This window comes from Triticum urartu, chromosome 4 (assembly GCF_003073215.2).
Source record: "Triticum urartu cultivar G1812 chromosome 4, Tu2.1, whole genome shotgun sequence".
Taxonomy (NCBI): domain Eukaryota; kingdom Viridiplantae; phylum Streptophyta; class Magnoliopsida; order Poales; family Poaceae; genus Triticum; species Triticum urartu.
In genome coordinates, this window is record NC_053025.1 from 38,290,779 (window position 1) to 38,362,867 (window position 72,089).

At 42.6% G+C, this 72,089-nt stretch overlaps 3 protein-coding genes and 1 pseudogene across 3 annotated transcripts; all 4 read right to left on the bottom strand.

Moving 5' to 3' along the window:
• Nucleotides 1-15,361: 15,361 nt before the first annotated feature.
• LOC125554571 lies at nucleotides 15,362-18,176 on the bottom strand (annotated as a pseudogene).
• Nucleotides 18,177-37,055: 18,879 nt separating this feature from the next.
• LOC125554572 lies at nucleotides 37,056-41,341 on the bottom strand. The gene is made up of 6 exons (XM_048718091.1): nucleotides 40,733-41,341; nucleotides 40,573-40,629; nucleotides 39,356-39,473; nucleotides 39,026-39,114; nucleotides 38,323-38,415; nucleotides 37,056-37,535 (listed from the first exon to the last, which is right to left on the bottom strand). Exons 1-6 carry the CDS (start codon nucleotides 41,300-41,302, stop codon nucleotides 37,056-37,058), a joined length of 1,407 nt encoding a protein of 468 aa, XP_048574048.1. The 5' UTR covers nucleotides 41,303-41,341.
• Nucleotides 41,342-48,269: 6,928 nt separating this feature from the next.
• LOC125550504 (type-5 thionin) lies at nucleotides 48,270-49,401 on the bottom strand. The gene is made up of 3 exons (XM_048713512.1): nucleotides 49,103-49,401; nucleotides 48,704-48,775; nucleotides 48,270-48,605 (listed from the first exon to the last, which is right to left on the bottom strand). Exons 1-3 carry the CDS (start codon nucleotides 49,320-49,322, stop codon nucleotides 48,505-48,507), a joined length of 393 nt encoding a protein of 130 aa, XP_048569469.1. The 5' UTR covers nucleotides 49,323-49,401; the 3' UTR covers nucleotides 48,270-48,504.
• A 1,867-nt stretch (nucleotides 49,402-51,268) lies between these two features.
• Nucleotides 51,269-52,406, bottom strand: LOC125550503 (purothionin A-1). Its single transcript, XM_048713511.1, has 3 exons — nucleotides 52,113-52,406; nucleotides 51,693-51,764; nucleotides 51,269-51,605 (listed from the first exon to the last, which is right to left on the bottom strand). The coding sequence occupies exons 1-3, from the start codon at nucleotides 52,348-52,350 to the stop codon at nucleotides 51,505-51,507; spliced, it is 411 nt and encodes a 136-aa protein (XP_048569468.1). The 5' UTR covers nucleotides 52,351-52,406; the 3' UTR covers nucleotides 51,269-51,504.
• Nucleotides 52,407-72,089: the final 19,683 nt, after the last annotated feature.

Sequence of the window (72,089 nt, forward strand, 5' to 3'; positions counted from 1 at the left end):
CCAAGAAATAAAATAAAATTACCATATGAAACTATCATGAGAGCCACTTATGGATTGCCTACCAAAGATGGCAATACCTAGATCTATCCTCGCTTTTATGCCTAGCTAGGGGCGTTAAACGATAGCGCTTGTTGGGAGGCAACCCAATTTTATTTTTATTCCTTGCTTTTTTGCTCCTGCTTAGTAATAAATAAATTATTTAGCCTCTGTTTTGGTTGTGTTTTTTGTGTTTAGTTAGTTTTTGTGCCAAGTAGAACCGTTGGGAATTTGTGTGTTTAATTAGTGTTTGTGCCAAGTAGAACCGTTGGGAACACTTGGGGAAAGTCTTGTTGAACTTGCTGTAAAAAACAGAAACTTTAGCGCTCACAATAACTGCTGTCATTTTTATTTGGAAAGTGCTTTTTAGTTAATTCCTTTTGAATATGATTAATAGATAAATTCCTCACGTCCAGCAATTTATTTTAGAATTTTTGCGGTTCCAGATCTTGCGCTAGCTACAGATTACTACAGACTGTTCTGTTTTTGACAGATACTATTTTTCGTGTGTTGTTTGCTTATTTTGATGAATCTATGGCTAGTAAAATAGTTTATAAACCATAGATAAGTTGGAATACAATAGGTATAACACCCATATAAATAAATAATGAGTTCATTACAGTACCTTGAAGTGGTCTTTTGTTTTCTTTCGCTAACGGAGCTCACGAGATTTTCTACTTTAAGTTTTGTGTCGTGAAGTTTTCAAGTTTTGGGTAAAGATTTGATGGATTATGGAGCAAGGAGTGGCAAGAGCCTAAGCTTGGGGATGACCATGGCACCCCCAAGATAATCTAAGGACACCTAAAAGCCAGGGCATCCCCTCTTTCGTCTACTTCTATCGGTAACTTTACTTGGAGCTATATTTTTATTTACCACATGATATGTGTTTTGCTTGGAGCGTCTTGTTTTATTTGAGTCTTTGCTTGTTAGTTTACCACAATCATCCTTGCTGTACACACATTTTGAGAGAGCCATACATGATTTGGAATTTGTTAGAATACTCTATGTGCTTCGCTTATATCTTTTGAGTTGTATAATTTTTCTCTAGTGCTTCACTTATATCTTTTTAGAGCACGGTGGTGGATTTGTTTTATAGAAACTATTGATATCTCATGCTTGACTTAGATTATTTTGAGAGTCTTAATAGCATGTTAATTTGCTTAAAATCCTAATATGCTTGGTATGCAAGATTAATAATAAAACTCTCTTATGAGTGTGTTGAATACTATGATAAGTTTGATACTTGATAATTGTTTTGAGATATAGAGATGGTGATATTAAAGTCATGCTAGTTGAGTAGTTGTGAATTTGAGAAATACTTGTGTTGAAGTTTGTGATTCCCGTAGCATGCACGTATGGTGAACCGTTATATGATGAAGTCGGAGCATGATTTATTTATTGATTGCCTTCCTTATGAGTGGCGGTCGGGGACGAGCGATGGTCTTTTCCTACCAATCTATCCCCCTAGGAGCATGCGTGTAATACTTTGCTTTGATAACTTGTAGATTTTTTCAATAAGTATATGAGTTCTTTATGACTAATGTTGAGTCCATGGATTATACGCACTCTCACCCTTCCACCTTTGTTAGCCTCTCTAATACCCCGCACCTTTCGCCGGTATCATACACCTACCATATACCTTCCTCAAAACAGCCACCATACCTACCTATTATGGCATTTCCATAGCCATTCCGAGATATATTGCCATGCAACATTCCACCGTTCCGTTTATTATGACACACTCCATCATTGTCATATTGCTTAGCATGATCATGTAGTTGACATCGTATTTGTGGCAAAGCCACCATTCATAATTCTTTCATACATGTCACTCATGAGTCATTGCATATCCCGGTACACCGCCGGAGGCATTCATATAGAGTCATATTTTGTTCTAAGTATCGAGTTGTAATTGTTGAGTTGTAAGAAAAATAAAAGTGTGATGATCATCATTATTAGAGCATTGTCCCAGTGAGGAAAGGATGATGGAGACTATGATTCCCCCACAAGTCGGGATGAGACTCCCGACGAAAATAAAAAAAGAAAGAAAAGAGGACATAAAAAAGGAGAAAAGGCCCAAATAAAAAAAGAAAGGAAAAAGAAAGGAAAAAATTAGAGAAAAAGAGAGAAGGGACAATGTTACTATCCTTTTACCACACTTGTGCTTCAAAGTAGCACCATGATCTTCATAGTAGAGAGTCTCTCATGTTACCACTTTCATATACTAGTGGGAATTTTTCATTATAGAACTTGGCTTGTATATTCCAGTGAAGGGCTTTCTTAAATTGCCCTAGGTCTTCATGAGCAAGCAAGTTGGATGCACACCCACTTAGTTTCTTTTTGAGCTTTCATATACTTATAGCTCTAGTGCATCCGTTGCATGGCAATCCGTACTCACTCACATTGATATCTATTGATGGGCATCTCCATAGCCCGTTGATGTGAGACTATCTTCTCCTTTTTGTCTTCTCCACAACCACCACTCTATTCCACCTGTAGTGCTATATCCATGGCTCACGCTCATGTATTGCGTGAAGATTGAAAAAGTTTTGAGAATGTCAAAAGTATGAAACAATTGCTTGGCTTGTCATCGGGGTTGTGCATGATTTAAATATTTTGTGTGGTGAAGATAGAGCATAGCCAGACTATATGATTTTGTAGGGATAACTTTCTTTAGCCATGTTATTTTGAGAAGACATAATTGCTTTGTTAGTATGCTTGAAGTATTATTATTTTCTATGTCAATATGAACTTTTGTCTTGAATCTTTCGGATCTGAATATTCATACCACAATTAAGAAGAATTACATTAAAATTATGCCAAGTAGCACTCCGCATCAAAAATTCTGTTTTTATCATTTACCTACTCGAGGACGGGCAGGAATTAAGCTTGGGGATGTTTGATTGCTCCATGCTATATTATCTACTGTTTTGGACATTATTGGGCTTTATTATCCACTTTTATATTATTTCTGGGACTAACCTATTAACCAGAGGCCCAGCCTAGAATTGTTGTTTTTTTGCCTATTTTAGGGTTTCGAAGAAAAGGAATACCAAACGGAGTCCAAACGGAATGAAACCTTCGGGAACGTGATTTTCTCATCGAATACAACTCATGAGATTTGGACCCTACGTCAAGACACGTAACAGGAGGCCACAAGGTAGGGGGCGCGCCTACCCTCCCCCCCTCCAGGCGCGCCCTCCACCCTCGTGGGCCCCCTGTTGCTCCACCGACGTACTTCTTCCTCCTATATGTACCCACGTACCCCCAAACGATCAGATACGGAGCCAAAACCCTAATTCCACCGCCGTAACTTTCTGTATCCATGAGATCCCATCTTGGGGCCTGTTCCGGAGCTTCGCCGGAGGGGGCATCGGTCACGGAGGGCTTCTACATCAACACCATAGCCTCTCCGATGAAGTGTGAGTAGTTTACCTCAGACCTACGGGTCCATAGTTAATAGCTAGATGGCTTCTTCTCTCTTTTTGGATCTCAATACAATGTTCTCCCCCTCTCTTGTGGAGATCTATTCGATGTAATCTTCTTTTTGCGGTGTGTTTGTTGAGACCGATGAATTGTGGGTTTATGATCAAGTCTATCTATGAATAATATTTGAATCTTCTCTAAATTCTTTTATGTATGATTGGTTATCTTTGCAAGTCTCTTCGAATTATCAGTTTGGTTTGGCCTACTAGATTGATCTTTCTTGCAATGGGAGAAGTGCTTAGCTTTGGGTTCAATCTTGCGGTGTCCTTTCCTGGTGACAGTAAGGGCAGCAAGGCACGTATTGTATTGTTGCCATCGAGGATAACAAGATGGGGTTTTCTTCATATTGCATGAGTCTATCCCTCTACATCATGTCATCTTGCTTAAGGCGTTACTCTGTTTTTAACTTAATACTCTAGATGCATGCTGGATAGCGGTCGATGAGTGGAGTAATAGTAGTAGATGCAGGCAGGAGTCGGTCTACTTGTCTCGGACGTGATGCCTATATACATGATCATACCTAGATATTCTCATAACTATGCTCAATTCTGTCAATTGCTCAACAGTAATTTGTTCACCCACCGTAGAATACTTATGCTCTCGAGAGAAGCCACTAGTGAAACCTATGGCCCCCGGGTCTATCTTTATCATATCATTCTCCTACTGCTTAGTTATTTACTTTGCCATTTACTTTGCCTTTATTTTACTTTGCATCTTTATTATAAAAATACCAAAAATATTATCTTATCATATCTATCAGATCTCACTCTCGTAAGTGGCCTTATAGGGATTGACAACCCCTATTTACGTTGGTTGCGAGGATTTATTTGTTTTGTGCAGGTGCGAGGGACCCGTGTGTAGCCTCCTACTGGATTGATACCTTGGTTCTCAAAAACTGAGGGAAATACTTACGCTACTTTGCTGCATCATCCCTTCCTCTTTGGGGAAAACCAACGCAGTGCTAAAAGAGGTAGCAGAGAGTTCCACTGGTCAAAGCCCGCCTGTGTAAAGTCAAAGGGCTAGATCTTGTGGTCAAACGCTATAGGGTTAGGCAGGACGGGGGCCCCGGGGGGGTAGCAATGCCACCGGAGCATCGCACTGGGCCCTCATACATGCGGGGTGGTGTAGCGGCATGTCCGAAGAGGCGGCACGCGTCTCCGGGGTGTGGCCCCTCTCAAGGACGGCGCCGCCGTCGGCACCTCGAGGGAGGAAACGGACGCGCCGGGTCTACACGGAGGGGGTCTTGCTGTAGGTTTGGCCCAGATGTTCCTCCAAAGTCTTCCTATGGGCTGACCTAACACAACCGGGTGGAAAGGTCCACTGGTCAAGGCACGTCCGTGTAAACTCAAAGGGCTAGATCTCGTGGTCAAACACTACATGGTTAGGAGGGACGGGGGCCCTGGGGCTAGCAATCTCTCGGAGTGTCGCACCGGGCCCTCATACTTGCTGGGTGGTGTGGTGGCATGTCGGAAGAGACGGAATGCGTCTTCGGGTTGTGGCCCCCCTCCAAGATGGGCGTCTACGCATGCCTGAACACTTTCACATATGCATTGGGACCCGTGAGATGTTTCGGTGGAATAGCTACACCCCGAATCTCCCCACTAACCAGATTCCCTCCGTGTCGACCGTTTCCCCCCTGCGTGACACGGCGACAGCGACGTCCGTGAGGGGGCAATTGATATACCATCGGGGTATGTTTTTTGTTTAGATAAGGCATATTTATCTTGTGGAAAAATAAGAAAATAATATAAAGTAAAAATAATATATATATATGCCGACGGCAAGGCCGTCGACATATCTACGCACACGGAGGTACAATCCCACGGATCGATGATGTGGCATCGCACGCGGCTCGATGACGTGGCACGCCAGGTCTATGCCGTAGGCATATCTCTGCCACACAACGGGCCCCCCACTCCCTCGGATCGATGATGTGTCGACGACGCAGATCGGTGATGTCAGCAAATCTATGCCGACGGCTGCCGTTACCTCCCGTCAGCGTAGTTTCGACACCGTCAAACGGTCGTCGCTGAATGAGTAGGTGGGCCCGGGCTAGGCCGACGGCCTGGCCTATGCTGACGGGCCCCGTAGGCATATCTCCAGCGGTCCTGACGGCCTCATCTATGTCGACGGCCCCGTCGGCATAGATAGACGTATGCCGACGGCGTTTCTACGCCTACGGCCTGCCCTGGGCCGTCGGGATAGGTCTATCTATGCCGACGGGGGCTGTCGGCATAGTTGAGGCCATCGGCGTAAGTGGATATTCTGGTAGTGATAAGTCTGTGATCTACCTTCTCCCACAATCGATGTAGGACTAAACCCAATAAATCTCCTCCTCACACATTGATCATCATGGGCCCGCTAACACTAGTGTTTCTAGCCTGCCAACCATGACCGACCACCCGTGAGTCCATCGATATTTATTACGGACACCTGGGTTCTGATATCAATTTATAAGACGAGATCTGCCGAAATCATCGAATCCACCTGTGACGCCCCCGATTCAATCGTACACTGATCATACACGCAAATGTGTACGATCAAGATCAAGGACTCACGGGAAGATATCACAACACAACTCTAGACACAAATTAAAATAATACAAGCTTTATATTACAAGCCAGGGGCCTCGAGGGCTCAAATACATCAGCTCGAGAACACAAGAGTCAGTGGAAGTAACAATATCTGAGTATAGACATAAGTTAAACAAGTTTGCCTTAAGAAGACTAGCACAAAAATAACAACGATCGAAAAGGCAAGGCCTCCTGCCTGGGAGCCTCCTAACTACTCCAGGTCATCAGCGGCCATCACGTAGTAGTAGACACCCTCGTGGTAGTGGTAATCACCAGTGGTGTCATCTAGCTCCTGGGATCTGTTATCTGGTCGCAACAATCGGGTATGGGGAAAAAGAGGTAGCAAAGCAACCGTGAGTACTCATCCAAAGTACTCGCAAGACTTACATCAGATCTAAACTAAGTATGCATCTGTATCAAAGGAAATGGGTTGTATCTGTGGACTAAACTGCAGAATGCCAGAAGAGAAGGGGGAAGCCTAGCCTATCGAAGACTAGCATCTTCAAGCATCTTGCAGCATTTAGAAGAGTACATATCAACATAATGTAAAGTAGTAGTGTTATCAACCTCGGCCACAGATCCTTTCTCGACTCCCTGCGAGAAAACAATCCCAGAGCCATACTATCCATTTCTCATTCATAATTCATTTCTCATCACAAGTATCCAGTTCTAGTTGTATCGATCGGGATACAACTCCAAGTGTCCGTTACCGTAGGACAGGCTATCGATAGATGTTTTCTTCCCTGCAGGGGTGCACCAACTTACCCACCACCCTCAATTAACTCCGGCCGAACACACTTTCCTGGGTCATGCCCGGCCTCGGCAAAACAATACGCCGCAGCCCGATCTAGGCTTAATAGAGAGGTCAAACACGCCGGACTAAACCTAGGCCCCCAGGGGTCATGGGCCATCGCCCCGGGAACTCCTGCACATTGCGTGGGCGGCCGGTGAGCAGACCTAGCTACCTCCTTCAAAAAGGCAGGTGCTTACGCAGTCCAACCCGGCACGCGCCGCTCAGTCGCTGACGTCTATTAAGCTTCGGCTGATGTATACGACGCAGAACGCCCATACTATGCCCACGTGATGGTTAGTGCTATCAGGCCAGAGGCCCCTCGGATCAAATATCCAAACCGTAGTGGATTAGGAGCACGCGGTAACGAGCAGAGACTCACGATCGATGTGACCCCATCGCCCCGTCTCGAGTACTTGCGGCAAGGGCTAAGAATGCCCGACCACGCCTCGTAAGTATCTCGCGGGCACCTTCCAGGTCAACCCGACTCCACATCACTCGCTACTAAGCTCGCGCGGGTACCCCTCAGGGTCGACCCGTCTTTAGTAACATGGCTCGATGCAAAGTCATAGTAACCATAGTAACTGTGTGTCTAACACCAAGGGGAAAACCCGAGGAATCACCCCCGGTGAATTCCACTCGATGTTGTCATCAAGGTTTACATAAGAGGATCCACCCTCGAGGTTCACACTTGAGGGGTTGCACGACAGAGCCGTAACGGAAGTGGTTAAGGAGGAAATCACCATTGATGACCTCGATCGTATAGCTACACTACAGAGATCTCATCAGGAGTGATGTAAGAGGTTCCACCCTCGGCACTCGATGGTAACTCTGCAGAGTCGTACAACTAGGGGGTGATGTGCGATGTCGGGGCCTGGACGTCGATCACGTTGATCGAGTCATCGAACATAAAGCGGGGCAACTGGGACAAGGTGGGGGTCACTGATGGATCACTAATCAACCTATACTAAGCAGTTTGGAATAAGCAGGTAAGGTAACAATAAGCAGGTAACAAAAACAGGCTATGCATCAGAGTAGGATCATACAGAAAGCAATAGCAGTTCTAATGCAAGCATAAGAGGGAAAGAAATGGACGATATCAGAATGCTCAAGGGGGGGTTTGCTTGCTTGGTTGCTCGGCTGAAAAGGAAGAAGTGTCGTCATAGAAGTAGTCGATCACAGGGGCATCAGTAGCGATCTTTGGGTCTACCGAAGAGAAGAGGGGGAAGAAACAATAAATACATAGCACACGGATGCATGACAAGACAATAAGTGGTGCTAGGGGTGTTCTAACGAAGTACTACACGATACCGGCGAAGGGGGATAACATCCGGGAAAGCATTCTCGGTGTTAGGCATTTTCAGACAGGCGAACCGGAGGGGGAATGTTGCATGTTCGCTATGCTAGGGATGTGTGGCGTACGAACGAACCGCGTATTCGGATTCGTCTCAAAATTCTGAGCAACTTTCATGTATAAAACTTTTTCATCAGACTTATAGATTATTTTATATAATTTTTCAAAGTTTAATTGAATTTTTGAAATTGTTATATTTAGTATAAACCAAATTGACTAGTCAAAAGGGTAGGTGTGGCCCACATGTCATAGACTATTTACCTAAACAATTAAATAAACCTAAATTATTTAATGGGGCCTACATGTCATCTAATACTAGACTAACCTAGCACTAATTAATACTCCCTCCGTCCGGAAATACTTGTTATTAAAATGGATAAAAGAAGATGTATCTAGATGTATTTTAGTTTTAGATACATCTTTTTTTTGTTCATTTTAATGACAAATATTTTTGGACGGAGGGAGTACTAAGGGAGTACTACCTAGTAGTAATACTAATCTAAGCATGCATTATTATACCAGCCAGCCACATGCACGGCGCGCACCTACACAGTCTGTGCTGGTCGTCCAGTAACCGATGGAGAGATGGTGGATTACATCCTGGCTGGACTCGATCGGGATTATGATCCAATTGTAGCAGCAGTTGGCGCCATCAAGAGTTCTATTACGGTTGATGATCTCTTCTCGCAGATCTCTGCCTTCGACCAGAGGATGGAGATGCTAGGAGATGGACCAGGCGGCTTTCGCTCCTCTGCCAATGCTATTTACAGAGGGCGTGGGCAGTACAGACCAAGAGGTGGCCGTGGGCGAGGAAACAGGGGGCGCGGCCGTGGTGATCGCGGTGACCGCCCCTCCTCTTCTTCTGCTCGCGGTGGCGGCTACGACGGCCATCAGCAACACCCACGACAACAACTATAGCAGCCACAACAGCAAGAACGGGATTATCCCGAATGCCAGATCTGCTACAAGCATCACCCCGGCGGCGCAAGGGCCTGCCGGCATCAGTATGATGAGGATCACGAAGAAAAGAAGGCCCAACATTGTCACAAACTCCCACGGGATTGACACCAACTGGTACGCAGACTCTGGCGCTACGGAGCACATTACAGGGGAGCTTGACAAGTTGACGATGAGGGAAAGATACCACGGAGGTGACCAAGTGCACACGGCAAGTGGTTCAGGTATGGACATTACCCATGTTGGAAATTCAATTGTTAAAACCCCCTTAAAAGACTTGCATCTAAACAATGTTCTACATGTCCCTGATACATCCAAGAATCTTGTCTCTGTTCATCGCTTTACCCTCGACAATAATGTTCTCATAACTTTTTACCCTTACTCTTTTGTGGTCAAGGACTTGGCAACAAGGAGAATCATCCTTAGAGGAAAGTGTGAGGGAGGCTTATATCCACTCATATCATCATCTTCATCATGGTCAAATAAACAAGCTTGGAGTGTCACCAAACCATCTTCAGCAAAGTGGCATAGTCGTTTGGGTCATCCTTCTTCAGTTATAGTTCAGCATGTCCTTAGTAAAAATAAGCTCTCTTATGAGCCTAGTTTTGAGTAGTTTGTGATGCTTGTCAACAAGCTAAGAGTCATCAGTTACCCTATCCTATCTCTACTAGTATTTCCACTGCTCCATTGCAACTTGTTTTCTCAGATGTATGGGGACCAGCCCCTACCTCAGTTGGAAGATTTTCATACTATGTGAGCTTTATTGATGATTAAAGTAAGTTTACCTGGATTTATTTGCTAAAGAAATGATCCGATGTTTTTCAAGTCTTTAGCAATTTTCAAAACCTTGTTGAACGACAATTGAATTCCAAAATTCTCGCCATGCAAACCGACTGGGGTGGTGAGTATGAGAAACTAAATTCTTTCTTTTAAAATATTGGAATTTCTCATCATGTCTCATGTCCCCATGCTCACCAACAAAACGGGTCTGCTGAACGCAAGCACCGCCATATTGTTGAAGTTGGACTAGCATTGCTAGCAAATGCCTCCATGCCTCTAAAATTTTTGGATGAAGCTTTTCTTACTGCCACATATCTCATAAATATTCGTCCTAGCAAAGTCATCAACTTTGAGAATCCCATTAGTCGTCTTTTTGGTATTTCACCAGATTACAAGTCTCTTAGAGTTTTCGGATGTGCTTGTTGTCCCAACCTCCGGCCTTATAACACACGCAAACTTGCGTTCCGTTCAAAAAAATGTGCTTTCATAGGCTATAGCCCTATGCACAAAGGAGTCAAGTGTCTTGACATCTCTACGGGGCGAGTATATATCTCCAGAGACGTTGTTTTTGACGAGTCAGTATTTCCTTTTGCATCTCTTCATCCCAATGCCGGTGCCCTCCTTCGTCAAGAAATACTTCTCCTTCCATCCATGTCTCCTAGTTTTGATCAAGGGGGAGATAACAATTGTACTAACCACCATGATAATGTTCCTGGAAACAGTGCTTCTTCTGTACGTGTGCAAGTCTCTGAAGAAAACGGGGCAGAAAACGGGGCAGAAAACGATGTTCAAATTGATCAAAACGCTCCGTTATTTCATGTGCCAGAAGAAGAGGGAGCAGGCGCAGTATTCGAGGGAGATCTGGCGGCGCCTGCTACGCCCGTGCGGGAATCCTCCTCGGATCACGGGCGCGTATCTACCTCGGATCAGGAGCCCGCCAGTCAGGGGCGCGGGCGCATGCAGCTGCGGCGCATGCAGCCAATCGCTGCGGAGCGCTCCTCTCACATGCAGCAGACCGCGCCAGGGTTCAGATCAGATGCGGCTGCCGACTCTGCGACCACAGAAGAAACGGCCGCCACACCAGAGGCCACTGGATCGTCTGCGGCAAGTTCTGAGAGCTCTTCGGGATCTTCTGTATCTAGCCAATATGTTCATGTTTCTGCGCAGAATTCAGCACGGCCACAACCTGATGCTACACGAGTCATGACTCGACTTCAAGAAGGTATTAGAAATCCTAAAAAGAGAACGGATGGCACAATACCATATGGCATGTTGTGTATTTCAGGTGAACCGGCAAAATTAGATGATGCATTTAGAGACCCTAGGTGGAAAAGAGCTATGGATGAAGAATATGGTGCACTCATGAAGAACAAGACATGGCACTTGGTACCGAATCAGAGAGGTAAAAATATTATTGATTGCAAATGGGTTTATAGAATAAAATGGCTCCATTGATAGGTACAAGGCACGTCTAGTTGCAAAAGGGTTCAAGCAATGATATGGTATTGACTATGAGGATACATTTAGTCCGGTTGTTAAAGCTGCTACTATAAGACTTGTGCTCGCCATTGCTGTTTCAAAAGGATGGAGTCTTAGACAGCTAGATGTTCAGAACGCGTTTTTGCATGGTGTTCTGGAAGAGGAGGTCTATATGAGGCAACCACTAGGGTATGAGAATAAACAAACACCTCATTATGTTTGCAAACTTGATAAGGATCTTTATGGTTTGAAGCAGTCACCTAGAGCATGGTTCTCCAGGTTAAGTTTACAATTGAAGCATCTTGGATTTACTCCATCCAAAGCAGATACATCTCTCTTTATTTATAATAAGGCAAACACAGTGATTTTTGTGCTCATATATGTTGATGACATCATAGTTGCAAGCTCATCACAGAATGCTACTAATGCTCTCTTGCGTGATTTGGGTTCAGAGTTTGCATTGAAGGATCTAGGTGACTTACATTTTTTCTTAGGCATTGAAGTTAAGAAGACTCAAGATGGCATAATGTTAAATCAGGAAAAATATGCTAGTGAGCTTCTAACTCGTGTGGGAATGAAGGATTGCAAGCCTTCACCCACGACATTGTCTTCTTCAGAACAACTTTCGGCATATCAAGGAGAACCACTTAATGAACAGGAAAGTACAAAGTATAGAAGTGCTGTTGGAGCTTTACAATATTTAACCTTGACACGGCCGAACATATCATTTGCTGTAAACAAGGTTTGTCAATATTTGCATGCTCCTACCTCCACTCATTGGACGTCTGTCAAAAGAATTGTAAGATATATCAAGCACACTGTGAGTTTGGGACTTCAGTTCAAGCGTTCGAATTCTACACTTGTTAGTGCTTTTTCTGATGTTGACTGGGCAGGATGTAGTGATGACAGAAAGTCGACTAGAGGATTTGCAGTGTTCTTTGGGTCAAATCTTATTTCTTGGAGTGCCAGAAAGCAAGCCACAGTGTCAAGGTCAAGTACAGAGGCTGAGTATAAATCTCTTGCAAATGCAACTGCTGAAATTATTTGGGTGCAATCATTGCTTCATGAGCTAGGGATTAATCAACATCCTACATCTTGTTTATGGTGTGACAATTTGGGTGCTACTTATCTGTCTGCTAATCCAGTTTTTCATGCTAGAACCAAGCACATTGAGATAGATTTTCACTTTGTACGAGAAAGAGTTGCTGAGAAAAAGTTAGAGATACGGTTCATTCCATCCAAGGATCAATTGGCAGATGGATTTACTAAAGCTCTTCCAGCAAGGCCATTTGAGGAATTCAAGAGAAATTTGAATGTAGGGTAGTTTAGATTAAGGGAGGGTGTTAGAATTCTGTTTAAACCTGTTGTAATCTAAACCCCTCTATCTGAACTTCTCTCGTATCCTTCTCTGTCTCCTCATCGATGTATCCTAGCGATTGTCGTAAGCTTGTATGCCACGGCAGGGGTTTTTCCTGTCTCTCATAAATAAACACAACGCGGCTCCCATCGGGAGTAGGAACGCTTCCACCAGATCAAATCTTACATGGCGGAGGCGGGCAGCAGCAGCAGTGGTGAGCGGGATCGGGCAGCCCGCCGGAAAGAGCGGGGGCGGCCGGAGTCGAGCATGACATCCATGACGGCGGTGCCGGTGTTCGGGTGTCAACGGATCCGTGGCCATGGGGCTTGGGCAGGCGCGCGTGTGCGTGCATTCGACTCCTGGGAGCACGAGGAGTTCGCTGCGGGGTTCGGACGCGAGCTACGGGGATTGTGGCTACGGTGGCGACGCGAGCGGCGATGATCTCACGGCAATGACAGAAACGGTGCTAGGGGGCGTGCGGAAGCTATCTAGCAGAGGGGGCGGGAGTGGAGGCTCGTCGCGAGGCGTGTAGGGGACTCAGGGGAGCCGGGGTGGTCGGAGTCGAGGAGTGGACGTCGAGGCAGGGGCGGCATCGGTCAAAGGGGATCGACGCGTACGGCGTCGCTGGCGCCCCTCGGCCTCGATCCAGTGGCTCCGGAGATGTAGACGAAGCCGACAGGGCTTCTGGACATAACGGTGCGGCGAGTGGTGGCCGGTGTCCGCGAGACCGCAACGGTCACGGCGGCGGCGGCGGTACGGGCACCAAATCAAGTGGGAAAGCGAGCGAGAGTGGAGAGGGCCGAGTGGAGATGCTAGGGTTTGGGGGCCATTCTTATGGCACGAGGGAGACGACGGATGGCCGGCGCGTGTGCGTCGCTGGCAATGGCGCCGGTGGATGAGCGCCACGCCCACCCCTGCTTCTGTAGCTGGAGATGGGGGCAAGTGGGGTATGGGTTGGGCCAAAAGTGCTCTGTGGCCACTAGGGCCCAGACGCACAGTAATGAGGCAAGGCATTTTCTATTTTCCCTTTATGTATTTAAGGTAGTTGCTGTTTCGTATTAATTTGAGTCACAAAAATGAATTTAGTCAGATATGAAATCTGGCACACAATTCAAGAACAACATTGTGGTGTTGCATAAAAAATTTTAGAGCCAACGGAATTGTTCAAGCATTTTTAGAAATTGAATAGGTTAATTAATATGCTACTGGGCCACTTTATATTGCCCTAGGGATTAAAGGGAGAGCCAAATTATGTTGGTTGGCACACGATAATTAGCCAGTGAATATTTTCAACTGAACGAACATTTTGGTTTTGACATTTGAAAACTTTTTTTGACTTTATTTTAAATTTGAAATTTGAACTGGGATTCGGACCAACGCGAGTTTATCAACGGTAACCGAGGTGACATGGCATCATTAGCAAAGGTTCACTGTAGCTTGATTATCAGGGCGTCACACCACCCAGATCCACCGAAGGCAAGCACATACTGAATCCCACGAGATCTACCGGAAACACACCTTGACATGCCCTACGACGACGCCAGGCGCACCACCGGGACTGGGGCTAGGCGGGGAGAATCGTATCCCATCTTCCGGGAGCCATCGTCGCCTCGTCTTCCTGAGCATGACACAAACCTTAAATAGGCTAAAAAATCACCTAAGGCGAAGCATGCGCCCTCCCACCGGCAAGGCCCGGGATCCACCGCGCCTCCATGGCCCTAAGGCCACAGCGGATGAAATAGATCTGTGGTGGCGCCGACCAGGGGCAGGGAAACCCTAGACGCCTGGGAATCTTTCTTTCTTTCTCGGGAAGAAATGAAGTGTGTGTGTGTGCGTGCGCGCGCGCGTGTGTGTGTGAGAGAGAGAGAGAGAGTGAGTGAATCGTGCTGAGAGAATCTAGTAGTTCTAATAATGTTTGTGGTGTTCATATTCCACCGTTACTGGTTTTATTTGTAATATTAGCCAAGTGTCTTTAGTGTTTTCCTTAAGTAGAACACTAAAATATCAACCGGCTGTCTTCTTACGAAAATCAGCGCAAATGTGCATTGCATGTGAAGATTACAATTGATGATTAGATTTTCATCCCATTTTTGTTAGTGACTACAGGAAAGTGCAATCACAATGCAAAAAACTATGTGTACTTTCAACGCAAACTAAGTCACGGTGTACTGAATGCTGCTTATATATATCAAGATTCAGACATATCACTTGCTAATAATGCAACCCCTCAAAAAAACTTGCTAATAATGCAGAAGAGCAGCATGGAAATGACGACAAATTAATCCAGAGATGCAATGAGTACAATTACCAATCCACAGATACATGGGTATAAAGTATAAACTAGAGAGATACATGGTGCAAGTGGATCACCAAACCAGAAAAACTGGAGATACATGACTACAACAGTACAACCACCAATCAAGAGATACATGAGTCTCCTAACCAGAGATACATGGGTACAAAACATCAAGCCAGGGATACGTGGGTACAGAATACCAAACCAGAGATACATGGGTGCAACAAGAGACTGAAGGAGAAAACCATCAGAATCAAACTGTGTTATTCTTTCGACGGAGAAGTGGCTGGAGATGCTTTTTGACGATGCTGACCTCTGCGTGTTGTGTGATGATCCACACGAGGGTCGTGAGCTCGCCCCCACAGCTGAGCTGCTTGGCATAAGAATCCCTGCTGCACCGGATGGATGTATACATGAGCACACGCACCCACGCATCCATGATGAACTTCAACACGCCTTCCGTATCCACAATAGCAAGATGGGAAAGTAGTGGCTGCACCCACCTTTGGTGCACCCACGGAATGAACAGTAAATTCGAAAGAAATAGTAAATAAAAATAAAAAAATCTGAAACTTGGTGGATGTGATTATGAGCTAATGTTTTAGGTGCTTGCAAAGTTTGGTCACCAAAAAACATCAAATGATTTCCATGCAAAACAAAATACAAATGATGTTGTGCACCCACGTTACTATTCACATGTTTTCAGCACAAACTTTGTTTTTTTTGTACAGATTTCCTCGGATGTTATTTCGCCACCAAATTTTGCAAGCGCCTAAAACATTTGCACATAATCACATCCACCAAGTTTCAGAATTTTTTGAAATGTTTTGCTAAGTTTTTTATCGTCGGTGCACCGGGGGTGCAATGTGCGTGGGTGTAGAACAACCACACTCACATGACTGAAATCTGGAAGCCAGTATGCAAGTCTTTGTGCTGTACCTTCAGCTTCTTCCTCAGTTGCTACGCTCACTTCATGTTGTCCATCCCTATCCCTGGGGACTAGCCTTAGTAGCACACGGGCAAGTTGAGTTCCTTCCCAGATGGTATCAGTAGTTTCTTCGTCCTTAAGATCATCCAAGTTGTTCATCATCCATTTGGCAAGCTCCTCCTTGTGCTTGGTGTCCGCCATAACCCGTTTCTCCTCCAGCTTATCACGGGTCTTTTTGTACAGGCTGCGAATTATAAGTCCAGGTATCATTTTGGGGCGTCTGGCGACGAGGAACATCATGTAATCTGAAATATGTTTGACCGCCTTCTTGAGTTCATTGGACTTTGCTCCTGTGACCCTGGGGCTGCACGAGAGGAAGACATCCGTGGCAATGTGCCAGATGAGGATAGCCTCTTGAAGCTCAGGAGGATAGTCTGACTGATGGCAAATTTTAACATGGTCTCTCTTACCTCTTTTTTTTACATGTGAGGTAAGAAGGTAAGAGTCAATCAAGCCATTCATTGATGAGATCAACGGCTAAGATCTATTTTATACTCTTACCTCTCATGTGAAAAGAGGGGGCAAGAGGGACCATGTTAAAACTGCTCCTGACTGATTCATAGGCTTGATGTCAACAGATTTCCGGTCGGTACTGGGCAAACTGTTGTGGATATGCCTCCATAGATTAACTTGCTCATAGTGTTCAGGCGGGGATTGAGCATACCTCCATGGACCGGTTTGTTGCTCGTAGGGTCTGGTAAGTACTTTGCGGGTTCCTCGTCAGGGCAGTGGTGTGGCCTTGCTGGAGCATTGTATTTGTTTTCTTCAAATGGTGCATTTGTCATACCAGCACCGATCTCCCAGGGGAATAACATTTCACATATGTAACTGAACACCAGCTTCTTCACATATTCCGGAATCTCAAGGCCCCTCGAGTGGCCTCCCAATACAGCAGTGCACTGGTCCAACAAGTTGTGCTGCCCGATGGTGCCCACCCACCTCCTGTAGCTTTTGGGCTCCTTGCACAGTCACATGTCCACAACCACATGGTGAGCCGGAAAAGACGCAGAGACACGACAAAACGACGGAGGTTCTGCCATCTCCCCCGGCACCAAATTTCATGCTTCAACCAGTTGTGTGGCATAAGTTTGAAAAATGAATGCGTCCATGCCGATGCTAGTGCTCTTAACAGCCATCTCATGTCGAGAAGCAAGGTCGTCAACAGCAATACGTAACTGATAACTTCATCTATTGTCCTAATGCCCTCTTTCCCATGGAGGCCAAACAGCCTGAGCGCAGTGGCGGTGAGGAATGGCGAGGCCAGACGGATGGCGTAGCCATGCCAGGTGTGGACCACAACTGCCTTGGTGTATAGGATGTCATACATAAGGGAGAGTTCCATCTCCACCACCTTGCACATACTCTCCCATTGACCCGAGAACATGTTTTTGCAGATGGCACCATGATCCATGTACTCCACGGAATAATCAGAAAAGGCACCCCTGCAAATATCAAACAGGCTGTGAGCAACCAACAAGGCTTCATCATCTTTTAGATTGTCCAGATTCTTGCTTCCCCCATAATCATCTCTGAAGCTACTGGCAAGTGACTGCAGCTTCTTGGATCTCTGGATGCGACTCAAGTTGCATAGCCATAGTGCTGCCGCAGTCTCCACATACTTGAAAAGGCCCAGCAATAACATGATGAAGGACACCTGACGCAACAATCCAGTAGTACCATCGGAGAGTATATACCTGTACACAATAATTATGGATATCATGGACTGGGTGGAAACAGATACGATCAGGCGCAGCCAGAGCTCATTGTCCTCGATGGTGTAGGCGCTGATGTTGTCCGGTAAAGCAATGTGCTGCAAGAGGAATGGCACCCAGAAGGCGACAATCATCTGCTCGCGCGACGATGTTTCGGCGTACAAGTTGCCAATGATATATGTCGGCCCCCAATCGGTTAGCTGGTATGCCAACCACACTAGCGATCTTGTCCAACCTTTGCCTTCACGCCGACGGCTCCCAGAGAAGATGGCAAGGATAAGATACATGAATAAGCTGAGAAGCGGCACTATCCGGTTCATATAGAAACTCAACCACTTCACTATATCTTTCAGCCATGCTAAATCCATTTTGCTACCTCCTGCATACACTACAATCAAGATTAGTTTGCGACACTGGTATCACATATGCAAGCATGCATCTAGTATGTGTTGCATCTGCATGCTAGAGAGACAATAATAAGGAAAGAAAAGCAAGATAAAATGCGACATACCAGCATGCAGCTAGGCAGATAGATGCTCCACCTTCCAAAGGAGACTTAAGACAAGAGTTGCTCCTGAGTCTTGTCTCCAGAGATAGGACTAGCATATGAGCAGTTCTAAGCTGATCCACTAATAGCTTGCCTGCAGTCAGTTTCCTAGTCCGGGTCAGTATTGTTTTAGTGTTTTGTACTAACCCGTTAAACTATGTCCATTATGCATCACAAGATTCGTTTCGAGTCCTAAGAAAGTACAATGTTGACAGGGACGGACTCCTTTGGCCGGGGTGGTTGTCGATCTAAATTGAGAATGTCATTGTTTGGCAGACCCAATCTGCAAAATTTGTCCTACTTACTGGGACAGCTGATCAACAGTGTTCTTAATTCCACTTCCTAGTACACAGTACACACACAACAGCCATAAACAAAAACTAATGATGAGTTAGCCAAGAATCACTAAGGAAACGGGCACATCACATGCTTACACATGCACTGAAGCTACAACTTATCAAGTTAAATAAAAGAAAAAACACTTATTATCTCGCAAACGCTTGGTTTGCCGATCTGCATCGAGTAGGTAAAAGGCATTCTTACTTATTTTTTATCTGAGACAAAGCAAAAAATAATCGTCCCAGGACAGCTAATCAACATTAATTGCTCTTAATTACACAAACAAACAAAATAATGACTAAGGTATCCAAGAATCACTGAGGAAACCGGCTTGCACATTCATTGAACCCTAAGATGATAGGTTATATCCTACCCTACTCCGTCATTTATTTTTATCATTGGCAAATAAGCAAAATAATGTACTCCTACTCTGGATACTAATCGTCCTCGTGCGGGAAGACAGCAACAAAAGAGATTGAGAGAGCGCTCACCGAAATCAGTGAAGTGGAGCTTGGGCATATGCTCGGCATCCTCCTGCTCCCAGTCCCAGTCATACCGGCGGCTGCAGGGCCCGAAATCTTCAATATTCAGAGGCGGGCGCTAAATGCACGGCCAAGCCGCTACCTTGCGGTCTACCTCGACAGCCACTTCAGGAAACGGGTGGAAAGGTGGCGCCGCCTCCTTGATGCCCTCCACGGCGGCCCGCTCTACGCATGCGGGAGAGGGCACTATTCTCCTTTGCCTCCCCTCTAGGGTTTTTGGACCGGGAGGGTCCCTGGAGATTCGGCCGGAGCGGCAGGAGGGGCGCAGCCATCGCTGGTCGGGTGCGGCCATGTGGTGGGGACAGCAGGCGGGCACTGCTGTTTTTCCTTTCTTTTTCGAGTGAATTTCATGGAACACTAGATCCTGGAGAATTAATATTAAAAACCCACATTTTTAAGTTTTGTCATAAATCTATAAATTTTGTGTCAATAGTTGTCACAAGATCTTAAATCTCATGTACTCCCTTCATTCCAGATTATAGTGCGCAGATTTTCTTACGAAAGATCCACATTGCAGTGCGTATTAGCAACCGCGTGCTACTCTGGAAGAAAATAACCTCCTCGCAGCACTCCATCAAGGCTCTACCCATGGTACAGCCATTTCGCTACCTCCTGCATACACTGCAATCAAGATAAGTTTGTTACATTGACATCACATATGCAAGCATGCATCTAGTATGTGTTGCATCTGCATGCTAGGGAGAGGTTAAGAAGGACCAAAACCAGGATAAAATGCGACATAGCGGCATATGCAGCAGCTAGCTAGGCAGATAGATGCTTCCACCTTCCGGGAGAAGACTTAAGACAAGAGTTGCTCACTTGCTCCTGAGTATTGTCTCTAGAGACATGACTGGCATATGGGCAGTTCTAAGTTGATCCACTAATAGCTTGCCTACAGAGAGTTTCCTAACCAGGTTCGGTGCCTTTTAGTATTTGATCCATTAAACAATAGCTATTATGCATCAAGATTCGTTTGAAGTCCTAAGAAAATACAAGGTTGTCAGGGACGGTTTTCTTTGGCTGGGGTTGTTGTCGATCTGAACTGAGGATGTCAGTGATTGGTAGAACCAGTCTGCAAACTTTGTCCTACTTATTGGACAGCTGATCAACATTGTTCTTAGCTCCACTTCCTAGTGTACACACTGGCCAGCAACCACAAACAAAAACTAATGACTATGGTAACCAACAATCACCGAGGAGACCGGCAGAGTCACATGCTTACACATCACTGAACTGAAGCTAAGATGATACGTGCTGTACATCTGCCTGCCTATCTAGTACTCCGAAATATAAGAGCGTTTAGATCACTACTTTAGTAATCTAAACGCTCTTATATTTCTTTACGGAGGGAGTATTAGAAAGGGATTAGATACGGTTCTTCTTATCTCTTCCTAATAATAAAGCGCGGATTGACTTTGTCGGGTTCACCATCACAATACATTTTTTTCTCATGTTATAATACGCTTTTACGATTTGTATAGACAAAATCGTAATATAAACGAGATGGTACTAACCCGCGCTACAGATTTAAGTTAGTACAGTAAAAAAAATTGTTCCACTCGTTCACAGGAGATACACGAGGAGGTCAGCGACCTAGGCAGCAGACGGCGGGGCAGGAGGCGGAGATGGCGTGCGGGGAAGAGCGCCAGGGGAGCAGAGAACGGCGGTGCCGCTGCAAGAAGATGACGGCGTGCTGGACGGCCGGTTGGAGGAGCGAGCAGGCGGAGAGGAAGGGAAGAAGAAGCGGCGGGGTCCAGCCGTCCCGTCGGCCGGCGGCGAGGGACGCCAGCAGGAGTGACGGATGGGCGCTCACGAGATCCGGCCCCGTTCTCGGTGGCAGGAAGGGAAGAAGAGGCAGCGGGGTCTGTCTGGCGACGACGGACGCCGGCAGGAGCGACAGACGGGCGCTCGGGATCAAGCCCCCACCTCAGCGGCGCGAAAGGAGATCGGGGTGAGGGAGAGAGCCGTCGAAGGGGAGCGGGGGGAGAGAGAGTTGGGATTGAGTTTTTTTTTTGAGGCAAAGAGTTGGGATCAAGTGGCTGTGAGGGGATGGAGCGATGGCTCTTGTGCAGCTAGGTTTAGAAGGGTTTAGGCGGGCCTTGGTTAGGAGATGGGCCGGCAGGCCCTGGTAGGCCCAGCTGGGCTGGAGGAAAAACTAGGGAGAGAGAGAGAGACAAGGAGAGTTGGGCCGGCCTATCACTGCTGAAGGTTTTTATTTTCTCATCTCAGAAAAGAGAAACAGATGGAGAGGAGAGAAAAGAAAATATTTGAGATAGGACTAGAAGTAGACATCGGTTAGGCCATCTGTTTTACTACCTAGGTGCTATATAAATGTACTTATACCGCCCAGGACCTACGAAGGGCTGGCAGATACAGGACGCGGCGGCATCAGCTGTTGCCTCATGCATATGCACACAGATCCAGACACGCTGGTGTACTTGGACGGGAAACGTATACGACGAGGATAGATACCAACGCATCCTCCATGTCGAGCACCTGGACACTGCATTATTTTCAGATCAGTCATTTGTGGACATGCCACGATCTATGCAACACGCATGCAAGTAAGCAAGCCCCATGGACAAGATGCATACAACTATGGTAGCAAGCAAACACACGTTTGCACACGACCTACTAAGTGCGGGTATGAAATCGATTCCTATTTCCCTTTTCGCTTGGTATATATTCAAAAGAAATTGTATTTTTTTGTATTAAAAGCACTCACTCTTTAGACAAGAATTATTCACGGGCAAGCACACACTCTAAGTCTATGTATATATGCATCACACTAGCATCCATCATATAAAAGTGTTTCTATATGCACCATTCTTCTGATGTTCATGTCTCACATAACAGGATTTATTTTCTTATGTATAAGTATACCATGCATGCACATGGGATAACTCATAATGAAACACAACAATTAATTATGCAATTTCATAGAGCTTTGTGAGAAGATTGCCCATAAGAAACTTGTCTCCGGTTTAGAAAATATAATTATGTGTGTTTCCGGTTAATGAACCAGTCACAACAGTTAATCAAATATCCCAGATCCTTCTGTCCATGGCACTACATATATGTCTTGCATTAATCATGGACAATTAGTACACCATTGCTAGTGGATAGCACCTGAAATAGTGGGTGTCCAAATAAAATAGAGAAGTTGGAAACCAAACAATCAACACGTTCCTTAGGAGTTTTGCAAGAATGATTTGGGTGAAAGTACAATTCTTTTTCATGTTAGAGAAAATGGATACTTATTCGGCTAGGGGAGTGCCACATTTTCCCCCATTACAACGCACGGGCATATGTGCTAGCGTCCCAAAGAATCGTATTGTTAATTGATCCATCAACCATATACACTTAATTATCTATGTGGTTCATTTATGTCTAAAAAATCCATTTGGTTTATTTAGCTGCATTGTCGTCTACCGCTTTATCGCAGTTGTTGTTTAACCAATAGCGAAGCACGGGCAATGGGCATATGGTTTTTTCTCCTGTTGCAACGCATGGGCAATTTTCCTAGTATCAAGCTAAAACAAAAGAGAAAATTGCTTATTTGTGCCTCACAAACGCTTGGCAATCCTACTCCGGCATTTTATTCTTCCTATTAGTGTCAAATAAGCAAAAAATGTACTCCTACACCCGCTGCCAATCGTCCTCGTACGAGGAAACAGAGAGATTGAGAGAGCGCTCACCGAAAGCAGTGGAGCGGAGCTTGGGCATCTGCAGGAACTCGACATACTCCTGCTCCCGGCCATGACGAACACCGCGGCATACGAAATCTTGAACAATGGAGAAGGGCGCAAAATTCAACGCCATACCGCTGCCTTGCGGTCCTCGCGGCCACCGGCCAGCCGCTTCAGGTTAGGGACCGAGCGCGGAAGGGCGCCGCCGCCTCGATTCCCTCCTCGGTGGTCGGCTCGGCGCACGCGGGAGAGGGCGATGTCCTCCCTGGCCTCCACTACAGGATCCGGAACCGGGAGTGGCGGCGGACGAGCCGACGGGAGGGGCGCTGCCATCGCTGGTCGCCTGGTGCGATGCCGCCGTATGGGGGAGGCGGGCGCCACTATGATTTTCTTTTCTTGAGGTGCATTTTTTTAGTGTAACTATGAGGTTTAACAACTGTAACTTTATTGGTGCTCATAACAATTACAACACACTGATTTGGATCTAAGATCAAGAAAATATAAAGTAACTCCTATGACTAAAAATTATAATGAAATATCTTGTAAACACCTTCTTCATGGTATCAATCTTTACTTGAAGAAATACTCAAAGACTTAGGTAGAGAGGTTGCAACTAAACTAGAGTAACGATGTGTCACTCTTTCAGCTACACGAACTTTAGCAATAATGATTTTTGAAAGCGCCTTGAGCCGCCCATCTAAAAAGATGGAAAGCCTTAATCGATAAACGTACTTGGGCCAGGATGATCCCCTAGAAGTATAGGCCGTCGAATCACTATATCTTCACCATGGTGTTGATAAAGATTTCACCTCCACAAAGAATCAAACCAACAAAAAAATCTTGATACGGCAACATAACGATAGAGGCAAAGGTGTTCGTCTTTCGATGAGATGGTGATTATCGTTTTCGGAAAAGTGGACTTTGACGATCCGACTACGAACGTGCGAGGATGTCGCGCCTTAGCAATCGCTAAACCAAATCTGAGAGGTTATTGACCATGTTGAAGCACGATCAACCTGACCACGAGGGTCTATTTCCTTCAAACAAACGAAGAACAAGCAAGAAACTAAATCGCAATCTGGATATGCGAATATAAGATGAAAGCTCTATTGATCATGGTGGGGTTCTGTGACGTCTTGGTCTGGTCGTTGAACACAAACAAAGTACGTGAAGTTACAGCTATGAGGAGCTTTAATCTAAACAAAACCAAAGTCTAAACCATGCCCTAAGGGCTGTATATATGGAGTATGGGGGAATTTTGTGACCCCTTGGAGGAGGGGTCTGAAACCAACACTTAACTCTGTTTTCCCATACATACGGACTCTAAAAGAAGCCTATACTGAAGTATTTTGAAATTGCATGGGTCTGCCTCAATAATAAGGTGTCGCAACACCTATAATAGCCTCTGGATGAAATTTATGAAGTAGCATCTTGTATATTTCGTCCAAGCCTTCATGCACTCATTATGATGGCTTCAAAGTTGTGAAATCGTCACTTGAAACTCCGTTCTTGTTTCCCTTGCGCATGCCATCAACTCCATGCTTGATCTTGCTCCAATGTTCATCTTTCTTGTCCAAGCTAGGCCCTTCATTTGTAAGTAAAACAAATGTATCCAATTTAGGCAGCGTTATATTCTCATGAACATTAGAATTGTTACCAAGAAATGAAAGTACCCGGTAATTCAATTGGCATGCGCGAGCTCAAATAATTGGTCCAGTATGTATAGCAGAAGGGGCAATGGGTTTAACAATGGTACTGACGTCCTCATCACATAAACTCATCATATCCAAATAATCAAATCTGCGAGGACAGAAAACTCTCTAACCTCATGGCACTGCCAAAAGAACGAGAGGAAGTTTATTCTCACAAAATTATGACGATCATTAGGTGTTGACGAGGAACATATAGATCTTGAAGATCCGAGGTCCTCCCACCTCCCAGTGCCAAGATGGCAGCCGGAGCCGAGGGACCAAAATTTCTCAGATAATTATGAGTTGCTTAATAGTGAGACTGAAGGAGACGATATGGGCCGGCCCAGCTCGCTAGAGATCCACGGGCCTTAAGCGCTTGTTTTTTTTCGTATTTTTCTTTCCTTTTTTTACTATTTTAAAAAATGTACATTTATATATATAAATATTACAAAATAATTTATATAATTTTTTAATAAATTATAGGTTTGCGTTTGAAAAATGTTAAACGCGTATAGAAAAATGTTTCTAATGTATATGAAAAATATACAACGTGTATAAAAAAAGTAGACATCAAAACATTTTTTTGAAAAAAAATGTTAAACGGTTATATTTTTTATGATGTATAAAAATATTTAGATGGTCTATGGAAAATGTAGACATCAATATATATTTTAAAAAAAGTGTGTGCGGTGTTAAAAAGTGTTTGTGCAACTTAAAAAAATTGTGATAGCATTTGGAAAAAATGTCTCAACATGTAATTGAATTTTTTTAACAAATATTCAGACAACAATGTTCAAAAACATGTGTTTAAAAAAATTTAATCATGTTTTTGAGAAATGCTAAACATATATAACATAAATGTTTCAGATGCATACCAAAAATGTACAATGTGTCTGGCACAAAGTACACATCAAACATGTATTTGAAAGAAAATTAATCATTGTATTTACAAATGTTAATCATGTATTTAAAATTTGTTAAACATGTATAATATTTTTTCCTAGATGTATAAAAAAATGTAGACATAAAAACTTACATTTAAAATAATATTAATAATGTAGTTTTTTAATACTGAAAATGTACACAAATAACGTTTCATATGTATAAGAAAAATGTACGAGGTGTATCGAAAAAAGTAGATATCAGAATTTATATTATAAAAATGTTAATCATGTATTTAAAAATGTTAAAGATGCATAAAATATGTTTTTGATCTATATAACAAAAAAATTGTATGTGAAAAAAGTAGAAATGTGTTGAAGAAAGAAAAAAGAAACAAAAACTGAAAAAAAACATTGAACACAATGAAAACCAAAGAAAAATAAAAATAAAAACTGAGAAATAAACAAAGAAAAACGAGAAAGAAACAAATAAAAAGGAAGAAAACCAAAAAAATGAAGCAAACAAGAGAAGCACAGCGACAACTAGCGAATGAGTGGGCAGGTAAAAGCTTCAAGCGAGGGGAGTATACATCTTGCTATAAGCGAGATATAACTCCCGCAAGAGGCAGCAGGCGGACAAATGATGCGCGTGAATTCGCAGCACCCCAATTTCAGCATGTTATTTTTTAAAAAAGTTCTCAGTCATAAAAACACTATTTTTGTGCTAATGATTATTACAAATCTCAAATCTCCATGAAATGCTAAAATTGACCGGCAATGCTCACTTGTCAGGCCTAGTGACAAGAACATTGTTTACTTTGATATAGCTTTGAATTTTCAATCAAGATCCAATTAAAATCAGAAATAAAAACTTTAAACTAATTACATATTTTAAAAGTTTTTCATGAAAAATGTTTTTTGTTGAAATTTAGGTAGCTAACTTACCAATGATGATTCTCTCAGAGTTAGACTGCTCATTTAAATGAGCTGGGACTCTTCCAGAATAGTCATTCCAATGAGCGTGATTCTTCTAGAAACCACAACAAGCAACCTTGCGGTAAATGACAATTTTATGGTAGGCACCCATCCCTGGAATTTTGGCTGGAACCATTGATGATGGTGGTGGTGATGGTTTTTGATTATTTCCGGGTCGTCGTTATAACAATGTATAATACTTCCTGGTAGTCGTTAATAGATTTGTAGCATTGATTTCTCTATTGTCAGTGGCATCATTTGTTTTCTACTCTTCTATTGCAACTATGTATATTATGTGTGAATGCATACAAACTTAACAGAGTTGCATGTTCATATTTGTACGTTGTCCATAAATCAGAAGTAACTGTTCAAGACACATGTACTCGCAAATTTTGTTTTATTTTTGCTCAAGACACATGAAGAATATGTATGATGTTGTGACACATTTGATTGTTGGAAAAAGATAATGCTGTAACGAAAAATTAGTGATGTAACTCGTTTTGACATTTTTCGACAAAACTTCTTTTGACTTAATGAAAACTTCTGCACATGTCATGTTTAATAATAACTCATAGAACATCTTTTTTCCCAACAATTCTAATTTTTACAAGCTTTTAGATAAATATACATATCACAAGTGCTCTACCGTTTAAGCGCTAGCGTTGACGACTAGTTATCGGCTAATGGTAGATGGAGACATGGTGGAAATACGGCGGATGCTAGCTAGACACATGCATCTGACTAGGGCAGTTACTTCTATATGCGTTCAAATATGAACATGTATATTTTGCAAAAAAGAAAATGAGCATGTCCTTGTATATTTCGCAAAAAAGAATGAACATGTCCTTGAATATTGCAGAAAATGGCCGGTTTCATCTGAAATAATAGGCCAGACTTGTTTGACCGGTACCATAAATATCAACTGGATATTTTTTTTCTCTTCAAAAAGGAGGTCAAAACCCCCGGCATATCAACAGAATACTGCAGCGAAGTGTTCACTGAAAATGCGGAAAAAAGATCCATTTCATGGTTTACATCACATACATCAAACAACTTGAGGTCAAGCCTAAAAAAAATAAATTGAAGACCAAATAATATTACACGAGGCATATGCTCATAGAGTTTATATCCATAGGCAAATGACACATGTAATATCTTTTATTGTAGCAACGAAAGAAAATACACACAAGCACATGAACAAACTGGCACACTGGTTTGGATACTCTCAATGGGATCCAGTTTTATTGAACACGAAGGCGAGACGTAACTTTGGCCTGTGAAATTTCAGACCATGCTTATCCATTATTAGTCATCAAGATCAAGGGATGCCAGGAGAGCATTCCCTTACACAAACTATCACAAGCATCACCGCAGAGTTTCACATAGAGTTTCATCTCTTCACTGTTGATAGCTGGTGCCAAAGAAACATAGTATGCCTCAATTACTAACTTTTCAATTAGTTTGCACATACAAATGAAATATAAATATATTCAGATGGATTTTATTTACCTATGTTGACCATGACCATGTTGTCACACATGGAAGACCTACATTCTAAGCTGCAATACTCAATGGTGTTTAGTTCATCTGCCAAAACGAAATAGATCTGTATTAGCTATTTTCACAACTACTTTTTGGGATCATGGAAACATTATTCATGTAAAATATGATCATACAAATCATCTAAACAAATTAATAATAGTTTATATTATGTTAGTAGGTAAACTTGGGAAAAATACTCTTTTAGGATCATGTCTACTTTTTTATACTTTCTGCGTCCCAATGGGACAGAGAGAGTAGTATATACTTCGTATCATATTAATTGTCGCTCAATCAGATGTATCTAAACGTATTTTAGTGCTAGATGGATCAGATTGAGCGGTAATTAGTACTACTAGATGACCCGTTGCGCCGATGGCGCAAGGGGCGAGAGTAAGGCATGTATTGTGAGAGTGAACATAGATCAGTAGATGGATGTGGTGCCCATGAGTAAATACGGTCATGCACTTCAATACATGGAGAGTAAAGAGGTGGTTTAACTATGTAGTCTTCTGAAAATAGCAGGAGAAGGAAATATAATCTCAATGCACCGAGTTTTGAAATTAAGTACTGACTCTGGATTTTTAATTCCCGCCGGATGCTTGTTGAGATTCAAAGAAGGGCAAAAGGAACCTTGCATGGTTCATCAGATGGCAGAACATGATACTTGGCCTGTGAACCAAAATTCATGCATTCCCTTTGCATGAAGCAACCAAGCAAAATCAGGAGCAAAATAAAGAATGGATAATGTTAGTATCCCATTTAGAAGAACAAATCAATCTCCAGTGTTCCAAACATTAAAGGAAGGGCAAAAGAATCTCTAATGATCAGGAATGTACATTACGTTTACTCTGCGAGATGAATAAATTAGTAAGAAAGGAACGCCTTTATGTTAGCAAGCATACCAGTAAACATAAAACATAAGAAGGTGTGCACATTATAACAACAAGAAGACTTAGATTAAGTAGCATGGCCCAGCGGCATTTACAATGAGTAGAAAGTTTTATAAGGAGATAAGGTAGAAAAGGCCCGTGAAGATATTTACAACGCATGGAACCTAATCTGTTCGAGGACCTAAATAGAGGAATTGTCATGACAGTGGCTCGACATAGTTCTTCAGGTGTCAAAGACTTGCCTTACAAAGGTGCACAAAATAAACCCAGTGTGTGCCCAAAAGTGCGCTGAATTGACGATCTTCAGTCCCGATGGACAGAAAGTTGATGAGATGCAGCAGAGGTTAGAAGCTGTGTTCAGAAACACACCCTTCCAGTGCCGGACTTCGCTTGATAAGCAAGCAGAACACAGAAGATACCCTGAGGAAGAAAAGGAATAGAAGTAATTATTATACCATCACACACTCCCTCCATAAAGAAATATATGAGTGCGTGCAGAAAATATGGAACCCAAGAAGTGCCGGCCGTACCGTATGTACATATGTAGCTTAATCCATGGAGGAACTACTGCCTCGCTTTCTTTGGAGTGCCAGCTCCCTTTGTAGGAGTGTTTGCCCTGAGTTTGATTCATTAATAATAATAAAAGTCATGTTAATAAACAACTAAAGCTAGAGTGTTATAGAAACAACAAGAACATATAGATTAGACACGTAGCAAATTCAGTTGTATAGCTAATTAGTTTGTATGAACAATTGTATAGGCAATTAGCTGGATGAACAAAGCAAGTGAATTTGCATGGAACAGCAAGAAGTGCGTGTACATGCAAAAGAGTAAAGGAAGAAGAATGCATATTACAATTTGAAGGCAAAAGGATGTTTTATTGAGCTTATTATTAATTTGGACATAGCAGTCATCGGGGAAAGAGCTTGATTAAATAGCACTGCACATCAGCGAAGGAAAAACCATTTTTGAGATGTATAGATTTTCTTCTCAAAGGACAAAAGACCCATCAGGTTCTTAAAACCACAGGCTACAAAGCAAGTTATTTTGCTTGCAACAGCAAGTATTCCCTGTACATGTAAGAGGAATGAAAGAAGAATGCATATTACACTTTGAAGGTAAAAGGATGTTTTATTCAGGCTCTTATTAATTTAAACATAGCAGTCATGGGAAACAAAGCTTGATTAATTAGCATCGCACACATCAGGTTAGAAGAAACCGTTTTTGAGATGTATAGAGAAAGGATGTTTTTGTTTTCAAAGGACAAAAGACCCATTAGATTCTTATACCACAGGCTGATTTTACTGGTTAGACATCTAATCTACAGTGCGTTGGTGAGCAACAAAACAATAAACGAGCCTGACAAGGAATCTAGCCTACCGGATACTGAAACCTGACGCTAATTTTCTTGGATAGCTAATGATCCTGCATATAATAGTGATCTATAGAACATCTAACCAACCTGACAGTGAACCTGTATTCAGTAGCTTTTTAAAAGGTATGAGCAAAGCAAATAGACAAAAGAACTACTGGAACTTAGAACTGCATCAGGAAGAATTGAGCCAATTAATAATGTAACATCACAATTCTATTTGTTTTATAACAGGTAGAATTTCCTTGCTGGCACGAATATGAAACCTAACTCATTTCTTTGGTCATATGAGCTGAAGTAATTGAATGGAACATGCCATGAGTCTTTACCTCTTGGTTTTAGAGGGGTCAGGAAGGAGGCTGTTTGAATTTTCAGTAGCTGCAGCTTCATTCTCCTGGCTAACCTGTTTAATTTGATGCCATTAAATATTATTATATGTGAAGCATGATTTGTACAGAAAAGAAATGATATTCGCATATCAAACATAGGCATGTACATTTGGCATGGATGCAGGCTGAACAACATTTCCAGGAGGAACAACGTCTCCCGTCTGGGTAGCCAACTCGGGAGCAGAGCCAGATAGCTCTTCGTCCCTAGACTTATAGAGCTCAAGAACAAGTTTGCGGCGAGCGCTTTTTGGGCATGGTGATTTGCTATTTAAAACAGAAGTGTATCAGTCACAGGCAAAGAAAAAGAACCTTCAAAATGTATATGACAGAATAAAGGAAGGGCTGATACCTGGGTGTTTTAGGCATAGAAGCCTGTCCTTTTCCTCTGAATGCAGATATGGGAGTGTTCATCTGACAAACAAGCAACACAGGAATTAAACGACTGAAAAGTGATTTGAAAGAGGAAGCCAGCAGCAGTTATACCTCATCGGGAGGTAGGTCAACAAGTGTAGATGATCCTGTAGCGAAAGACGTCGAAATGGGCACCGCTATGCCTGAGCTCCCAGCAGAAGATGACGCACCGCCAAATCCAAAGGATGCCAGTTCAGGCTTAAAGGTTTCACCAATCCTGCCAACTTGGAAGGACAGCTGGGTGCTTGCAGGCTGAAAGCTTTTGGTGGAGATAGAAACGACAAGTCTATACTTCATGGTAACAAGGCGTGAAATTTCAACAGGCAAGCCTACATCAGCACCTCCTATATAAGGCAGATCAAGCGCACTTGTGAAACCAGGATACTTGCGGTAAATCAAAGTCATGAGTGGCTTCCCAACAGCACTCTTTGCAGCTCTATCAAAGAACATAAATTCTGCCTCAGCTGCATCGTTGCTTCTGAAAGTGCACAGACAGTATCTAGACATTGCAAGGGAAATGGATTTAAAAGCAATTCAGTAGACAGACCAGAATAGAAACTACCATGGAAAAAGCGCTCCCGAGGGATCTGCTGCAACAGAAGAGCAGCCGTGGTCTGAGCAACGGTACTGCCTTCCAGCCGTATAGGCTGTTTTATGGCATTCCCGGCATGAGAGAAACCACCAACGGTTGTCAGAGCCCATGCGTGTAATAATAACCTTGACCATAAATTGCTTTTTCTGCATTTAACGACAAACATAAGTATAGTGAGAAGGATGCTAAAAAGAGAATAACAAGAATACAGAAGAAGTAAATAGAGAGGGTAACAGATTATTAAACGGGTCAAGAGCAAGCAGCTGTTGAACACTCAGTTCGACAGGAGGCTCACGAACAAGTGTTGGAACAATTGCCTGTTCTCCTGGTATGTTAGCAGTGATAGCAGCAAGACTTTCTGGAAGGCTGGATCAAAGATAATTCATTGTAACAGAAATGAAACATCTGTATAAACCTCGATTAATGGAAAGCACACAGAAAGAGAAAATACCTAGCACGAAAGGCATTCATCTCTGGCAAGTCCTCATTAATGTACCAGCGGCATGCAGAGCTACCACTTAGTCCTTTAATTCCTATCGAGAGACACAAGGAAGTAAAAATGTGTATCAAGATGGCAGAGCAATCAATGGGCTAAGCAAGGTGTGGATCAAACAATGACCTCGGTAGGTTTTTGGCAGTGTCCCCACAAAGATAGCAATGACAGCTCCTGATTGGCTTGCAATACGGACCTCTTCTGCCTCAAACTCACGAGCTCGAGCACCCCAAAGAACAAGCTTGATCTCATTCCCTCTATAATCAAGCAAGAGCAAGTCAATAGGGCAGAAGCCAAGAGAAATGAAGAACAAATAGACAAGCAACTCACGCTTGATCTTCGAGAACTATAGTCCTGGTTTCTGAAGGTTCAGGCTGGTATTGAGAGTGGACAATAACTATGTCTGTCACCGCAGTAATTCGACCAATGACATCTGCAAATAACATAACAAACCTAAGATGATATGATGAAAGAACAAGACCAAATAGGGCATAGATGAGGGCAGTATAGAGTGGCTAACCGAGAAAGCGACGAGTGTTTGGGCCTGGCATTGGGATATCCGTGAAGGACAGGAGGTCGTAAGTGCAGTACGGGAAGTTTTCTTCATCACCCGGCTGGGGAATAGCAGTACTAAAGCGAGTGAATTGCATCATGTATGGGCTATCAACAGCCCTGTAAGTCTGCTTTGCTTGTTTACACATGAATCCCTTCATCAGATAAACATTGCCTTCCACCAAGACATCTTTCAGCCGCTCCGATGGCTCAGGAGGAATCTGGCCATACATGTGGGTTCCCTGCACATTTGCATTACAACTCAGAGTCAGAGATCAACATCAACAGTATGAGCACAACCACCAGAACCACAACACAAAACAAACCTCTTGGTCAAGCACCACTAAGTCAGTGTGCACAATGTTACCCTCATCAGTCCCACCTCGGAAGTGCCAGATGCGAGACACGAGAACCTTAGCATTCCAGAAGAGCACTTTCTCATGGATCTGCGAGAGAAGGCTGATCCTTTCGTTCGACATCTGTAGCTTAAAAACAGAGTTAGAAAAGATGAATAGAAGGAGGGAAAGAAAGACTAAATATGAAGATGATATTCACACAAACTCACTTGGTCATGTGCAAACTAAAAAGCAAGCAGAAAGAAGGAAACCAGCAGGTAAAGTAAGCATCACACGCGATTGCAAAAGTTTTTTTGGCACAGAAAATTGTAGAAGCCAGTAGATAGGTCAAAAGAAGTGATAAACATATAAAAATAGCAGCTTTATTGCACCAAGGCCATAGAAGCCACCAAAACCTAGATAGGCAGATTCTTATGCTATATATACTATAGGCTGTTACTAACACCACCTAGCGAATGGAACGAAATATCTCAGGGAACACGATGTTCCTTGTCTACGAAGCAGACTCACCATCCTCTCCTTTGATCAAGATTTTTAATGATTTCTTTGAAGTAACACACGACACTGCCACATAGAGTTGCCCGTGCGTGAACACAGGTGTATCCAAGTACAAGCCAACATTTGAAAGAGTCTGCCCTTGACTTTTGTTAATGGTCATTGCATAGGACACTCTAACAGGGAATTGGCGACGATGCAAAGTGAAAGGCCATTTAGGAGCTTTTGAGGTTAGGCCTATCCTTAGAATGAAAACAACATCACCTATGTTTGAACCAGTAACAACAGTTGCCTCAATAATCTTATCAGCAAGTTTTGTGATTATAAGCCTTGTGCCATTACATAAGCATGTTGATTGGTTCAGATTTCTCAAAAGCATGATAGGAACGCCTACCTTCAGTACTAACCTATGGTATGGGAAGTTATTCACCTTGATCCCATTCAAGTACTCGACAGGATAGAAAGCATCTTGATTGCGAACTGCGTCAGCTGAATTCCCTATAGTATCACAGCTTAGGTACTCCCTCTCACTGGTAGGCAGCAAAGATAGAACACGTTCATTTATTTTTTCAGCCATTTCGTTCGTTGGTGTTAGAACTGCCCTTTCTTTTAGATAATCAACATCAGAATACCTAGTAGAAATATCTTTGTATACAGCCTGAACAATGGCATCAATTTTGTCACCATCAGTGTGTATTAAAAGCTCATCAGGGATAGTTATCCATGATGCATCCGACTCTCCCTCATGGGCGACAGCAGGGGCCGTGCCATCGCCCAAGCTGAGAACCCACTCAGCAAAGGCAGCCACCTCAGATTGGAGAATTGGATCATTTGTGTGTGCAGTCAAACGCATATTAATGTTCAAGTGCAAAACATCTACAATATTCCAGAGAGGAGAATTAGTGATTGCAGCAGCAAGAATCTGCGCTCGAGACCCGCCCTCAATGACAGGTAATATTTGTCTAAGATCTCCACCCAACACAACAACCTTGCCGCCAAAAGGAATTTTAGCTAAATTAGGATCGTTAGCCGACAGTACATCACGAAATGATCGGTCTAGGGCCTCAAAGCATTTCCGATGGGACATCAGTGCCTCATCCCATATAATAAGATCAGCCGATTCAATTAGAGTGGAGAGCATGGTAGACCGTTTAATTTCACAGGTGCCATGTTCAGGCAGATCAATAAGTATTTTGAACCTAGAATGGGTTGTTCTGCCAGTAGGCAAAAGCAAGGCAGCAACCCCCGAGGATGCAACCGACAACACCACTCTCTTACTACCTCTAAGATAAGCATCCAGCGCATTCCAGAGGAATGTTTTCCCAGTACCACCATACCCAGAGACAAAGAAGAAACCAGGTTTCCCAGACTTAATGCGATCAATTATAGCAGAGTAAGCATGAAACTGGTCTTTATTCAATCTATTATACATTACCTCTGCCTTTTTTAGAAGATCAACAACATCAACATCCAGTGCATCAGCAAGCATATCAGTTTGCACAGAAGTATCATGTCATGTAGATTTCAAGGGCAATTTGTGATCTAGGATGCATGCACTATTCTTAGCAAATATAGCAGTCAATTCATCAAGCAGCATGTCTCTTAATGAAACAGGAGGAACAACATATGTAAAATTATTTCTAGACTGCTGAATTTTATACCGAATGTCATCAGACAAGTAATCCTCATATTTTTCAAAGAAGAGAGCTTCATCATTAACAGCACAGTGAAGAATCATAGTAACAAATAACTGGCGTAATTGGTTCCCCATACCCCATTTGACAGCTTCGTCAAAAGCACTATACCACTCCATGTCATCGCCAAGTAACCCTCTTGCCCCACATGCTTCTCTGAACGTCGAGTATACAATGCCATTGTAAGTCCTGACATCCTCGTAGCATCTCGCGCCTTTCACAATCATAAGCAACATTCTAAAATAAAAAAGTTCTCCGCACGCCGGATGCACAGAGTATATCCTACCAATTCTATCGCTTCTTGTCCTAGGTTTCCATCTTTTGTCCTCAGCTATCCATGACCACCTAGTAGGGAAATCACAGTAAGTTAAGGATCTAGCCGCAGGATAAAGGTTGTTCGCTACAAACCATTCCGTTAGCATTGTTTTTTGCAGCCAGGCATCATTAATCACTGAATTCAGAGCAGTATGTGCACGAAAGCACACAATATGCATGTTTAGGAGATGGACAGGTAATCTCTCAACAGATGGTGTTTTACCATGTATATCATAGCCGTAAACCCTCCAAAAAGAATCATAATCAACTATGTAACGGCACTCTCTATACTCTTTAATCTCATCAACATCCTGGTCGCCGTCACGTCTAATATTCTCAAACAGAGTTTTTGATTTGTCTGGCCCTTTAGTAACATATTTATATAGGTACTTGATAACATATGTTTTATTACACCATTCAACATTAATATGTGCCTGCCACTTTTTTAATATAAGCATGTTATATGGAACCACATGTCTATTATCAAGCCTGACATTGTTCTTCATCACGAAACGACCATTGTTAGGACGCCTATATAAGGGAAACCCACTCTCATCGATAGAAGTTTCATCCTGAAATGATTTTGGGAAATTTTTTGAGCAAAACCCTTTTTTCATGCAAGGGCATTTTGGGCCATCAATGACACAAGGGCCATGCATCATGAACTCAGCGACAAGGGCATATCCCAAAGGATCTTGTACAGGATCAGGGATCTCAGCCGAGATATAAGAATTTATAAGAGCCGGTGTTACAACCCTATTGTCCTCCTTCTTTTGCCAAACAAGGATGTGCGCGTGCGGCAACCCCCTCTTCTGAAACTCAATAGTGTGCAGGACTGAAAACAGGAGGAAAAAGCGACAATAAATATAAGGAAGCCATAGAAGAAGGAAAAGGAAATGGAAAGAGGCCTGCAAGGGGCAGTACCAGCAACAACAGGACCAAAGGCATTTCCTTTCTTAATCCGATGAAGATACTGAGCAAGTTTCATGTGGTACACCCTAACAGCAATGTCAGCCCTATCTGTCGCTGTTTGGCCAGGCTCAACAGAATCAAGGATTTCTTCCCACTTTGGGTTACACGTGAAAGTTGTGAAGACATCCGGCGACCCATGAACCCGCGAGACAGCAATAGCATCTTGGAAATTTTCATACATGTATCGGCGACCACCAGTGTAAGCCGAAGGCATAATATTCTTCTTCCCAACCTCTGAGCCACCAACCATACCCTGGCCTACCGCGTCGACAACGCCTTGAAGATTTTCAGCCCGCATCTCGTCGTACATTTAAGAATAAAACTGAGCCGACATTCATCAATGCAAGACCGGAAATCAACAGCAGCCTGTGACGACAACAGGCCACAGCATAGGTATGGATTATGCTGGTCTGGTTTATAATGTGAACAGAAGCAATAGAAGTCTTGCATCGTCATTTTAACTCTCTTACTCGTGTCATTAACATCAGTACCAATATAGCGAACACCGAGCTAAAAGCCACGTTCACCATATGGGAACAGCAGAGGGTATTGCAAAGACATGTAGGTAGTATCTAAAGAGGAAATACGATGAAGCCGATCTGCTTTACTGCGTATAATCAGGTCTCTACACGGCGCTTCCAACGTGAACTCACCATAAACTAAAGCCGCCAATTCATCTGTTGCAGGCAAATTAAATTGAGCGCCATCATTTTCACCAGGAGCTATAAGCCTTATTGAAATTACCTCATGTTTATTATTTTTTAGTATGTCGCTAGCCATACGGAATTTCTTCACCAAAGAATTGTTTGCATCAAGCATCTGGATAAGACCCTTAACAATCTCCTTGTCTAACCCAGTGCTGGTTTCATTGTGGTGGTTTAGGGCCTGAATTCTGTTGTTAACCTCATTTTCTCTGTCATGTATGTATAACTCTGCATATTTGGGGGAATCACCCTCATTTGGAAGTAGTGAGCCTATACGATGACAAACCTGACCATTAATTTTAAAAAAAATTGGACCTCCACCATCATTCACAGACCGGTCAATTTTTGCCCCCATGGATGTAAAAGCAAATAGGCAATTGTACTGGCGTATTTGCTTAATAAACCTTAGGCTGCGGGGTGGGCCTTTATAATCAAGCAGGGATGCTAAGAACGGAGGCGGTTTTTTAAAGGGCTCAACAAAGACCTTCCCAGCCTTACAATAGTTGTTGTAAACCACTTTTCTTTTTGTAATAGCAGACTGCGATTTCACCCTCTCACGCCACCAAAAGCTAGCCTTACAGCGGCTGCATCGGTAATCTGGACCTCCATAGTATGATCTTTTTGGATAAAAAGCTGTAGGAGAGTCGTATGCAATAAGGACGGATGACACCGGGAAGGCAGAAAGGAACATGGCTGACAAGAGCACATAGGCATACCTTTAAGTATGACCACTTCGTCAGAAGAAAAACCAACCCAATCAGGATGCAGAGGCGATGCAATAGTAAGCTCTGCTAGAGGCATAAGAAGAAATGCTAACAGGACACACACAAAAAGTGAAGGAACCTATGAACAACGAAGGGAAACACGAACTGACCACCCTTCCTGTGAGCACGCCGCCTTAGCAACAAGAACTTGCATCTCTTACGATTCCGCGCAGTCTCAGCAGAAGAAAGGAACGGAAAGAAGCCATCTCCTATGGATATAGAAAAGGAAGAACATGCTAAGGGAGCAAGACCTACCCATGAACACATATCCAATAGAATTCATAGTAGGAGAAGAGGAACAGAACATACGCTTCCTCTTCCAAACAAAGGGAATAACAGGTCGGTGCGGAGGCATACCGCAAGCAAAGGAACTACGGCCACGGGAGAAAGGACAGCATAATGCTGCAATACAAGACAAAACAAACAGGCACAACACATTGAAATTGCTCTCATGGGAACTAAATAATAGAAGCACATCAAAACAAGCCACGGAAATGGAATAATAGAAGCACAACTAAATAACTAAATTGCTCTCATAAAAAATAATGCACGAGCAAGATAATAAGGGGTGACAGCAAACAAATTTACGAACTGAACCCAGGAACAGGGAATACAATATCATCATCAAATAAATAGAACAATCGAACAAGAACAACACCCTGGATTGACTAAATACAACACACAGACGCTAGAAGCCTTGAGTACAGCAAGGATAGATTAGGAGGCGGCTGTGCATAGGCACAAGAGACACTAATAGACGGGGCTGCGGTGGACGAGCGTGTACAAGCAAGAACCCTCTCCAAATAAGCTGCATAGCGACAGCCGATGCAGCAATAGCAATCGCCGCGTTTCCACAATTCCTATAGACAACAACGCATTCATAGTTGTAATCTCTAACCACAAAGTCATACAATCCCTGCAAAAACCTAAGTGCCTCACGAGCAACCTGCTCGTACGCTCCCGCACAACCCAGACACGCAGGGCGGCAGGAAAAAAAACTTCGTGCCATCACCAGAACACCATCCCCAGGAAGCTGAATCTCTACCCCAGCAAGGACATTGCCTTTCCCATCGACCTCACACAGATAGTGGCTACCACAACCTATAGAATAGGCACGACAAAATGTACTACAACAGGCATCCTGAGCATGTGAAGAAACGATAGAATCACAAGCAGTTCGAGAGCGATGAGTAAAAGCAGCCATAAGGAACAATCATCAACAAGTAATAGTAAAGAAAGACACGAAACGACACAATGCACGTAGCACACATGGTTAGAACCAAGCAGGAGACTAACTTTTAAAAGAGCACAACAAAGGAAAGGGCAGGGAAGAAGATGGAACCTTGGCAAGATGAAAGACAAGGCGCGGGGCGTGAGGTGAACCAAACTGCAGCAGGCCTTCCACGAACCAGGAGCGAGGAGATCAGTTGATCGGGCAGGCAGACGTCGGAAAGGAGGACCTACAGCACATAGAAAATCAAACAAACGTAAGTAAACGTGCATTAACCCATGGACTCCCTCAGACAGAGTAAGATTTCGCAATATATTCAAACATAGCAGGCCCTAGACCAAACAAACAGGAAAAAGGAAGGCAAAGAAGGATGACAACCGCAGCACACTGAGCACACTGTGCAATGCCACCGTGAAAAAGGAAAAATAGAATAATTTATTATGACTAAGTGTAGCAAACTTGATGACTATGAAAGGATATAATTATTGGGCTGACCAAATTCGACTGGTATTAACTAAAAGTCTTTTTCTCCTGAAAGAAAGTGAGCTTTCACTCACGTGAATCCTTACATGCTTCAGGTTTGCTAATTTAATCGGTACATGCTTCAGGTTTGCTAATTTAATCAGAGCAAATTGATGAGCCTATGGTGTAACTGTATGTATGTACTGAACAAAAAGAAAATAAAATTAACGAGCTACTTGCACGTCTAAAACTGACAGGAATACAAACAAAGCTTTTTTGGATTGAACCTAATATACTCATCAGAGCAAATTGATGAGAAAATTGATGAGCTTAGTATGTATGTGCTGATAGGAACACAAAAGCTTTTTTGGATTGAATCTAATATATTCAAACATAGAAGGCCCTAGGCCAAACAAACAGGAAGGAAGGGAGAGAGGATGACAACCGCAGCACGTACATGTGTAGGAAGAGCAGACAAAAATTTAATGAATAAGAACAAACTCCAGTCAAACAAACAGAGGTATTTAATTAGGTGAACAGGAGCATTAAAGGGTAGACAGCTCAGGAACAAACCTAAATAGAATTCACCTGGGGCAGAACCCATGGGCATACAAACCTAGACAAAAACACAAAGGAGTCCTAAACGAACCAAGCCAATGCCTAAACGTACGGACCGCAGCAACCAAAGAAGAGAAACATATGCAAGAACACCTCCTAAAACCACCACACATCTGTAAAAGCATCACACAGCGGATCCAACACTCATTCATGTTGCAGAAAAACAAAGAAACGGTCCCAGCCCGGCAGAAACCTAGTCACGCATTTCATCGAGCAGATCATAAGCAGGGTAGCAGGCAAAACCTCACCTCACAGAGGAGGATTAAATAGACGCACAAGCAGAGAGCAAACCAGACGCAGCAGCCCTGCAAACAAGACAAATGAGAGGGAAAAAGCAAGAACAAGTCAGCAGAGATCAATCTATGACGGGAGCAGCGGGAAATCAACCAAATAGAACAAGAACCTTACCCTAGCCAAACGCAACAGCAGCAGTGCGAGGAGCCATGACGGAAACAAGCGGAGGAGGGTGAGACGGGCAGGCGAGGACCGAGAACGGCGAGCGACGAGGAGCGACAATGGCGGGCGAGCGGATGAGGGCGAGGCGAGGAGACGCGGGCGGGGGAAGTGGGATGAGACGGGAGGCACAGAGGGAGAGACGAGCAGAAGGAGACCACGCACCCGGACCGAAACAGGCGCTGTAACTCCTAGAGAGACCTGGAGAGAAACCCAACTCGCCCAACGCTTGGAACCAAGGACAGGAAGGGGCCACCTGCAGCGTGACGAGGTCAAGCCAGCCCGCGTAGCATCACGCAGAGGACGAATAACCTCTTTTACCCAGCGGGCCGAAGCGAGCCGCCCGCGTAAACAACGGAGATCAGAACGCCGTGCACCCACGAGGCCGACAGATGGGGCCAGGCGCGGCTGAAGCCGAGGCGCCGCCGCTGGGTGCAATAGAGGGAGGTAAAGAACGGCCCGCCAGCCCGCGAAAGCCGCGCTGCCCACGAACGACGCACTGCCAGCCCGCGGTAAAATACACATGCACGCACAGCCCGTCCCGCTGCAACGCTGGCAACGCTGGCCCGCGCGTAAGCCTGGCCCATCCGTCAGCAGCGTAGGCTGGTCACGCGGCGTACAGGAAAACGAGCGATCAGATGTTGACCATGGTGATTAAAAGGACGCTGGCGTCGGCCAGTGAGGCACAACGAGCGAGCCGGATGAATCTGAACCAGTGATGGCGCTAGATCAGCGGGTTGCGTAGCTTGAATTATATGTTCAATGTTCAATATGAGACGGAGGGAGTATAAAGTAAAAGTAGTAGTGAGTTGTGTGTCTTTACCGGAGCTGCGTACAAAGGCCAAGTCAGCGGGGAGGTGACAGCCACAGAAGTCTGCGCACTGAAACACTGTACTAGGACCGAGAAGGCAAGAATGGTAGCAGGCCACTTTGAAGATGCTCCCGCCGCAATCCACGCCCTCTACATGTTGCACCTGCTTGAGGACCAGCCCCAGCACGAGTAAACACACGATCACACTCCCCAGACCCCTCTTGCTTCCTCCCATGGCTATGGCTGCCGGGCTCTCCTCCAGGAGGCACAAGTAATAATGGGGGCTTTGGTTCAAGGGCTTCTGAGGCTAGATTTGGATGGCTACTAGTATCGATTTTTATACTAGGAGATGATGGTCGTGGGAGTGTGTAGATGAGTACTGGTTGTTGCACGTGAAACCAAAGCAGACCAGGGCCATAGTTTCTTCTCCCACACGGGATAAAAAGTTTGGATCGACGGCGCGCGCGGACAAAGTTGTGACCTGGGCGCACCTATCCAGTAGGGATGTTACGTGCACGCCGGCGCGTTTTTTAACTACATTCTAGTATTTCCTCCATTTATAAATATAAGTCTTTTTAGAGATTCTAACATAAACTACATACGAAGCAAAATAAGTGAGTCTATACTATAAAATACGTTCATATACATTTATAATTTTATATATGACTCATATTGAAATTTCTAAAAAGATCAGGTTGTATTTGGCAGCTCAGCATTTTTGTAGTTTTCCAAGGATAACATAGTTTTGAAAGAAAAAAACATTGGTTTTAAATATGTTAGTTTATAGCTGGGCTTATGCCTATATAAGACAATAATCTCTCGTTAAAGGCTCATTTAGATGCATGGCAAATGATGGTAAGTTTAGTACCATACTGCTAGTAGAGTGAGAGTGAGACCCCTTTAGAAGGGATGCTCTACCACATGTCATTGGGAGTTTGGGAAGAGGAGTTGTACACGCGCACTCCTCCCCCTCCTCTGCAAGCCTCGCGTCGTCACGACGTGTGCGCGTCACGGGTTGCCGGAACGAGCCGAAGCTTATTTTTGCCAGTCAGAAATTGTTAATTACTCTTGGATTAATTGATTTTTTAGGGTCACCACACTTTATTTAAACCTCAATGATGTTTGGTACAAATAAAACAGTAGGAAAAGTGGATAACCAAAGGTGCCGTCCCGCGGCAAGAGAGGCCGAAGCCTTAGCCAAAGCATGAGCTTCAAAATTGCATTCTCTAGCTTCATGCACCACTTCAAATTCATCGACTTGCCTCATTCTCAGTTTTATATCCCTGATAATAGTCGCCGAGGAGCCCATGAAGTTACCATATAAATGATTGACAGTGGCTAAGCAGTCAGTTGCAACTTTCACCCTTCTCAACTGCAGGTCTGTTGCTAGGGCGAATGCCTCACAGCAAGCATGGGCTTCTAAACATTCAGGATCGACTAGTCCATCAAAGACAGTCACTGAAGCTCCCAGGTAAACACCTTTGTCATCACGACAGATGGCTGCACTTGCACCTCTTACATTATTCCTGGAGATTGAAGCATCGACATTAATCTTTGCTACACCAGGACCACTTTTCAACCATCGTTTCGTGACTCCTCTCTGAACTCCAGCGTGCTTTTTCTTCTCCTTTGCTGGCATTAACTGAAGATCATCCAAAAATCTTTGAATGAAAGAAAAAGTAGGCAGGGGACTCTGATATTTCTTCATGCTTTGCCTGTCTCCTTGCCCACCAAATTGCCCAGAGTGTCACAAGAATCTTCGCAAAAACTTGTTCACTCGTTGATTCTTGCATCTCCGTAAGCCACAGCCTTGCATCATCGAATTGGCATGCAATCATATGCTCAACTATGTCCTCATCAACTAGTGCCCAGACACATTTTGACATGCGGCAATCAATTAGTGCATGGCGCCAGCTGTCCACTTCGGCATTGCAAAGAAAACAGGTCTCCGAATCAGCTATATGCCTCTGTTTTAATACTGCACCAGTCGGGATAGAGTTCCGAGCTAATCTCCAAGAAAAAAAATTATCTTCCCTGGGACATTTGCTTTCCATAGTTTCTGCCATTGTTTCTGTTTTGATGCCATATCTGACATACTTCCATGGTGGTATAGCCAATCCTCCCTTCGCCTCTTCATATCGACCAGCAGGCGGTACGCAGACCGTACCGAGAAAATACCTAAACGCTCATAGTGCCACGCCCACCAATCCTCTGAAGCAGAAGTGCACAGCGGAATATTTAACACAGCTTCAGCATCAATGACATTCATGTGCTGGTAAACAGCAGCCCGATCCCACTTTCTGGAGGGTACATCAATTAGTTCTGCAACCAAAACCGGAGGAACATCAGAGATTGGGTGCAAAGCCCGCAGCATATTGTTCCTTGGAATCTAGTTTTGGTTCCACACGTGCGTTGATCCACCATCACCGATCCGTCGTATGAGCCCTTGTTTCAAAACTTCCAAGCCCGCATAAACAGCTCTCCATACTTGTGACGGTTGTGATCCAATTTCTGCTTGCAACAAGTCTGAAGATGGGAAATACTTTGCCTTCAAAATTCTAGCACTCCACGAACTAGGTTCCTGGAGTATTCTCCATCCTTGTTTTGCCAACATCGCGAGGTTAAAGAGCTCAGTGTCCCAAAATCCCAGACCACCCATGTACTTGGGCATAGTGAGATCCTCCCAAGAGACCCAGGTTGTTTTTCTATTTCCATCTTTACTCCCCCAAAAAAAATTCCTCAACATAGTATTCATCTGATTGCAAAGGCCCCGGGGTAGCAAGAAGCATGACATGGAGTAAGTGGGGATCGCCTGAGCGATTGCTTTTATTAAAATTTCCTTCCCAGATGAAGCCATACACTTCTCAATCCAGCCCTGAACTTTTGCCCACATTCTGTCTTTTATGTACTTAAATGATCCATTCTTGCTCCTTCCCACATCTGACGGTAAGCTAAGGTACCGTTCATTTAAAGACTCATTTGGAACAGTAAGAATGGATTTAATAGAATTCCTTGTAGCCTCCGGGCAACCCTTCCCAAAAAAGATAGAAGACTTGGTTAAATTAACTATTTGTCCTGAAGCATCACAGTACTGCTGCACCGTATCTCGGATGATAGTAGCAGCGATATCATTTGCTTTCAACATGAGTAAATTGTCATCCGCAAAAAGTAAATGATTGACGGGAGGAGCCGTAGGAGCGAGAACTACCCCCCTCACATTTTCATTCTCACCCTTGGAGTTCAACAAACACGAGAAACTTTCTGCCGCTAGCAAGAAGAGATACGGAGAGATCGGGTCACCTTGGCGGATGCCCTTGGTGGGTTTAAACTCCTCCAGTTGACCACCATTCAGCAAAACTGAGAAGGAAACTGTATTCACACATTGCATAACTTTACGAACCCAAGATGGATGCAAGCCAATTTTTAGCATAACAGCTTCAAGGTAGTTCCACTCAACCCTATCATACGCTTTCATCATGTCAAGCTTCAATGCACAATGTGAATTTTTCTTACTCCTTGATCTCTTCATGAAGTGAAGGCATTCATATGCAGCTATAACATTGTCAGTAATGAGTCTGCCATGAACGAAAGCGGATTGCTCTTGGGAAATAATCTCCGGTAAAATCTTTTTCAGCCGGTTAGAATGAACTTTAGAAATAATCTTGAAGATTACGTTGCACAAACTAATCGGTCGAAATTGGACCAAAGAGGTTGGGTTTTTTACCTTAGGGATAAGAACGATGAACGTTTTATTTTAACCTCCGGAGAATCTAGCCCATTGAGAACACGCAATACCATCTCGGTAACCTCATCACCGCAAACACTCCAATTCCGCTGAAAGAAATGCGCCGGAAAACCATCCGGTCCCGGTGCCTTTGTTGGATACATTTGGAATAGGGCCTCCTTTACTTCACTAGCTTTATATGGTGCATTAAGCATGTCATTCATCTCAGTACTGACTTTACAAGGAATGTGGGATAACACTTCCTCCATCCCAACAGTGCCTTCAGATGCATATAAATTCTTGTAGAATTCGGTCACCATGCTGCCCAATTCCTTTTCATCTCTGCATAATGTGCCATCCTCCCTCGGAAGCTCACTGATTCTATTTTTTCTTTTCCTCATAGACGCCTTTTGGTGAAAAAACTTTGTATTGCCGTCACCCTCCGCAAGCCACTGTATGCGCGAACGTTGGCGCCACATAATCTCTCCGCGGAAATTCAACTCTATTATTCTGTTTTGCACTTTCAATTCCTCATACGAAGGCCCCTGCCTATTAGGTTCAGACCTTAGCTCCTCAAGTTTTTTCTTCAAACTTCTAAGTTCACTCCTCACCTGACCAAAAGTGTGCTTGCCCCATGCAGCCAAAGCCGAGGCCAGGGCATGTAATTTCAAACTGGTATCTTGAACCGTCTCGGCCTTGCCTAACGATGCCCACACCTGCTCAAGCATCGGGAAGTATTCATCATGAGTTTCCCACATTTGTTCATAGCGGAACGGTTTGTCCAAAGCAATCCTCCTATTTGCTGCATCCAAATCATTAAAAAGGATAATTGGTGAATGATCAGATTTTTCAGCCACAAGATGTCTCACAGAAGCGAAAGGGAACAAGGAGCTCCAGCTAGCAGTAGCCAGTGCCCTATCCAGCCGCACCCTACAGAAGTATCCACCCGTCACCTTTTTCTCCCATGTCCAATCCACACCGATATACCCAAGATCGCACAGACCGCACACATCAATTGATGAGTCGCTAAGTAGTGCCACTGTCCAAGACGTCGGACCGTGGGCTGCTCGCGGACTCGGTCGTGGGCCAGGAACAAAGAGAAAAAAAATGACTTGAATAAAAGAAGCATTGCGACTTAGTAGAATCAATGAAAAGAAGGATTCGGAACGTGAAAATGCTTCGGCTGAAAAAGCCGAATTAAGTAGTATATATTCTAAATCCATCAAATCCAAAGAGGCAAGCATTATTGAGAAAGGGCATGGAAAACATAACAAAACAGTCATGCTTGATTTTTTTTTCTAAAGTTAATGAAACCTACTTCTTGCCTTATAAGTTTCATGCCATAGAAGTTGACGAGCTTCAATGACAACAACAAGTAGCCGAACAAAGTTTAGTTGACAAAGATCTTCAAAGTAAATATGCAAACAATCAAGAAAAAGATGAAGACAAGGTGTTGGGGGTCATCCAAAAGCAGAGCAAGATATTTTTCAAGTCATGCAATCATTATGCTCTCCCAACCTATTTGAAGAGGTGTCTAGCAAGTAATGACCTATATTAAGATTTGGTCATAACTTTGTTGTTGATGCATCTATTAGAAAAAAAATCCTTATAAACAATCTTGAGAGACCAACGAAGAAAGGTAATTTAATTGTTAGCAATAAGATTGTTACAAAGCATATCGGTCAACATGTTGTGCATTTAGAGTGACCGATAGTGACTTATTATTGCAATCAAAGTTGTCCCGATTGGTTTATTTTAAAAATATATATAAATGGATGGATTTGCTTGTTCTATACTTAGCTTACATTTGGTCTCAAATGAGACATGTATGTCCTAACTATTTTGGTTTCAAAAACATAAAGCCAAGTTTGAATTATGTTGAGAAACCCGATGCTAGTATAATTTCTTATTCAAAACATGTATAGAAAAATGTTTCTAATGTATAGGTAAAATATACAACATGTATGGAAACAAATTAAACATCAAAACATATATATGAAAAAATGTTAAACGTGTATATTTTTATGATGTATATAAAAAATATAGATGGTGTATGAAAAATGTAGACATTAAAATATATTTTTTGAAAAAATTTGTGCAGTGTTAAAAAATGTTTGTGCAACTTTTAGAAAATGGTGATAGCATTTGAAAAAAATGTTCAACGCGTAATTGAAAAACTGCTTAATACATATGCGAACAACAATGTTCAAAAACACATGTTTGAAAAAAATGTTAATCATGTATTTGAGAAATGTTAAACATATATAAAATAAATGTTTCAGCTGTATACGAAAAATGTACAATGTGTCTGGCACAAAGTAGATATCAAAACATGTATTTGAAAAAATGTTAATCATGTATTAAAAAATTTAAACTTCTACAATTTATTCTCTTCATGTATACAAAAAAATATAGATATAAAAACTTGTACATTTAAAATAATGTTAATCATGTATTTAAAAAATTGTTAAACTCATAGAACATCTTTTTTCCCCAACAATTCTAATTTATACAAGCTTTTGGATAAATATATATCAAAAGTGTTCGCCCATTTAAGCGCAAGCGACTAGTTATCGGCTAATGGTAGATGGAGACATGACGAAAATACGGAGGACTTCTAGACACATGCATCTGACTAGGGACTAGGGCAGTTACTTCTATGCGTCGAACATGTCCTTGAATATTGCAGAAAATGGGCGGTTTCATCTGAAGTAGTAGCCTGGACTTGTTTGATCAATGCCATAAATATCAACTAAATATTTTCCTCTTCGAAAAGGAGGTAACCCTCGGCATATCAACAGAATACTGCAGAGAAGTGTTCACTGAAAATGGGGAAAACAAGATCCATTTCATGGTTTACATCACAGACATCAAACAACTTGAGGTCAGGCCTAAAATAAATAAATCAAAGACCAAAGAATATTACGTGAGGCATATGCTCATAGAGTTTATATCCATAGAAAAACGATACAACATATATTATTATATCTCAATCATGGCAGTACATCAGGCAGGCATCAATATGACACCACCATGATATCTTTTATTGGAGCAACAAAAGAAAATACACACAAGCACATAAACAAACTGACACACTGGTTTGGATACTCTCAATGGGATCCTGTTTTTTATTGAACACGATGGTGTGACATAACTTTGGCCTGTGAAATCATAGACCAAGCATATGCATTATTAGTCATCAAGGGATGCCAAGAGAGTATCCCCCTTACAGAAACTGTCACAAGCATCCCCGCAGCGTTTCACATAGAGTTTCATCTCTTCGGTGTTGTCAGCTGGTGCCAAAATAGGATAGTATGCGTCAAGAACTAACTTTTCAATTAGTTTGCATGTACAAATGAAATATAAATATACTCAGATGGATTTTATTTACCTGTGTTGATCACATTGTCACACACGGAAGACCTACATCCCAAGCTGCAATACTCAATGGCGTTTGGTTCATCTGCCAAAACGAAGTAGATCTGAGATAAACAATTCCTCAGTTACAATATGTCGATGTTTTGTGTATTGGCATGGCCTCTACCATTTATTCTGTATTAGCTATTTTCACAACTATTTTATGGTAGAAACTTCTTAATATAGCGGAAACATTATTCATGTCAAATCTGATCATACAAATATCAACTAACAAATACAGAATAGTTTATTAAATTAATAGGTAAACTTGGAATTTTATAATTTGACATTACACTTTTTTAGGGTCACAACCACATCTACTTTGAAAAGGAGATAGTATATAAATTAGAAGTAGCGAGTTGTCTGTCTTTACCGGAGCTGCGTGCAGAGGCCAAGTTAGCGGGGACTCGACAAGCACAGAAGTCTGCGCACTGGAACACTGTACTAGGACCGAGAAGGCAAGAATTGAAGCAGGCCACTTTGAAGGGGTTTGCGCCGCAATCCACGCCCTCTACTTGCACCTGCTCCAGGACCAGCCCCAGCACGAGTAGGCACACGATCGCACTCTCCAGACCCTTTTGGCCTCCTCCCATGGCTATGGCTGCCGGGCTATCTTGCAGAAGGCACAAGTATTGATGGGGGCTTTTGGTTGAGGACAGGTGAGACTAGAGTGAGTTCCATGGCTCCTGGTAGGGATTTTTATACTAGGAGATGATGGTCGTGGGAGTGTGTAGATGAGTACTGGTTGTTGCAAGTGAAACCAAAACACACCGGGGCCATAGTTTCTTCTCCCACACGGGGCAAAAAGTTGGATCGATGGCGCGCGGACAAAGTTGGCCGGAGCCGATGACGACGACGGCGGTGACAATGCTGTGACCTGCGCGAAGCTATCCAGTAGGATGTTACGTGCAAGCCTGCGCGTTTTTTCACTGCATTTCTATAAAAAAATATATACGATGAAATACGTTTTGACGTGAACTACACACACACAATAAAGTACTAATGTATTTCTGGCACAACCATATTTTGTTTAGATTTTTTTGAAACTTTAAAACCCGATTTCACTCTAGCTGGTCCTATTTTGTCCCAGCATGCAACTATGGGGCGGGGTTTGGACAAAATACATTTTTTGTCAAAATGACACGCGTGCATGGGAATAGAGGGGGGGTGCCGTGTTATATGTCGCCGAAATACCTTTTTTTTTGTTGCTGGGAACGATACGTGCATGCCAGAAACACATCTCTTTGCTGTACACATGTGCATGCCTTTGAGGTTTGAGCTGGCGATGTATATCAAACAACGTGTGTCCAATGTCACGTTGGTTTTTGGTGTGCAAGATTTGTAGATTGCTGATCACGCTTGCCGCGGGAAGTTTTTCGTGTGCAGATACGTGGCTTTATATGACATCTCAACTAGAGCTTTGTTTTTTTTCCTACACTAATCATATTATTTTAAAAGAAAAATATACTTTTCGTCCTTTAACTCTAGATTTAATCCTTCAACTTTAAAACCAGACAAATTGCATTCTAAACTTTTAAAACCGGTAATACTATCTTTTACAAAGAACAATCCTACCTTGTTTACACGTCCACTAAATGCACCATTGTAGACTACTTTCATTTTTTACAAGCAAGGCAGGAGCTCTATCGATTTCATTAAGAGAGAACTAATACAGAGTTGACCGGTTTAAAAGAAAAACAAGGCTCAAAACCAACATGAACCAACACCGACACGAACACAAACATGCCAACACCACCTAACATGACGACAATCCGGAGCGATAGTAAGCAAGTTCTTTGAAGACGACTTCAAGAAGGAAAGACAATGCCCGAGGACACCGCCGTCACCGGCATCGACCCGCGCCAATCAATAAGCTTTCGCACATACCTGCGCATGACCGCCCTGCTAAATATTGGGATAGATCAATCCTAGCCATTAGCCTCCGATACCACTCATCGCCGACCAGCCACATATCAGTGTGAAGAAGTACTCTTCGACAATATCTCCAAGAGGAGGAGGACGCCCATGGGCGCCAACATCACCGGCAACGACCACCGACAAAGAACGAGGCTTTTGCCCAGAGTCTTATGCCTCGCCACCTCTGATCCAAGGTAAGGGTCTGGCCCCTGCGAACATCAACAACGACGAACCAAACCAAAAGGAAAAAGAAACGCCGTGGCCTCCACAACACCATGAAGGGCTGCCTGCATAGGTGTCGGCACCACCACCACCACTACTATGAGGACTCTTGAAGCCACAATGCAGCAACCACCTCGCGTCCGCGACCAAAGCACGCCAACGACGCCCACCAACAACATCACTATGCTACCACTCGCACGCGCCGCACTGCCACACCCATCGCCGCGTCTACGTCGTCCCGTAGAGGGAGAAGTGCAGCTGTGCCATCACCGACCCCAAGAGGTCACCTCCAAAGACGGAGCAGCAGATCGGGCGCCGCCCCGATCTGAGCCCTTTGAGCCGGCGCGCGAGCAACCACCGCAACGCAGCACTGGCGCCTCCGAGACGGAGTTTATATCCATAGGCAAATGATACAACATATACCATTATATCTCAGTCATGGTAGTACATCAGGGCAGCAACAATGCAACATGGCATCCAACATGATGAATTTTATTCGAACAAGGAATGGAAATACACACACATAACACAGGGTGACACACTGGTTTGGATACTCTCGATGGGATCCAATTTTATTGAACGCAAAGGTGAGACACGACCTTGCCCTGTGAAATCTCAGACCATGGATACGCATCATTACGCATCAAGGGATGTGAGGCCAGCATCAGCGTTACAGAAATTGACACAAGCATCACCACACTGTTCCACATAGAGTTTCATCTCTTCATCGTCAGCAGCTGGTGCCCAAATAGCATGTTATGTGTCAGGAACTAGCCTTTTCAATTAGTTTACAGGAATGCAAATACAAGATGAATTTTATTTACCTGCGTTGACCATGTAGTCACATAGGGAAGACCTACATCCCAAGTTGCAGTACTCCATGGTGTCTGGTTCATCTGTCAAATTAAAATATCTAGCGTGTAAATAAAATCCTGTTCGAAACAAATAATTCCCTGGTTACAATATGCTTGATCTTTTGGATATTCACATGGTCTCTATCATTCGTTCCTTGTTAGTTATTTTTCCAATTACTTGTTGGTAGAAAATTATGAAAAAAAAACTCATGGAAAATTATTCATGACAAATCTGATCATCTAACGCCATCTAACATATTCAAAATACTTCATCATATTAGTAAGAAAACCAGGAAAATTTTAACTTGACTATATGCTTATCAGAATGACATCTGTTCTATTTTAAAAAAAGAGGTAGTATATAAAATAGAAGGAGTTCATTCTCTTTACCTGAGTTGGACTCAAGGACCAATTTAGGGAAGTCCTTAGGGCAGCTTAGGCCACTTGTGAGTTTACACCTACAAACGTTTGCGCATAACTTCTGAGCACCACGGGCGCGGCAAAGGTTGTAGCAGTTTCTTCCTAGGGTGCTCTTGCAGCAACTCTTGCCTTCTACTTGCACCTGTTCCAGAACCAACCCCAGTATGAGTAAACACACCATCACACCCTTGAGGCCCATGCTTCCCATGGCTGGCAGGCTATCTTGCAGAACACAGGCTTTGGTTGATGGATTGCTGAGACTAGGCTTGGATGGCTCCTACTTATAGGAGATGGTGGTTGTGGCATGTGGGATGTTCACGTGATGGTTGTTGTATGTAAATGTTGCGTGTTCATGCCAGCCATGTAATTTTTTTTTTGCGATATCATGCCAGCCATGTAAACCGGATGAAAACAAAAGCTCCTAACTGTGAGTGTGTTTGGAGGGCTACTATTCTTCCAAACTCCACTGGCAATCTTTAACCACACGCAACAGCAACAAATCCATTGCTAGTTGCATATCACTCCTTAAACATGTTTTTATTAAAGAGCTTAGGGACAAATATTGGACCTTGTCCTTCTTGCCTTGCTAAGGAGCCCACTCCGGCAATGACAACAAAAGTGTCTTTACTCACGCGCGGCAACGGCAAAAAGGCAACCTTTATGGTTGTCATCCATCCCAAGAGAAACTTGGTTGAAATCATGTGTGGATGATAAAGATGATGGTTGTGGAATACGTGCAAGCGAACATGTTCGTATCTATCCATCCGCGACCACAGTTCACATGCTATGTCACTTAGGGGTTGGTAATGCAAGCGCATCCCTCAAAACAAAAACTTTTGGCAGTTAGCTAGTTCTTGTCCTCATGTGCTTTAAGCTTTTCTCGGCGCTCCATAGTGCTAAGAATGTCACATAGGCAACAAGTTGAAGTAGCAAAGAAAATAAGAAAAAGAGAGAGCATCCAGACCCAAGGAAACAACGATGTCAAGTGAGCAAATCTATGCGAAACACATATGCATGAGGAATTTATGTTGCTAAACAATTAAATAAAGGAAACTTAGCTACAAAAAGCTAAGCACCTATGCATGTATTGGGAAGTTTAGTTTATAAGTTCTTTGAGATGCACTTAGCACCTTCTAAGCACGTGTGGTGGATCCAGAAACCTCTTGAAGGCCGAGCAAATCACAAACTAAGGTATCTAAGATGCCATTTTTAATTTAAAAAAATCATCATATAAAAAATGTCTAACATAAGGCGTCGCATCAATGGTAGATTCACTCATGAGTGAGCATCATTACTTTGTTCTAGAACCCAACTGATCTCTACCTGGGATCGGGAAAGTTTGTATGATGAGATAATAAATTTTTGTTGAAAAAAATTAATGATGAATCTTTCACAAAACTGACGACGTGCGTGCTTGGGAAGAGATGGGAGTGACATGTGTCCGAGCAGAAAAACAAATAAGAGATCGATACAAGGGATAGACCTAGGGATTGATGGGTGGGCCACAGTCCACCATAAGATTTCCTAATAATTTATATATCATAGCGAGCAAATGTTGAATCTGGCTTACTGCGAGACGAAATGAGCGGTCGCCTACGTAGCTCATTCAAGTGGGCCAACCCAACAGCGGTTTTGAGAAGCTTCCATGTGCCATTTTGAGAAGCTTCTATGTACAGTAGGGACTGGTTTTTGGGAACCTTCCGTGCGGTTTTCGGAAGCTTGCATCCTTTTTTTTCTTTCCAATTTTTTTCTCTACATATTTTTATACTTTTTTTTATCTTTCTTCGTTCCTGCTATTTTTTATCTTTTCATGTTCTTTGTAAAATAAAAGAGTGAACATTTTTGTATGGCATGAACTTCTTGCAAAAATAAATGTGTAGACAATTTTTCACATTTTCATGAAATTTTTTGTATATGTTGCGAACATGTTGTCATATGACGTGAAAATTCTCCAAAATTTACACTAACTATTTTTTACATTTTCATGAACATTTTTACAAATGCTGAAATCATTTTTCAATGGTAACAAACACTTTTTATAAGTCACGAACATGTTTTAAAAATTGAGCGAGCACATTTTTATATTTCATGAACAAATTTTGAACGAGTTTTTGTTGGATGGTACACCATTTTTTAAATGTCACGAATATTTTTTTATAAATTAGTGAAATTGTTGGTAAGTGTCATGAAATTTTTCATTACAAATGTGTGGACATTTTCTTGAGCTGCTTGAATGGTTTTCCGTTTTTTTAGCACAATCCACTGGCTAAATTCATTAATAATCATCGGAATACAATGAGTGTTATGGGGTAGACCAAGTCATGTGTGTCTCCCCTGATCTAAACTGGATGCAAACCTAGCTAAATTATGGGCTTCGTAATTTGAGCCTCTTTTTTCATGAACGAAATTACATAAGGTGAAAGAAGATCTAGAAACACACATTTTTCGTTTCCGAGAGGCGTGCCTCTAGCGAAAGCACAATCATACCTCTCGTGGAAGCAAAACCGTGCTTCTCGCGAAAGAAAAAAATAAAAAACATGTTTTTTTTTCGTTTTCGAGAGGCATGGTGATGCCTCTCGCGAAAGTGAAACCGTGCCTCTCACAGAAGCAAAACAGTGCCTCTCGTGGAAAAAAACATGTTTTTTCGTGTCATTTAAAAAAAACTAAGACCGGTGGAAATCCAAAAGGTCACAAAACCATTAAAAGAAACCAAAAATGTATGCGGAAAAATGAAAAAAGCAAAATCTGAATGAAGCGCAACACGTGACAGCAGGTGCGTTCTCTTCCCACCCCTAAGTGATCGTTGGGAGGCTTCCGAAGGAGCGCTCCCCAACAGTTGCTCCCAACTCTCTCGAAAAACGAATTTGTGTGGAAGCCCAAGTGATGTACAAACAACGGTATGTGTATGTATCGCCCCTACAGATATATAATAGGCCCCGCCTACAGGGTGATACAATACTTGGCCAACCCATTTTCACGCGTTCGTGGGTTTGCTCGCTCGCTTTCGCTGTCCATATTCTTGCATTCTTTGGTTTTTCTTTTGTGTATTTATTTTTGTTTTTCTTTGGTTTTATATGTTTTCCGATCGGTTTTCACCAATTTACTCGCTTTTTTGTCAGCCCCCCCCCCCCACACACACACTTTTCTCTTTTCCTTTTCTCAACACATGTCTACATTTTCCTGCCCATTCTATATTTTTTTATACATCAGGACCATGTTTACACGTTTACCATTTTTGAAACACATGATTGATATTTTTGAAAAGATGATCAGAAATATATTTTTTGATGGCTACTCTTTTTCACACACGGTGTACATTTTTTGTATATATTTAAAATATTTTGAATTTTTTTATATTTTTCAAATACATGTTTAACATTTTTAAAAACATGTGAGAACAATTTTTCAATGATAAAATCATTTTTTATAAATGATGGGATCTATTTTTTACATTGTACAAACATTATTTGGGAAAATGTCCCGGCATAATTTTAAAATTTGTGGTCATTAGTTTCGATGTATCATGCCTTTTATTGAGCTCTGGATCATTTTTTTAATTACAAGAGCATTGCTTTATTAACATTTGTTATATACATTGTCAAAAAACTCATTTCTTTTTTAATACATTGTCAATATTTTTATACACATTTAATATTTGTCAAATGCTTGATCAACATTTGTACAAATACGTTCAACATTTTTTGCAAAAGCTTGATTAACATTTTTATATACATGATCCAAAATTTTCATAATTTCCTAAGTATGGTCAACATTTTTTATATACACACTTAAATTTTTTAAATGCTTGATCAACAACGTTCAAATAATTGTTCAACATTAAAATATATTTAGAATATTTTAATATTTAAAGAAAAATTGAAAATAAAACAAGAAACAGAAAAAGATCAGGTTATGGCCCCCCGCGCTCCTGGGCTGCCCATCTCGGTCTCCCCTTTAGTGTGGGTACCTACACTCTCGCTGAAGGCGGGATATAGGGGTGCCCCTGATTAGGAGGTCTGCTTGTTGCCCTAAAAAAAAAAGGAGGTCTCCTTGTTTAGCACATGGCCTGACACGAGTCCGAGAACAGCTGACTAGTGTTATTTCTTGTGTGCGACCTTCAAGAGCATATTTTTTGTGCCATGCGAGCACGCCAAGGTGCGTTCAGCCGTCGCCATATGTCATGTGTTGGGCGCTCTCTCTAGATGTTATTTTAAATTTTTTAATGTGTTTTTTGGGTTTTAGACGAGGTTTTTCGGGTTTTTGGCTTTTCGGTTTTTGCCCGGTTTTTTCTAGGTATTGGAGAAAAAAATGTGGATTCTTTTCGCACAAAAAGTAGTTGTGCTTCCATGAGAAACACATTTGCTTTCATTTGTTATTTTTAAAAAGGAAAAATCAGTGCTTCCACGAGAAGCACACATTTGCTTCTTCAAAATAGAAAAAAAATTCTTCACGGGTAGCACATATATTTGCTTCTTGTGGTGGCATTGATTTGCTTTCGCGAGAAGCACAAAAAAGGGGAAAATGTACTCTCACGAGGAGCACACATTTGCTTCCGTGAGAACCACATCGGAAAAAAAACTATGCTTCCACCAGAATTACATAATTTCTTCTCATGAAGACACGGATTTGCTTCCGCAAGAAGCACAGATTATCGAAAAGAGAGAAAAATTAAACATGTGCTTCCAGTTCTGGATTCTTTCTTAAAAAAATTTGTCTTTCTTTCTTTGTTACCTTTTTTATTTTATTTTTTGTATCATTTTTTACTTTTTAGAAAAATTCATCGAAACCTAATAACTAAAGGAAATATGTCCTAGAGGCAATAGTAAAGTTGTTATTTATATTTCCTTATATCATGATAAATGTTTATTATTCATGCTAGAATTGTATTAACCGGAAACTTGATACATGTGTGAATACATAGACAAACATAGTGTTCCTAGTATGCCTCTATTTGACTAGCTCGTTGATCAAAGATGGTTAAGTTTCCTAGCCATAGACATGTGTTGTCATTTGATGAACGGGATCACATTATTAGAGAATGATGTGATGGACAAGACCCATCCGTTAGCTTAGCACTATGATCATTTAGTTTGTTGATATTGCTTTCTTCATGACTTATACATGTTCCTCAGACTATGAGATTATGCAACTCCTGAATACCGGAGGAACACTTAGTGTGCTATCAAACGTCACAACGTAACTGGGTGATTATAAAGATGCTCTACAGGTGTCTCCGATGGTGTTTGTTGAGTTGGCATAGATCGAGATTAGGATTTGTCACTCCGATTGTCGGAGAGGTATCTCTGGGCCCTCTCGGTAATGCACATCACTATAAACCTTGCAAGCAATGTGACTAATGAGCTAGTCACGGGATGATGCATTATGGAACGAGTAAAGAGACTTGCCGGTAATGAGATTGAACTAGGTATTGAGATACCGACGATCGAATCTCGGGCAAGTAACATACCGATGACAAAGGGAACAACGTATGTTGTTATGCGGTTTGACCGATAAAGATCTTCGTAGAATATGTAGGAACCAATATGAGCATCCAGGTTCCGCTATTGGTTATTGACCGGAAGTGAGTCTCGGTCATGTCTACATAGTTCTCGAACCCGTAGGGTCCGCACGCTTAACGTTCGATGACGATCGGTATTATGAGTTTATGTGTTTTGATGTACCGAAGGTAGTTCGGAGTTCCGGATGTGATCACGGGCATGACGAGGAGTCTCGAAATGGTAGATACATAAAGATCGATATATTCGAAGGCTATGTTTGGACATCGGAATGGTTCCAGATGAGTTCGGGCATTTTTCGGAGTACCGGGAGGTTACTGATACGTCTCCGTCGTATCTACTTTTCCAAACACTTTTGTCCTTGTTTTGGTCCGATACTCTATTAAAAGGAGGCCTTAATATCCCTTAGTTTCCACTAGGACCCCGCTGCCACGGGAGGGTAGGACAAAAGAAGTCATGCAAGTTCTTTTCCATAAGCATGTGTGACTATATTCGGAATACATGCCTATATTACATTGATGAATTGGGGCTAGTTCTGTGTCACCCTAGGTTATGACTGTTACATGATGAACTGCATCCGGCATAATTCTCCATCACTGATCCATTGCCTACGAGCTTTCCATATATTGTTCTTCGCTTATTTATTTTTCCGTTGCTATTGTTATCATCACTATAAAACACCAAAAATATTACTTTTGCTATCATTACCTTTTGCTACCGTTACCACTACTATCATATTACTTTTCTACTAAACACTTTGCTGCAGATATTAAGTTATCCAGGTGTGGTTGAATTGACAACTCAGCTGCTAATACTTGAGAATATTCTTTGGCTCCCCTTGTGTCGAATCAATAAATTTGGGTTGAATACTCTACCCTCGAAAACTGTTGCGGTCCCCTATACTTGTGGGTTATCAAGACTATTTTCTAGCGCCGTTGTCGGGGAGCATAACTCTATTCTTTGAGTCATTTGAGATTTATATCTTCTTATCATTATGAAGAACTTGAGAGATCCAAAAACCAAGATTTATCCCTCAACTACGAGGGGAGGTAAGGAACTGCCATCTAGCTCTGCACTTGATTCACCTTTTGTTTTGAGTAAGCTTGCGACACCTAGACCTGCTTCTAATATTAATTCTGATATATGTCGCATATTATTGATGATGCCACTTCTGCTATGCATGATACTTATGATGAAACTACTTCTATGCTTGATACTATTGTGCCACTTGGTGAATTGCTTGATGAACAACTTGCTAGGGCTAGAGAGAATGAAATTATTGAAACTGATAATATTGATGAAAGCAATGATGAAGGCTCTCCTAATAAATATGAATTACCTGTTGTGCCTGAGGGCTATGTTATGGATGAAGAAACTAAAAGAGACTTTCTTGCTTGCAATGATAGAAGTGATCTTAAGAAATCATTAGCTAAGCTTAAACAAAAAAGTTTGAATGCTAGAATGAAATATGATCCTGCTTATGCTACTTCACCTATCTTTGTTACTGATAAGGATTATGAATTCTCTATTGATCCTGATATAATTACTTTGGTTGAATCTGATCCTTTTTATGGCTATGAATCTGGAACTGTTGTGGCACATCTTACTAAATTAAATGATATAGCCACCCTGTTCACTAATGATGAGAGAACTCGCTACTTTTATATCCTTAAAATATTTTCATTCTCATTAAAGGGTGATGCTAAGATATGGTTTAATTCTCTTGATCCTGGTTGTGTGCGTAGTCCCCAGGATATGATTTATTACTTCTCTGCTAAATATTTCCCTACCCATAAGAAACAAGCTGCCTTAAGGGATATATATATATATATATATAATTTTGTGCAAATTGAAGAAGAGAGTCTCCCACAAGCTTGGGGGAGGCTTCTCCAATTACTTAATGCTTTGCCTGATCATCCTCTTAAGAAAAATGAAATACTTGATATATTTTATAATGGACTAACCGATGCTTCCAGAGATTACCTGGATAGTTGTGCTGGTTCTGTTTTCAGGGAAAGGACACCGGATGAAGCTGAAATTCTACTGAATAATATGTTGACGAATGAAAATAATTGGACACTTCCTGAGCCAGCTCATGAGCCTATTCCTAAACCAACTCCGAAGAAAAGGGGTGTTCTATTTCTCAGTCCTGAAGATATGCAAGAGGCAAAGAAATCTATGAAGGAAAAGGGTATTAAAGTTGAAGATGTTAAGAATTTACCTCCTATCGAAGAAATACATGGTCTTAATTTACGACCCGTTGAAGAAATATATGGTTTTAATCCATCACCTACTGAAGAAACACACGGTCTTGATAACCCGACACGGGAAGTAAAGGTAAATTCACTCTATAGATATGATAAAGCTGAAATCCCTCCTACTAAGTTTGCTAGCCAATGTTTGGATGAGTTTGATAACTTTATGGTTAAGCAAGAAGACTTCAATGCTTATTTTGGTAGACAATTGAAACAAAATTCTTATATGATTGAACACTTGGGTGATTATATGTCTAGAGTTAAAGATGAACTTAAACTCATTAGTAAACATGCTTCTATGGTCACCACTCAAGTAGAACAAGTACTTAAAGCTCAAAATGATTTGCTCAATGAATTGAATAATAAGAATAATGACTATGCTGTTAGAGTGGCTACTAGAACTGGTAAAATGACTCAGGAACCTTTGTATCCTGAAGGCCACCCTAAGAGAATTGAGCAAGATTCTCAGAGAAATAATATAGATGCACCTAGTCCTTCTAAAAGAAAGAAAAAGAAAAATGATAGGACTTTGCATGCTTCTAGTGAACCTATTGCTGAAACACCTGAGAATCCAAATGATATCTCTATTTCTGATGTTGAAACACAATCTGGTAATGAACATGAACCTAGTGATAATGTTAATGATAATGTTCATGTTGATGCTCAACCTAGTAATGACAATGATGTAGAAATTGAACCTGATGCTGATCTTGATAACCCACAATCAAAGAATCAATGTTATGATAAGAAAGACTTTGTTGCTAGGAAACATGGTAAGGAAAGAGAGCCTTGGGTTCAGAAACCCATGCCTTTTCCTCCTAAGCCATCCAAGAAAAAGGATGATGAGGATTTTGAGCGCTTTGCTGAATGATTAGACCTATCTTTTTGCGTATGCATTTGACTGATATGCTTAAAATGAATCCTTATGCTAAGTACATGAAAGATATTGTTACTAATAAAAGAAAGATACCGGAAGCTGAAATTTCCACCATGCTTGCTAATTATACTTTTAAGGGTGGAATACCTAAGAAACTAAGAGATCCAGGAGTACCAACTATACCATGCTCCATTAAAAGAAATTATGTTAGAACTGCTTTATGTGATCTTGGAGCCGGTGTTAGTGTTATGCCTCTCTCTTTATACCGTAGACTTGATTTGAATAAGTTGACACCTACTGAAATATCTTTGCAAATGGCTGATAAATCAACTGCTATACCGGTCGGTATTTGTGAGGATGTGCCTGTTGTGGTTGCAAATGTTACTATTTTAACGGACTTTGTTATTCTTGATATTCCCAAGGACGATAGTATGTCTATTATTCTTGGAAGACCCTTTGTGAATACTGCAGGGGCTGTTATTGATTGCACCAAAGGCAATGTCACTTTTCATGTTAATGGTAATGAGCATACAGTACACTTTCCGAGGAAACAACCTCAAGTCCACAGTATCAATTCTATTGGAAAATTTCCATCGATTATTTTTGGAGGTTTTGAATTTCCTCTTCCTACTATCAAGAAGAAATATGATATTCTTATTGTTGGGGATGTGCATATCCCCGTTGAGGTAACCTAGTGTTATTCGAAATTTCTCCGGTTTCATGTTACTCGAAATGAGTTTGTTAACAAGACTTGATCAACCTTGTTAGTGGATTCCTTTTGATGAGCATGAGATGGATGAAGTTAGAAAACACAACTCTCTGTACCTTCTTTTTACTTTCTGTTATTTATATTAAATAAAGCAAAATAGTAATTTCTGTTTGTTTTCTGATTATCCGTGCAATATAAAAATACCCCGAAAATAAAAGTTCTCCAAATGCCCTGAAATTTAAATATGATTTTTTATGGAATATTTGAGAATATCTGGCACTGAGAACACAGCAGGGGGAGCAAGCACCTGGCCACGAGGGTCCACGGCGCGCCCACCCCCCTGGGCGCGCCCCTGCCTCGTGGGCCCATGGTGGCTCCCCTTCACTTATTCCTGCACCCACACACTTCTTCCTCCCAAAAAAATCACTATCCAGCTCAAGCACGAGTTCTAGCTCATTTTACTGCGATTTTCGATCTCCTTGCTCAAAGCACCCCTCACAAAACTGCTTTGGAGGATTGTTCCTTGGTATGTGACTCCTCCATTGGTCCAATTAGTTTTTGTTCTAGTGCCTTATTCATTACAAATTTGTGCTGCCTAGGTGACCATGTTCTTGAGCTTGCATGTCAAATGTATATGGTTCCAAGTAGTTCTAACGCATGATATAGGCTCTAGGCACTTGTAGGAGTAGTTGCTATCAATTTTGTGGAGTTTGGTTTACTTTTATTTGAAGTTACTAAAAATTTCAGAATTTTTCAGAAAATAATGAAGAGATTTTTGAGGGGCTCATCAAGCCGAAGCTCGAAGGAAAAGCAAAATGAAGAAGCAGAGAGGCCCAAATATAATCTGGCTCGCACCGCAGAGGTTCGGCCGTGTGAATGGCCTTCCGATGATTTCTTGAGAGCCGCCGGGATTTATGATGATTTCTATGAATTGGCTGAGAATGCAGGCCTCACCGCCTTCCTCCACGACCAACGCGAACAGTATCTCTTACTCACCAATATCTTTGTGCAAAACTTTCATTTCCATGCTAGGAGCTCACCACCTACGGTGGAGTTTTATTTATATAATGAGCATAAGGAGATGTCACTTCGTGATTTTTGTCGGGTTTGTTTGATCCCTTTCGAGGGCATCATAGAGGAACCACATCGTGACGATGTGGATGGGTTAATTGATACCATCACTGTAGGGGAAACAAAGAAGGTTTCCGATGCACGAACTACTAGCATACACTTTCATGTTCTACGTTACTTTGCTATATTTGCTAGTAGATGCTTAATTGGGCGCGGAAACTGTGGAAACCTGAGTGCCCCTGATATTGTTATTTTATGCCACGCCTTATTTCATGATGATACATTCAGTATGGGTGCTATTATTTCAAAGCGGTTAAATCTTAACCGTACTAAGGGCCCCGTCTTTGGAGGCATCTTCGCCTCGCGCCTAGCTGCACATTTTAACATACCTATTAGGCACTATGAAAAAGAAGAAAAAATGTTGCCTACTGTTTATTTAGATTATAAGAGTATGGTAGTGCATGATTTTATTGTAAAGAATAGGGAAAATGAGTTCAAATACAAATTGTTCTTTGATAAACATCATCCTGAGACTATTACCCTACCTGCTCCTTCCTTGTTTGATTTATTTGCAGGCAAGTACCTTGTTCCATTAGAGGCTATTCACGCCTACCGGAACCCTACATCAACTGCAGAGCCAGAGTCGGAACCACAATTTGATCCTCCATGACAGCCTAATTACCAGTGGGATCCGGAGATGATTGCCAACCAGTGGCAATCAGAGTCTTCTTCTTCGCAGTACGACCCCAACTATTACTTTGGATATCCGTCAGGCCAGCCGTGGCCATAGACCAACTTAGGCCAAAAGCCTAATCTTGGGGGAGTACGTATTTCCCACCGACATTACATTCATGTTCACACACTCATTGCTAGATGTTGGTGCTCATACTTTTTCATTGTATCAACCATACTAGTTTATTTCCTTTTTATGCTTTCTTCTTGTGTGTTTAATAAACCTTAAGAAAAACCAAAAAAATTAGTTGCAGCTTTTAGCTAGTTTTAATTTCCATGCTTGTAGTAGTAATTAAAAAGAAAACCCAAAAAGATTTCATGTTCTTCTTTTGCTTGTTGGGAGCTTTCCCGTGTAAATAGTTTTATTTCTTTTCTTTTCTTTGGGGGTCTATAGGAGAAGACCATAATTAAATTGTTGAAGTGACTCCTATATGCATTATTGTTGATTTAACCAAGAGTCCATATTGCCTTGTCTTCTCCTGTTTATTGAATGCTTGCAGATTCCAGCTTAGTCCAATGCACGTGCACTATTATTATTATTCACATCATTCGGTCGTGTAACTGAAAGGCAATTATGATGATATATGATGGACTGATTGAGATGGGAGAAGCTGGTATGAACTCGACCTCTCTTATTTTTGTAAATATGATTAGTTCATCATTCCTGATTCAGCCTATTATGAATAAACATATTTGCAATGAAAATTAGAGATTATAATTGCTTATGTCATGCTTAATTAGCTAGGAGCTTATAATGGTTTACCTTGCGTGCCAACATGCTATTAAAATGGTTGTGATGTGGTATGATAGGGTGGTATCCTCTTTTGAATGATTCGAGTGGCTTGACTTGGCACATGTTCACGCATGTAGTTGAAACAAAATCAACATAGCCTCTACGATATTTATGTTCATGGTGCATTATATCCTACTCATGCTTGCATTCGGTGTTGATTAATTTTAATGCATGTTCATGACTGTTGTCGCTCTCTAGTTGGTCGCTTCCCAGGCTTTTTCTAGCCTTCACCTGTATTAAGCGGGAATACTGCTTGTGCATCCAATCCCATAAACCCCAAAGTTGTTCCATATGAGTCCACCATACCTACCTATATACGGTATCTACCTGCCGTTCCAAGTAAATTTGTATGTGCCAAACTCTAAACCTTCAAATAAACATTCTGTTTTGTATGCTCGAATAGCTCATGTATCAACTAGGGTTGTCCGTATCTTCCATGTTAGGCGGGTTATTCTCGAGAGGAGTGGACTCCGCTCCTCACTCACGAGAAAATGGCTAGTCACCGAGATGCCCAGTCCCATGCTTTATGCAAATCAAATCAAAATAATTGCAAACAAAACTCCCCCGGGACTGTTGTTAGTTGGAGGCACTCGTTGTTTCGAGCAAGCCATGGATTGATGCTTGTTGGTGGAGGGGGAGTATAAAATTTACCATTCTGTTTGGGAACCGCCTATAATGTGTGTAGCATGGAAGATATCGCCATCTCTTGGTTGTTATGTTGACAATGAAAGTATGCCGCTCAAAATATTATTCATATCTATTTCAAAACCGAGCTCTGGCACCTCTACAAATCCCTGGTTCCCTCTGCGAAGGGCCTATCTATTTACTTTCATGTTGAGTCATCATCCTCTTATTAAAAAGCACCAGTTGGAGAGCACCGCTGTCATTTGCATTCATTACTGTTAGTTTACATTGAGTATGACTTGACTGGATCTCTTTTACCATGAATTACAATGTCTAGTCAGTCCTTGATCTTTAAAGGTGCTCTGCATTTATGTTTTGCGGTCTCAGAAAGGGCTAGCGAGATACCATCTTGTTATATCATATTATGATTGTTTTGAGAAAGTGTTATCATCCGAGATTTTTTATTATTGCTCGCTAGTTGATTATGCCATTGATATGAGTAAACATGAGACCTAAGAGTTATTGTGAATATGGTTAGTTCATAATCTTTGCTGAAAACTTGAATGGTGGCTTTACATATTTACAACAACAAGAGCAAACAGAGTTTGTAAAAGTTTTTCTTTATCACTTTTAGTTTTTCAACTGAATTGCTTGAGGACAAGCAAAGGTTTAAGCTTGGGGGAGTTGATACGTCTCCGTCGTATCTACTTTTCCAAACACTGTTTCCCTTGTTTTGGACTCTAACTTGCATGATTTGAATGGAACTAACGCGGACTGGCGCTGTTTTCAGCAGAATTGCCATGGTGTTATTTATGTGCAGAAATAAAAGTTCTCGGAATGACCTGAAACTCCACGGAGATTATTTTTGGAAATAATAAAAATACTGGCAAAGAATCAAGGCCAGAGGGCCCACACCCTAGCCACGAGGGTGGGGGCGCTCATGCCCCCCTGGGCGCGCCCCTGCCTCGTGGGCCCCCTGGAGCTCCTCCGACCTCAAATCCAACTCTATATATTCGTGTTCGGGGAGAAACAAATAAGGGAGAAGGATTCATCGCGTTTTACGATACGGAGCCGCCGCCAAGCCCTAAACTCTCTCGAGAGGGCTGATCTGGAGTCCGTTCGGGGCTCCGGAGAGGGGAATCCGTCGACGTCGTCATCATCAACCATCCCCCATCACCAATTGTTGGAAATATGCCCTAGAGGCAATAATAAAAGCATTTTCCTTGTTCATGATAATTGTCTTTATTCATGCTATAATTGTGTTATCCGGAAATCGTAATACATGTGTGAATAACAGACACCAACATGTCCCTAGTAAGCCTCTAGTTGACTAGCTCGTTGATCAACAGATAGTCATGGTTTCCTGACTATGGACATTGGATGTCATTGATAACGAGATCACATCATTAGGAGAATGATGTGATGGACAAGACCCAATCCTAAACATAGCACAAGATCGTATAGTTCGTTTGCTAGAGTTTTCCAATGTCAAAGTATCTTTTCCTTAGACCATGAGATCGTGTAACTCCCGGATACCGTAGGAGTGCTTTGGGTATACCAAACATCACAACGTAACTGGGTGACTATAAAGGTAGACTACGGGTATCTCCGAAAGTGTCTGTTGGGTTGACATGGATCAGACTGGGATTTGTCACTCCGTATGACGGAGAGGTATCACTGGGCCCACTCGGTAATGCATCATCATAATGAGCTCAAAGTGACCAAGTGTCTGGTCACGGGATCATGCATTACGGTACGAGTAAAGTGACTTGCCGGTAACGAGATTGAACGAGGTATTGGGATACCGACGATCGAATCTCGGGCAAGTAACATATCGATTGACAAAGGGAATTGCGTATGGGGTTGATTGAATCCTTGACATCGTGGTTCATCCGATGATATCATAGTGGAGCATGTGGGAGCCAACATGGGTATCCAGATCCCGCTGTTGGTTATTGACCGGAGAGTCGTCTCGGCCATGTCTGCTTGTCTCCCGAACCCGTAGGGTCTACACACTTAAGGTTCGGTGACGCTAGGGTTGTGAAGATATGTATATGCAGTAACCCGAATGTTGTTCGGAGTCCCGGATGAGATCCCGGATGTCACGAGGAGTTCGGAATGGTCCGGAGGTAAAGAATTATATATAGGAAGTGCTGTTTCGGCCATCGGGACAAGTTTCGGGGTTATCGGTATTGTACCGGGACCACCGGAGGGGTCCCGGGGCCCACCGGGTGGGGCCACCTGTCCCGGGGGGCCACATGGGCTGTAGGGGGTGCGCCTTGGCCTACAATGGGCCAAGGGCACCAGTCCTACTAGCCCATGCGCCTAGGGTTTCCATCGGGAGGAGTCCAAGTGGTGGAAGGCACCTCTAGTGCCTTGGGGGGGAGGGAAACCCTCCTGGCCGCCGCACCTAGGAGATCAGATCTCCTAGGCTGCGCACCACCCCCCCTTGGCCCTCCTATATATAGTGGGGGAGAGGAGGGACTTGACACACCAGCCCCTGGCGCCTCCCTCTCTCCCCGTTACGTCTCTCTCTCGTAGTATAGGCGAAGCCCTGCTACTGTGACGCCCTGCATCCACCACCACGCCGTCGTGCTGCTGGATCTTCATCAACCTCTCCTTCCCCCTTGCTGGATCAAGAAGGAGGAGACGTCTCCCGTCCCGTACGTGTGTTGAACGCGGAGGTGCCGTCCGTTCGGCGCTTGGTCATCGGTGATTTGGATCACGTCGTGTTCGACTACATCATCACCGTACGACTACATCATCACTCTTTGAACGCTTCCGCACGCGATCTACAAAGGTATGTAGATGCATCTGATGACTCGTTGCTAGATGAACTCCTAGATGGATCTTGGTGAAACGAGTAGGAAAATTTTTGTTTTCTGCAACGTTCCCCAACAGTTGTCAACTTTCTTGCCGTTACTAGTCTTTTCTTGCTTCAGCGGTATTGTGGGATGAAGCGGCCCGGACCAACCTTACACATACGCTTACGTGAGACCGGTTCCACCGACTAACATGCACTAGTTGCATAAGGTGGCTGGCGGGTGTCTGTCTCTCCCACTTTAATTGGAGCAGATTCGATGAACAGGGTCCTTATGAAGGGTAAATAGAAGTTGACAAATCACGTTGTGGCTTTAACGTAGGTAAGAAGACGTTCTTGCTAGAACCCTAAATCAGCCACGTAAAACTTGCAACAACAATTAGAGGACGTCTAACTTGTTTTTGCAGCAAGTGGTTTGTGATATGATATGGCCAAAGTTGTGATGAATGATGAATGATCTATATGTGATGTATGAGATGTTCATGCTATTGTAATAGGAATCACGACTTGCATGTCGATGAGTATGACAACCGGCAGGAGCCATAGGAGTTGTCTTTATTCTTTTATATGACCTGCGTGTCATCAAGAAACGCCATGTAAATTACTTTACTTTATTGCTAAACGCGTTAGCCATAGTAGTAGAAGTAATAGTTGGCGAGCAACTTCATGGAGACACGATGATGGAGATCATGGTGTCAAGCCGGTGACAAGATGATCATGGAGCCCCAAGATGGAGATCAAAGGAGCTATGTGATATTGGCCATATCATGTCACGATTATTATTTGATTGCATGTGATGTTTATCATGTTTTTGCATCTTGTTTACTTAGAACGACGGTAGTAAATAAGATGATCCCTCATAACAATTTCAAGAGGTGTTCTCCCCTAACTGTGCACCGTTACTAAAGTTCGTCGTTTCTAAGCACGCCGTGATGATCGGGTGTGATGGATCCTTACGTTCACATACAACGGGTGTTGACGAGCCTAGCATGTACAGACATGGCCTCGGAACACATGCAAAACACTTGGGGTTAACTTGACGAGCCTAGCATGTACAGACATGGCCTCGGAACACAGAAGACCGAAAGGTCGAGCATGAGTCGTATAGAAGATACGATCAACATGAAGATGTTCACCGATGTTGACTAGTCCGTCTCACGTGATGATCGGACACGGTCTAGTCAACTCGGATCATGTAATACTTAGATGACTAAAGGGATGTCTAATCTAAGTGGGAGTTCATTAATGATTTGATTAGATGAACTTAATTATCATGAACTTAGTCTAAAATATTTTACACTATGTCTTGTAGATCAAATGGCCCACGTAGTCCTCAACTTCAACGCGTTCCTAGAGAAAACCAAGCTGAAAGACGATGGCAGCAACTATACGGACTGGGTCCGGAACCTGAGGATCATCCTCATAGCTGCCAAGAAAGATTATGTCCTACAAGCACCGCTAGGTGATCCACCCGTCCCACAGAACCAAGATGTTATGAACGCTTGGCAGACACGTGTTGACGACTACTCCCTCGTTCAGTGAGGCATGCTTTACAGCTTAGAGCCGGGGCTCCAAAAGCGTTTTGAGAGACATGGAGCATATGAGATGTTCGAAGAGCTGAAAATGGTTTTTCAAGCTCATGCCCGGATCAAGAGATATGAAGTCTCCGATAAGTTCTTCAGCTGTAAGATGGAGGAAAATAGTTCTGTCAGTGAGCACATACTCACTATGTCTGGGTTACATAACCGCTTGTCTCAGCTGGGAGTTAATCTCCCGGATGATGCGGTCATTGACAGAATCCTCCAGTCACTTCCACCAAGCTACAAGAGCTTTGTGATGAACTTCAACATGCACGGGATGCAAAAGGCCATTCCTGAGTTGTTCTCTATGCTGAAATCAGCGGAGGTAGAAGTCAAGAAGGAACATCAAGTGTTGATGGTCAATAAAACCAGTAAGTTCAAGAAAGGCAAGGGTAAAAAGAACTTCAAGAAGGACGGCAAGGAGGTTGCCGCGCCCGGCAAGCAAGCTGCCGGGAAGAAGCCAAAGAATGGACCCAAGCCTGAGACGGAGTGCTTTTATTGCAAAGGGAAGGGTCACTAGAAACGGAACTGCCCCAAATACTTAGCGGACAAGAAGGCCGGCAATACCAAAGGTATATTTGATATACATGTAATTGATGTGTACCTTACCAGTACTCGTAGTGACTCCTGGGTATTTGATACGGTGCCGTTGCTCATATTTGTAACTCACAGCAGGAGCTGCGGAATAAACGGAGACTGGCGAAGGACGAGGTGACGATGCGCGTCGGGAATGGTTCCAAGGTCGATGTGATCGCCGTCGGCACGCTGCCTCTACATTTACCTACGGGATTAGTTTTAAACCTCAATAATTGTTATTTAGTGCTAGCTTTGAGCATGAACATTGTATCGGGATCTCGTTTAATTCGAGATAGCTACTCATTTAAATCTGAGAATAATGGTTGTTCCATTTATATGAGAGATATGTTTTATGGTCATGCTCCTATGGTGAATGGTTTATTCTTAATGAGTCTCGAACTAATGCTACACATGTTCATAATGTGAGTGCCAAAAGATGTAAGGTTGATAATGATAGTTCCACATACTTGTGGCACTGCCGCCTTGGTCACATAGGTGTCAAACGCATGAAGAAGCTCCATGCAGATGTACTTTTAGAGTCTCTTGATTATGAATCATTTGACACGTGCGAACCATGCCTTATGGGTAAAATGACCAAGACTCCGTTCTCAGGAACAATGGAGCGAGCAACCGACTTATTGGAAATCATACATACTGATGTGTGCGGTCCAATGAGTGTTGAGGCTCGCGGTGGCTATCGTTATGTTCTCACCCTCACTGATGACTTAAGTAGATATGGGTATGTCTACTTAATGAAACACAAGTCTGAAACCTTTGAAAAGTTCAAGGAATTTCAGAGTGAGGTTGAGAATCAACGTGACAGGAAAATCAAGTTTCTACGATCAGATCGTGGAGGAGAATACTTGAGTCACGAATTTGGTACACACTTAAGAAAATGTGGAATAGTTTCACAACTCACGCCGCCTGGAACACCTCAACGTAACGGTGTGTCCGAACGTCGTAATCGCACTCTATTGGATATGGTGCGGTCTATGATGTCTCTTACTGATTTACCGCTATCTTTTTGGGGCTATGCTTTAGAGACTGCCGCATTCACTTTAAATAGGGCTCCGTCGAAATCTGTTGAGACGACACTGTATGAATTATGGTTTGGGAAGAAACCTAAGCTGTCGTTTCTAAAAGTTTGGGGATGCGATGCTTATGTGAAGAAACTTCAACCTGAGAAGCTCGAACCCAAGTCGGAAAAATGCGTCTTCATAGGATACCCAAAAGAAACTATTGGGTACACCTTCTACCTCAGATCCGAAGGCAAGATCTTTCTTACCAAGAATGGGTCCTTTCTAGAGAAAGAGTTTCTCTCGAAAGAAGTAAGTGGGAGGAAAGTAGAGCTTGATGAAGTATTACCTCTTGAACCGGCAAATGGCGCAACTCAAGAAAATGTTCCTGAGGTGCCTGCACCGACTAGAGAGGAAGTTAATGATAATGATCAAGATACTTCTGATCAAGCTCCTACTGAGATTCGGAGGTCCACAAGGACACGTTCCGCACCAGAGTGGTACGTCAACCCTGTCTTGGAAATCATGTTGTTAGACAACGGTGAACCTTCGAACTATGAAGAAGCGATGGCGGACCCGGATTCCGACAAATGGCTAGAAGCCATGAAATCCGAGATAGGATCCATGTATGAAAACAAAGTATGGACTTTGACTGACTTGCCCGTTGAACGGCGAGCCATAGAGAATAAATGGATCTTTAAGAAGAAGACAGACGCGGATGGTAATGTGACCATCTATAAAGCTCGGCTTGTCGCTAAGGGTTATCGACAAGTTCAAGGGGTTGACTACGATGAGACTTTCTCACCGGTAGCGAAGCTAAAGTCCGTCCGAATCATGTTAGCAATTGCCGCATTCTACGATTATGAGATATGGCAAATGGACGTCAAAACGGCATTCCTTAATGGTTTCCTTAAGGAAGAATTGTATATGATGCAGCCGGAAGGTTTTGTTGATCCTAAGAATGCTGACAAGGTGTGCAAGCTCCAACGCTCGATTTATGGGCTGGTGCAAGCATCTCGGAGTTGGAACATTCGCTTTGATGAGATGATCAAAGCGTTTGGGTTTACACAGACTTATGGAGAAGCCTGCGTTTACAAGAAAGTGAGTGGGAGCTCTATAGCATTTCTCATATTATATGTAGATGACATACTTTTGATGGGAAATGATATAGAACTCTTGGACAGCATCAAGGCCTACTTGAATAAAAGTTTTTCAATGAAGGACCTTGGAGAAGCTGCTTATATATTAGGCATCAAAATCTATAGAGATAGATCGAGACGCCTCATAGGTCTTTCACAAAGCACATACCTTGATAAGATATTGAAGAAGTTCAATATGGATCAGTCTAAGAAGGGGTTCTTGCCTGTGTTGCAAGGT

Bases quoted from the DNA above. Each gene is read 5' to 3' on its own strand.
- LOC125550504 (XM_048713512.1), bottom strand. From the start codon at position 49,322: ATGGGAGGAGGCCAAAAGGGTCTGGAGAGTGCGATCGTGTGCCTACTC. The intron at 48,776-49,102 runs GTAAAGACAGAC...TCGTTTTGGCAG, and splicing joins GGCCTCTGCACGCAGCTCCG to ATGAACCAAACGCCATTGAG. The intron at 48,606-48,703 runs GTAAATAAAATC...TTTTGGCACCAG, and splicing joins TGACAATGTGATCAACACAG to CTGACAACACCGAAGAGATG.
- LOC125554572 (XM_048718091.1), bottom strand. From the start codon at position 41,302: ATGTGTATTTTACCGCGGGCTGGCAGTGCGTCGTTCGTGGGCAGCGCG. The intron at 40,630-40,732 runs GTAAGGTTCTTG...TCTTGTTTGCAG, and splicing joins TGCTGTTGCGTTTGGCTAGG to GGCTGCTGCGTCTGGTTTGC. The intron at 39,474-40,572 runs GTGAGGTTTTGC...TATGTGCTGTAG, and splicing joins ATTTAATCCTCCTCTGTGAG to GTCCTCCTTTCCGACGTCTG.
- LOC125550503 (XM_048713511.1), bottom strand. From the start codon at position 52,350: ATGGGAAGCATGGGCCTCAAGGGTGTGATGGTGTGTTTACTCATACTG. The intron at 51,765-52,112 runs GTAAAGAGAATG...TTAATTTGACAG, and splicing joins GGTCCTTGAGTCCAACTCAG to ATGAACCAGACACCATGGAG. The intron at 51,606-51,692 runs GTAAATAAAATT...TTTGGGCACCAG, and splicing joins TGACTACATGGTCAACGCAG to CTGCTGACGATGAAGAGATG.